This window comes from Panthera leo, chromosome D1 (assembly GCF_018350215.1).
Source record: "Panthera leo isolate Ple1 chromosome D1, P.leo_Ple1_pat1.1, whole genome shotgun sequence".
NCBI lineage: Eukaryota > Metazoa > Chordata > Mammalia > Carnivora > Felidae > Panthera > Panthera leo.
This window is the reverse complement of record NC_056688.1, coordinates 52,356,003-52,428,091: the sequence shown is the minus strand read 5'-3', so window position 1 is coordinate 52,428,091 and position 72,089 is coordinate 52,356,003. Positions and strand designations below refer to the sequence as shown.

The 72,089-nt window shown below is 39.1% G+C and overlaps 2 long non-coding RNA genes across 2 annotated transcripts; both read right to left on the bottom strand.

The window, feature by feature from the left end:
• Positions 1 to 60,438: 60,438 nt before the first annotated feature.
• On the bottom strand, positions 60,439 to 64,636 carry LOC122201038. Its single transcript, XR_006194051.1, has 2 exons — positions 64,475 to 64,636; positions 60,439 to 60,641 (listed from the first exon to the last, which is right to left on the bottom strand). It is a non-coding gene; the product is annotated as an uncharacterized LOC122201038 (long non-coding RNA).
• A 52-nt stretch (positions 64,637 to 64,688) lies between these two features.
• On the bottom strand, positions 64,689 to 66,675 carry LOC122200528. The gene is made up of 2 exons (XR_006193835.1): positions 66,490 to 66,675; positions 64,689 to 65,004 (listed from the first exon to the last, which is right to left on the bottom strand). It is a non-coding gene; the product is annotated as an uncharacterized LOC122200528 (long non-coding RNA).
• Positions 66,676 to 72,089: the final 5,414 nt, after the last annotated feature.

The window sequence follows — 72,089 nt, the reverse complement described above, 5'->3', positions numbered from 1 at the left end:
CCACTCTCTTTGTGTTGTCCCCTGAAAGGCTTTCATTGGTGGGCATGGCCTGAAGCCAGACTGCATATTTTCCCTCTGTCTGTTGGGGTTGCAGTGACCCTAAACTACAGGGCTCTTTGTGCTATCCCTTGTGAGGTTTCTGTTGGTGGGCAAGGCTAGCACTCAAATCAGATATTTGCTTCCAACCTGCTGCTGGGGCTGTAGTCAAATTGGTGTGTGTGGTTATCTTCTTTTCTTCCCAGTGGAAGAGTTACTTTGGAGTAGTAGTGGTCACTGTCAGGGCTGCTTGCAGAAGGAGGCACATCAGATGCCGCTTTAGAGAGACTCCTTCAGAGTGAGATGAGTTGCATGGCGTGGATCCACAGGAGAATGCAGGGTGCAAGGTGTTAGCAAGCTGGGTGGTGAGTGTTCGTGCTGGCTCCTGCAAGCATCAGGCATCTAGGCTCCGTGGGGTGTGGGTGAGAAAAATGGTGCATACTTGCTATTTTGTTCTTGGAGAAATCTCCTCAAGATCTCTGCCCCTTCAGCACACGTTCTGAGATTAGTAAATACATCTTATACCCATATACCCCAGACACATTTCAAACTGCTGCTTCTATGCTTTATCTCCCTGGGATTGTTTGTTCATTGTCTCTTCAAGGGTGGGGACTGTTTCCTATAGCTATCCAGCACTACCTGAGCCAAGCCCACTGATTTTTTTTTTTAATTTTTTTTCAACGTTTTTTTATTTATTTTTGGGACAGAGAGAGACAGAGCATGAACGGGGGAGGGGCAGAGAGAGAGGGAGACACAGAATCGGAAACAGGCTCCAGGCTCCGAGCCATCAGCCCAGAGCCTGACGCAGGGCTGGAACTCACGGACCGCGAGATCGTGACCTGGCTGAAGTCGGACGCTTAACCGACTGTGCCACCCAGGCGCCCCTGATTTTTAAAGTTCTTACCGTTAAGCCCCACTGACTATAAAAACTCACAAAATTAAGCCCCTTTGGTTTTTAAAGCCAAACGTTATAGGGACTCATCTTCCCAGTGCAGGTTCTCCATGTCTGGGGTGCCTGCCCTGGGGTGAGGTCTACTCCTCTGTCTTCTCCATAGCTGTGGTGTGGTGTCCCTCCCATTTGTGGTTAGTCTCACAGGTCAGTTTGGTTCCCAACGGGAACTCTGCCTTCCTACAGTTTTTTGATGCAGGCTCCTCTCTAGGATTAACTGTGGAGAGTCTGTTATGCCAGTCTTTGGTTTGTTTTCTGGATGAGTCTCTTGGAATATATCTACATATATCCATGGACAGATAAGTGTAAAATCCTCCTACTCCCACCATTTTCCCCTGACCTTTTCTTTTTTAAGCTTTTGTTTTTAAGTCATCTCCACACCCAATGTGGGGCTTGAACTTACAACCTTGAAATCAAGAGCTGCTCATTCCTCTGACTGAGTCAGCCATGAGCCCTTTCCCTTGACCTTCCTAAAGAAAGCTTATGACAACTTAAACATGTACACTAGGAACTCCAAAGCAATCACTAAAATAATAAAACAGAGTTATAGCTAAGTCAACAAAAGAAATAAAATGGAATTACAGAATATTCAATTATTCCAAAAGAAGGCAGATAAAAAAAGAAAAACAGAATAAGAACAGTTTAGACAGAGAATATAAAAAGCAAGTTACTAAATTTAAATCTAACTAACTCAATAACCACATTAAATGATTAAATTCCAATTTGATTGGAAATGATCAAACTGGATTTTTTTTTAAAAAAAAGGAGACCTAAACTGTATGTTGCTTACAAGAAACTTTAAATGTAGAAACACAAGTAGGTTGCAACTTAAGGGATAGAGAAAATGCCATGCTAATAACCAAAAGGAGGCTCTAAATCAAGTATAGTATATGCTAGTATCAGAAAAAGTAGATTACCAAAGATAAAATGAGACTTTTTGTAGTGATAAAAGGGTCCTTTCATCAAGAAGACATGGGAATCCTAAATATTTATGCGTATAAGAAATGGAGTTGCACCATACATAAAGAAAAAAAAAACTGATAGAACTGAAGGGAGATAATCTAGTTAAGAAATGGGCAGAAGACATGAATAGACATTTTTTTCAAAGAAGACCTACAAATTGTTAAACTCTCATGAAAAGGTGCTTAACACCACTCATTATCAGGGAAATATAAATAAAAACTACAAGGAGATACCACCTCACCTTTAAGAATGGCTAAAATTAACAACACAGGAAACAACAGAGGTCAGCAAGGATGTGGAGAAAGGGGAACCTTCTTACATTGTTGGTGGGAATGCAGACTGGGGAAACCACCGTGAAAACAGTATGGGGTTTCCTCAAAAAGTTAAAAATAGAACTAACCTACAACCCAGCAATTGCACTACGAGGTATTTACCCCAAAGATACAAAAACACTGATTTGAAGGGGCATATGCACCCTGATATTTATAGCAGCATTATCAACAATAGCGAAATTTGGAAAGAGCCCATAAGTCCATCAACTGATGAATAAAGAAGAGCTGGTGTGTGTGTGTGTGTGTGTGTGCGTGCGTGCGTGTGTGTGTGTGTGTGTGTGTGTGTGTGTCTATAATGGAGTATTACTCAGCCATCAAAAAGAATGGAATCTTGCCATTTGCAAAAACATGGATGAGCTAGAGAATATTATGCTAAGTGAAATAAGTCATCTGAGAAAGATAAATCTCATGTTATTTTACTCATATGTGAAATTTAAGATACAAAACAGATAACATAGAGGAAGGAAGAAAAAAAAGACAGGGAGGCAAACTGTAAGAGACTATTAATTATAGTGAGCGAACTGAGGGTTTCTGGAGGGGAGGTGGGTGGGGTGATGCACTAAATGGGTGATGGGTATTAAGGAGGGCACTTGTGATGAGTACTGGGTGTTGTATGTAAGTGATGAATCACTAAATTCTACTCCTGAAACCAATATTACATTATGTGTTAATGAACTAGAATTTAAATAAAAATTTGACACAAATACAAAAAAAAAAAAGAACTGAAAGGAGGAATTAACAAATCTACAATTATGGTCAGCTATATCAACACTCTTCTCTCCATAATTTATAGAAAAAAGAAATAAAATCAGTAAGGATCTAGGAGATCAATCCATTATCAATCAACTTGACCTAACTGACATTTGTAGACACATTGTCTGACAACAGAATACTCAACTTTTTTTTTTAAATTTTTTTTTAACATTTATTTATTTTTGAGACAGAGAGAGACAGAGCATGAATGCGGGAGGGTCAGAGAGAAGGAGACACAATCTGAAGCAGGCCCCGGGCTCTGAGCTGTCAGCACAGAGCCCGATGTGGGGCTCGAACTCACGGACCACGAGATCATGACCCGAGCCGAAGTCGGCCGCCTAACCGACTGAGCCACCCAGGCGCCCCACATCTTTTTATTTCAAGTGTACATGAAACTTTTTCCAGCTTTGACCATATTCTGAACCATATTACAAGTCTCAAAATTTAAGGGGATTCAAGTCATACCATGTATATTCTGGGACTACAATGGAATTAAATTAGAAATCAATAATAGGGACTTCTGGAAAATTCCCAAATAATTGGGAATTAAATAATACACATCTAAATATCCATGGGTCAAAGAATAAATCAAAAGAGGGGTACCTGGGTGGCTCAGTCAGCTAAGTGTCTGACTTTGGCCCAGGTCATGACCTCACAGTTAATGAGTTTGAGTTCCGTGTCGGGCGGGCTCTGTGGTGACAGCTCAGAGCCTGGAACCTACTTTAGATCCTGTGTCTCCCTCTCTCTCTGCTCCTCCCCTGCTCATGCTGCTGTCTCTCTCTGTCTCTCAAAAATAAATAAACATTAAAAAAAATAAATCAGAAGAGACATTAAATGTTTGAACTGAATAAAAATGAATACAACATTAAAAATGTATGAGTGCAGCTAAAACAGTACTTAAAGGGAAATTTACAGCAGTAAATACCTAGATTAGAATAGAACATCTGAAACCAACAATTTTAGCTTCTACCATAGCATATGAAACCCTTCAGAATCTGACTCTGCATACTTTTTTATAGTGATGTCTCTCTCTACTAACTACCAATCAATAATAGTACCATTGTTAGTACTGGTTGTAACATCAATAATACTAACAGCTGTTCCTAATTTATTGAGCACTTACTATGTATTAGACATTTTTCCATATATTATTTCATTTAATAGCACATGTATGGTCTCATTTCTTCCTTACTACATTTCCATGAGGTGGTATTATTATTATTCTCACCATTTTCATAGAGAGACTAAGTTTTGGGCTAATCCTTAGATCTTCAAAACCCATATTCTTAGCGATCTTGCATTGTTGCCATTTGTATACTCCCTGACTCTCCACGAACCTTCCCTTCTGTGGATACATAAATTGAGAAAGAAACATTCATAATTCATTGAGTGATTATTCTGTCAGATCTTTAGACTGTCTTTCACATATATTATCACCTTTATTCTTCATCAGGACTGTGTGAATTTAGTAGTATCATCTGCATTCCAACTTCCAAATATATTGTAGTGTTTCTTCCTTTCTGTGTATTGTCTACTAGCGTCATGGCCTAGGACGCCGTCATTTCCTGTCCAGACTACTGCTATCGTTTCCTAATTGGCTCCCTGATTTCCATTCTTGCCTTGTCAAAATCTGTTTTCCACAACACAGTAATCACAATGTTTTAAATAGTACTTTTTAAATGTACATCATGCCACGTATCACCTGCTCTGGAAAATCATCAAGTACACTTAGATTAAAAGACAAACTAATTCCTTAATGAGGCAAACAAGGATTGGCATGATCTGGTTCCTATTTGTCCTGTCAACCTCACCTCTTTCCTCCTTGCTCCTGGTGGAGCCTGACCATACTGGGCTTTTAGTTCTGGGACTATACCTATCTCTTTCCCATGTGTAGCTTTCACACACGCTGTTCCTTTTACCTGGTATACATTCTTCCACTCTCACCTGGATAAGTTTTCATGCTTCATATACCACCCTGCATATTATTTCCTGCAATCTCTTTTGATCCTCTTTCAATATCAGCTTGCCTCATTAATCTTTGTTGTGGCTTCCCATTCTTTTGCTTTGTTGCTTTGACCACAATTTAGGATCATCTATTTATTTATGGCAATGAGATTCAGCAGAGATCTAGATCTTAAATATATCAAAGTCAATTCTTTATCTTACTCTATTTCACAGCAGCATTTTAACCCTATGGGTGTCTATTTTTTTTCCATTTGTGAAACAATTTCTTCTGTTGGCTCCCATGACGCCACACTGTTAGCTCAGTCCTAGATGACATCCTTTTCTGTATCTTATCTTTTTCTCATATCTCATCTTTATACATGGCTTTAAATCCCAAACGTGTACAGGTTATCACCTTCCTACTCAATATCTCTTCTTGGATGTCAAATAGGTGTCTCAGACAGCATGACTGATGCTGACTATTCATGTCCCCAAACACATAAAACAGAGTCTCTCAAGCCTTCCCCATCTGAGTAAACTGCACCGCCATTCATCCAGTTGCTCAGGCACAAAATCTAGAAGTCACTGCTGGTTGCTCTTTGTCTCAGACCTGATTATTAACCATCAGTAAGTAAGTCCTATTGACTCAAAAAAAAAAAAATCTGAAATGGGATTTCTCACCATCTCAACTACCCAAACCCTAGCTTAAGAACCACCACCCTGCCTCAACTGGATCCTAGCATTAGCTCTTTTAGTTCCTCCCATTGTCTATCCTCCATGACAATAGTCAGAGGGAAGAAATGTTTCACAACACAAAGTGCATCATACCGCTTTCTTAAAATCCTCCAATGACTTCCAATTGCAACTAGTGTTGCACTTGCAATTCCACTTGTGTCTCCTATCTCATTTCCCTTCATTCTTCTTATTCACTCTGTTCCTGCTACAGTGGCTTCTCTGTTCCAAGAGCATACCAAACTCATTCCTATTTCTCGGCCCTTCATATTATGTCTTCCATTTGGAGTACTTTCCTCTAGGATGTTTGCATAGCTGACTCCTCATTATAAAGTTCTCAAATGTCATCTCCTCAGATAAGCCTTTCTTGCCTTTCCCTAGGTAAATGATTCCTCCCATATTGTTTCTGTCACAGCACTTCTCAGAATCTAATATTAGAGCATTATTTATTTATCTATTTATTACCTCTCTCCACCAAAATGGAAATTTCTTGAAGATGTGGACTACCTCTCATGCTCTGTTGCTTTAGAACTTGGAAAAATACCTCCTTCATAATATTTGTTGAATGACTGCCTAGATTTCCTTTGCTGAAATTGTTTATCTGGGAAGACTTCAATGAGCTTTTAATTGGATAGCAAAGATATGAAAATATGTTTTCATGCCAATGTACATGCTTTTCCAAAGCTGACCCAAACAACCAAATCCCAATTATGGCACAGATTTATGCTAAAAGCAAGACTGGTCTTTTTTGAAGTCGGAGGGCCCCTTTGAAATCTCAAAGGCCTCCCAGTGAAACTGAAGCATCATTTAGGGAAAGGAAAGGTGTGGGAGACAACTTCAGATCAGGAAGCTAAGATCAGCTTAAGTTGGCATTGATTAATTTTATTAAATCTCCAACTCCTCAGAAATTTAGGCATGACTGAAACATCTTTGTTATGGAGCTGAGGTTCTAAGAACTAGCTGGCAATTTAGCTGTGCCCTTGTATTTGCACACTTACTATGTGGTAGATCTTATGCAAGGATCTGATAGTACAAAGAGAGAAAGACTAGGATGAAGACGGATATAATACATTCACAATAAGTCTCGGTGCAGCATTATCAGCGCTACAGCAGAAGAGTAGAGAAGAGCAAATGTATAAATAACGACAAGTCAAGGTATCTACACAGCAGGTGATACTAGGAGGTCAAGAAAAGTATTCACTCAGCAGACGATATAGGAACAGCATTCTATGCAAGGCTCAGTGAAGACAGAACAAAGCTCATTCAGGAAGCAGCAAGCATTTTGGAGGGTATAGATGGTTGGATGCTTGGAGGACAGTGGTGTAAGCTGAGGCAGGTTAAGCCAGAAGACCCTGAATAGGCTAAGGGGTATGAAGTTGACCTTGAAAAATAATAAGCTAAGTCAAAATGGTTTTGAAGCAAAGACAGAAGGAAGGAGATGGTCTATAGAGATTCAAAATTGGGTTCCTACCCAAATACATAAAATAGTTACCAACAAACATAAAGGAAATAATCAATAGTAATACAATAATAGTAGGAAACTTTTAACACCCCACTTACATCAATGTATAGATCATTTAAACAGAAAATCAACAAGCAAACAGTAGCTTTGAATGACAAACTGACTAGATGGATTTAACAGACATATTCAGAACATTCCATCCTTAAAACAGTAGAATACATATTCTTTTCAAGTACACATGGAACATTCTCCAGGAGAGATCACATATTAAGTCCCCAAAAGCCTCAACAAATTCAAAAAGGTTGAAGTCATACTATGTATCTTTTATGACTACCACACTATGAGAGTATAAATCAACCACCAGAAAAAGTCCGGAGAGACCAGAAATATATGAAGGTTAAATAACATGCTACTAAACAATTAATGGGTCAACCAAGAAATTGAAGAATAAATCAAAAAGTACATGGAAGCAAATGAAAATGGAAACACAATGGTCCAAAACCTTTAGGATGCAGCAAAAGTGGTTCTAAGACGGAAGTTTATAGCAATAGGGCCCACTTCAATATGCAAAAAAAAAAAAAAAAAAAACAAACAAACAAACCCTCAAATAAACAACCTAACCTTACACCTAAAGGAGCTAGAAAAAGAACAACAGGGGCGCCTGGGTGGCTCAGTCGGTTGCATCCGACTTCGGCTCAGGTCATGATCTTGTGGTCTGTGAGCTCAAGCCTCACGTAGGGCTCTGTGCTGACAGCTCAGAGCCTGGAGCCTGCTTCGGATTCTGTGTCTCCCTCTCTCTCTCTGACACTCACCCGTTCATGCTCTGTCTCTCTCTGTCTCAAAAATAAAATAAAAAAAAAAAAACGTTAAAAAATTTAAAAAAAAAGAAAAAGAACAACAAAACACAGAAGTAGAAGGAAGAAAATAATAATGACTACAGCAGAGATAAATGGTATAGAAACTAAAACAAACAATAGATCAATGAAACCATGAGCTAGTTCTTTGAAAAGATCAACAAAGTAGGTAAACCTGTAGCCAGACTCATTGAGAGAGAGAGAGAGAGAGAGAAAGGACTCAAACAAAATCACAAATGAAAGAGGAAAAATAGCAACAAAAGCCACAGAAATACAATTGTAAGAGAGTATTATGAAAAACTATATGCCAACAAATTGGACAATCTGGAAGGAAAGAATAAATTCCTAGAAATGTATAAACTAAAGCAGGAAGAAACAGAAAATTTGAACAGAACAGACCAATAACCAGCAAAGAAATTAAATCAGTAATCTAAAAACTCCCAACAAAAAAAAGTCCAGGACTAGATGGCTTCACAGGTGAATTACCAAACATCTAAAGAAGACTTAATACGTATTCTTCTCAAATTATTTCAAAAAACTGAAGGAAAAGGAAAGCTTCAAAATTCATTCTGTGAGGCCAGGGGAACCTGGGTGGCTCAGTCAGTTGGACATCGGACTTTGGCTTAGGTCATGATCTCTCAGTTTGTGAGTTCGAGCCCTGCATCAGGCTCTGTGCTGACAGGTCAGGGCCTGGAGCCTGCTTCAGATTCTGTGTCTCCCTCTCTCTCTGCCCCTCCCTTGCTCACACTCAGTCTCTCTCTCTCTCTTAAAAATAAAAAAAAACATTAAAAAAATAAAAAAAATTCATTCTGTGAGGCCATTATCACCCTTATCCCAAAATCAGATAAAGGCACCTCAAAAAAAGAGAACTATAAGCCAATATCTCTGATGAACGCAGATGCAAAATTCCTCAATCAAATATTAGCAAATCGAATCCAACAAAATACTTAAAAAATCATTCACTACAATCAAAAGGGATTTATTCCCAGGATGCAAGGGTGTTTCCATATTCCAAAATTAATCAATGTGGTACATCATATCGATAAGAGAAAGGATAAAATCCATATGATCATTTCAGTAGATGCAGAAAAAGCATGTCACAAAGTATAACAACCATTTATAATAAAAAAAACCCTCAATGAAGTAGGTTTAGAGGAAACATACCTCAACATAATAAAGGCCATATATGAAAAACTCACAGCTAACATCATACTCAATGGATAAAAACTGAGAGCATTCCCCTTAGGATCAGGGACAATACAGTGATGCCACTCTCACTTTCATTTAACATAGTACTGGAAGTCCTACCCACAGGAAAAAGACAACAAAAAAGATATAAAAGACATCTAAATTGGTAGGAAACAAAGTAAAACTTTCACTATTTGCAGATGACATGACGCTCTATATGGAAAACCTGAAAAATTCCACCAAAAAAACCTGCTAGAACTGATGAATGAATTCAGTAAAGTCACAGGATACAAAATCAATGCACAGAAATTTGTTGCATTTCCATTATCAATAATGAAGCAGAAGAGAAATTAAGAAAAGAATCCTATTTATAACTGTAGTAAAAATAAGATACCTCCAAGGAGGTGAAAGACCTATACTCTCTAAACTATAAAACACCGATGAAAGGAATTGGAGATGACACAAAGAAATGGCAAGACACTCCACGCTCATGGATTGTTAGAACAAATATTGTAAAAGATCTATAATGCCCAAAGGAATTTACACATTTAAGGCAGTCCCTATCAAAATACCAACAGCATTTTTCACAGAACTGGAACAGACAATCCTAAAAATTGTATGGAACCACAATGCCCAAAGGAACTTACACCTTTAAGGCAATCCCTATCAAAATACCAACAGCATTTTTCACAGAACTGGAACTGATAATCCTAAAAATTGTATGGAACCACAAAATAAACCCAAATAGATAAAGCAACCTTGGAAAATAAAAACAAAGCTGGAGGCATCACAATTCCAGATTTCAAGCTATATTATAAAGCTCTAGTGATAAAAACAGTGTGGTTTTGGCACAAAAACATACATAAAGGTCAATAGAACAGAGTAGAAAATCCAGAAATAAACCCATAATTATATGGTAAATTAACCTTTGATAAATCGGGAAAAAATACTCAATGAGAAAAAGATGGTCTCTTCAACAAATGGTGTTAGGAAACTAGATGGCTATATGCAAAAGAATGAAACTGGACCAGTTTCTGACACCATTCACAAAAATAAAATGCAAAATGGACAAAAGACCTAAATGTGAGACCTGAAACTATAAAACTCCTAGAAGGGAGCACAGGCCATAATTTCTCTCACATCAGCTGTAGCAACATTTTTCTAGGTATGTCTCCTGTGGGAAGATAAATAAAAGCAAAAGTAAACTACTGGGACTACATCAAAATTAAAAGCTTCTGCACAGTGAAGGAAACAATCAACAAAACTAAAAGGCAACCTATGTAATGGTAGAAGATATTTGCAAATGACTTACCCGATAAAGGGTTAATATCTAAAATATATAAAGAACTGATACAACTCAACACCCCAAAAACCAAATAATCCAACTTAATAAATGGTCAAAACACATGAACAGACATTTCTCCAAAGAAGACAACCAGATGGCCAACAGACACATGAAAAGATGCTGATCACCTCTTATCACCAGGGAAATGCAAATCAAAACTACAGTATCGCCTCACACCTGTAAGAATGGCTAAAATAAGTAATACAAGAAACAACAGAGGTTGGCAAGGGTGTGGAGAAAAAGGAAACCTCATGCACTATTGGTGGAAATGCCACTCTGGAAAACAGTATGGAACTTCCTTCAAAGAACTGCCCTATAATCCACCAATCACACTAGTGGGTACTTACCAAATAATACAAAAACACTAATTGAAAGGGATACATCCATCCCTATGTTTATAGCAGCATTATTTACAATAGCCAACATATGGAAGCAGCCCAAGTGTCCATCGACAGATGAATAGATAAAGAAGATGTGGTATATATATACAACGGACTATTATTCACCATTAAAAATAATGAAATCTTGCCATGTGCAACAATACAGATGGAGCTAGAAAGTATAATGCTAAGTGAAATAGGTCAGTCAGAGAAAGACCAATACCATATAATTTCACTCATATGTGGAATTTAAGAAACAAAACCAACAAGTAATGGGGAAAAAAAGAGACAGGAACAAACCAAGAAACAGAGTCCTACCTACAGAGAACTGATGGTAACCGGAGGGGAGATGGGTGGGGAAGGGGCTAAATAAGTGATGGGGATCAAGGAGTGGACTTGTCATGATGAGCAGGGGGTGACGTACGGAACTGTTGAATCACTATAGTGTACGTTTGAAACTAATATAACACGGTATGTTAACTATACAGGAATTTAAATTTAAAAAAAAGTTGGATTCCCAAATTTAGAGATCGGGTGATGGTTCCTTCATTCTTTGCTTTCACCCTAAAACCAGATTTTAAAAAGAGCACATAGTATGTGATTCCATCCATTTAAAATTCAAAAAACTCAAATAATTCTAGAGTGAAAGAAAGTATATCTGTAGCTGTCTTGGGGTGTGTCCTATTTGTAACTTTACACGAACTGCATGAGACAGGTCCTATTATCACTCCCATTTAGCAGATAAAGAGTTTGCTACGATACATTAATTTTCTGGAGTCCTTCTCTGATACCAGACCTTAATGTTGTTTTTAGCTTTAATATGATGTCAGTATTTTAAAGACTCACTGTTACAATTTTGACTACCTTTTATTTAAGCAATAACAGCAAGATTTCTGTTGGTATTCTGCTGTGCCTATAAACAGCCTAGTCTGGCAGCATATAAAACTCACATGGAAAACTTACAGAACTAGAGATTCTTTTTTTTTAAATTTGTTTAATGTTTATTTATTTTTGAGAGGGAGAGAGAGACAGAGCATGAGTGGGGGAGGGGCAGAGAGAGAGAGGAAGACACAGAATCCGACGCAGGCTCTAGGCTCTGAGCTGTCAGCACAGAGCCCGACGTGGGGCTCCAACTCACGAACCGTGAGATCATGACCTGAGCAGAAGTTGGACACTCAACCTACTGAGCCACCCAGGTGCCCCAAAACTAGAGATTTTTAATTTTTATCATAGACAGGTAGTTTTCAAATGCTAGAATGTATTAGAAACATCTGGGCAACTTGGTAAAAATGCAGGGGTAGGGTCTCTTAGTGCTCTAGGTGATTCTGATAAACACTGAACTTTGATAATCACTGTCCAAATAAATTAGGATGTCCTGGGTTGTGGCTTGGTATTTGCATTTTTCCTTTATTATTATTATTATTATTATTATTATTATTATTATTATTTTAATTTATTTAAATCCAAGTTAGTTAACATATAGTGTAATAATGTAAAAGGCCTATCACAAATTTCTGCAACTAATCCATTAAAGAAATTCTAGCTTCAGGATACAACCTAAATTCAGCATCATCTTGAATAGAATCCTTCGGAATCTGGCCCCACAATACCTTTCCAGGCTTACTTGTCACTCTTTCCAAATAGTTGCCTTCCTGCCAGTCTGAACCTCTCACAGTCCCTTGTGATGCCATACATTGGAACTTCCACAAAGCAGAAGGCACTGTTCTTCCACAATTTCAGTTCTTTTACACTGTTTATCAAAATGCTCAATGCCCTTCCCTTTCTGGGACTCCATCAGGTAGAATCCTGCTCAAACATCTGCCCCTGCATCAAAGCCTTCTCTGACATTACAGCCGTTTCCCTCCATGTTCTCATGGCATTTTGGGATCAGAGTTTATCACTCAGAATTGTACTTTCTCTGTTTACGTGTCTCTCACACTTCACTCTCTGCATCCTAAGTCAGAAAATCCAATGAAAACAGCACAGATATTGGAATCGTCTGGATCTGTGTAGATTCCCAGCTCTGACTCTTAGTAGCTTTGTCAACTTGGTCAAGTTTCACATCTCTAAACCTCAGCTTCCTTTTGGGCAGTTAAGATAATAACTGGATCTTAAAATATCTGTATCTTTATTTAAGAAGACTGAAGAGATAACAAATGGAAAGCATCCTCTATAGTGACCGGCATGTAATAAGCACTCATCTAGGCTAGCCATTATTAATGTTACAGTGTAATTCTAGAATCAGGCAAGGCTCTCATTCACCTTTCTTTTTCCAGTACATAGGATGCACCAGCAGGTATGTTGTTGAATGGACTTATCTTCCATGTAACTTGAGTGCATATAAGGGTTTCCGTTCTAGGAAAGATCATTAGAGGCAAAGTTTGCCAAACTACAAACCATACTCCTAGCATGAGGAAGGTTCTGATGCAACACAGCATCTACACTATACACTCCAAACATACGAACACTTGGTCTTGTTCAGGACTCACCACATATGCCAAATTGCCATGCTTCATGCTTACAAAACTTATAACTGGAGCAAGACTTGCACACCCCATGTGCATACACCACCTTCTTCAAAAACGTCCTGGAATAAGACTTTCTTGGCTTTGGAAGTTGGTGGCCATGGAAACAATCCTCACACTCCCACACTCCATTCCAGGAAAACAGGGCAGGAAGGACTTCCATGAACACAAACACACAGAAGCTGGGTTGAAGTAGACAGCTCACAATCTGGTGGGGTGTTTTAACAATGAAGCCAAGGCTAATTACCAGGAATCTCCAGCAGTCTTTACAGTAAAAAGAGCAAGCATTTTATGCAAGGAGGAGGAGGAAGCAAGCAAGGGTGCTACTTACTGATTTCTGGGGTCTGGAGTCTATTTATCTTTGGGGCCTGCCAAAGTAGCAGTGCAAAAAAGAAATAAAATGCAACAGTTATCTCTCCAGGCATTTTGATTTCTTTTGGAGTTTTACTGCCAAAAGGCTGACACTCTGAATTTCTGCTCAGATGACTCAGATACATTAAGGATCAGGAGTGGGAAGAAGGTAAAGTACCATAGTCCTCATTGAGATCCTCTGGTGATTAATTCTTCCCCTGCCTCAATCTATCCTCCACAAAGGCACTGGAAGAATATTCCTAAAATTCTTATCAGATGAGTGCACTCTAGACCAAAGGTCTTCAATAGCAACTACTGCTTACAGGATAAAGTCCAAATTCCCTGAGAATGTGAGTCTCTTCATGTCCAGCTTCACGAGCTTCTGCTGCCTGATGTTCTCTTGTGTTTCATTCTTATGAAAATATTTGCTCTTCTCAAAATGAAGAAGGTTGTTTCCCGAAACCCTATGCCTTTGCAAATTTTCTCTCTCTCTCTCTTTTTTTAAGAATATCTTCCTCACTTGACCTAATTAGCCAACTCCTATTCATTTTTGAGACCCTGTGTTATGCTTTCTTTGAGCACGTTCACTTTCCCCATACTTTCTTTCTCCATCGGCTGACTATGTCTGTTCTTATGCTACTATCCCCCACAAATATCCTCATTCTATTACTCTGATGCAATTAGACACTGATATCTTTTCTACTCCATTGGTCTGGGAACTCCTTGAGGGCAAGATCTGGTATTGCAGGCAGTACTTTCCACAATTCTGCCCACATCTACTTCGACAGGCCATCCTCATCCTGGAATAGCACTGACAGGGAAAAAGAAATGGCCATTAACAGTGCAAGTTGGGTAATGCAGAGAGTATTACAGAAAGTTACAGTTCCTGTGTGCCAGACATCCTGGTGGGAATATGAAGGTGAATTAAACAGAGTATTTCCTCTTGAATTTTTACCTCTAGGATATCTATCATATTTAATAAACTGTGAAAGATCCTTTAGTATGTTGTTTCAATTTACTAAAGAAAAAAAAAAACCCTTGGAACATATGTCAAATTGTTACATAATTTTAGAAACAAGAATAAAAGAGTCAAATGGCTTTTCCAAGATGTTGTACCTTGTAAGAGACCTAGAATTGGAACTTATCTACAAGGTGAGGAACATTCTCTAAATAATTAAATCTATCAGTTATTAAGCACCTGCTATTTTCCAGAATTTGTGTTAAGTTCTATATACGTATAACACAAATTTATAATAGGACATCATGAAAATTAGGATTACCTCCACTTTGTAGATAAGAAACCCATGGCTCAGAGATACAAAGTGATATTTCTAAGTATAGACAACAGACAAAAGCAGAATTAGTATTTGAACCTGGATCCAATGGACATGAAAACACCAATCTAAAGCCATGCTTGTTGAAGTTTTTCACCTCATAGTCACCCAATTCCCCTGTGATAGACAAGAACTCATAGAAACCCTCACAGAAAGCCCCCCTTAGAGAACAAAATTTTAAGCAGTCTCTGCAAGATCACAAGGTGGAGGGAAAGGTCATCCCATTAGAGAGGTAAATAATGGGATCTCAGAAATCTCTGCATGAATACAGAAAATCTATTATCAAGATTATTTTAGGAAGAATGAAAGAATATGGTTATCCTCTTTCCTGTTTTCTGGTTCTTGCACATCCACCAAGGAATCCATCCAATGGGCTCTAGTGACAACAGTTGGAATAATCCAGACAACTTGGACACCTCTAGAAGAGTGAATATCCAAGTATGGTGAAGACTCAAAACCATCCTCTTTAAGGGGAATTTGAAAGAGCATGGGAATTTTAGGCAGGAGAAAGAATGACTCAGCAAATACAGGAGAGGATTCTCTGAATATTCAGAGGGTTTGCATAATGATGAAAAAAAAAAAAAACACAGGATAAAAACCCTGAGGAAGTTTAGATTTCCACCTAGGGCTCATATGTAGAAACAACCAAGAAAAATGTTTTCTTTTCAGTTGATACAAGGGAAGAATACTCTAAATTACATGAAGGAAGGTGATGGCCTGCTCATGATGGGAGATGCTCCAATAAGGGTAGTTATTCAAGAATTGTTAAGGCCTTCAAAATTCCTGCCATTTCAGGCCCCTCTGATTCTGAGATGTGCATTAAGTTCAAATGAATAACACTAACACCATATTTACCACAGGAATTACCATGCCTAGGATGCTGTCATTACTGTTTAGAAGGGGACATCTAGTCAGGAAGAGAATCCAATTACAATAAGTTTCAAATGGATGAGGCACTGGGGTATAGCAAATCAGAGCCCCTTAGGGGTGAAGATGAGTCACAGATCACAATCATAGCTGGTGTCATTACAGTCTCCTAGGTCCTGTGCCATACAGCACTGCAATAGGCTGAAAATATTATGTCCTTAGGGTGTTAAGATATTCCTTGGTAAGCAGGCAGATTCATTTTCCTAAAACAAATAAAACACTTGTGCTTTTCTTCTCCTAGATTTTCTATCAACAGGTTAAGAAACCTGCCTGCCCAAAAACCTGTCTAAAAAATACGTGCATATTTTGAGAGTGAGTGTACAAAGGGTAAACACATGGACAGTCCCATACCAGAGGTCAAATGAGGTTCAAAACATCCACCTACTTGGATGGGAGTCATAGAATCAGGTTTACCAAAATATATACTTTTCATGAAGAGTTTTAGAGTCTAAACTCCCAGAAACTTCTAATTTTCACTGAAGTCACATAGTCAAGAATACAACTGGCTTTTGAAGGGAAAACTGTTGCCCAAAGTATAAATTCCATATAATAACCCAAACCTCAACTGTTAAAACCCCTTGAGTTTCAGTACGCTCAGACTGAGATTTGAATGCTAAATCTAGGCCAAAGTTCTTTTGTTCAAAGAATTTCCAGTCCTAGGGGCTTGGAGATGGCTTTGAAAACTGTTTTAATGGGAGCACTTTGCAGAGATAACATATGCTGAGTTTATTCTTTGGAAAATTACTTTTGATTACTACCTCTATGTCAGGTATTCTGTTGGGCACAGGAGTTGAAAGTATAAATAAGTCAGAGCTCCTCCCATGAAACAACTCACAATTTAATTGTGGGGAAGACAGACTTATAAGTATATAATGCAGTGCTCTAAGTGCAGCAAGAGAGGTATATCTATATGGAATAATAGTTATGTAAAGGAAGGAATAATTGACTCTGCATCCTATGTATGGGGTGTGGGTGAGGGGTGGTAAAGCTCATGGGAGAATTCTCAAAAGAATTGATATGTAACCTCAGTACTTGATGTTGAAGTTTACCTTTTCATATATAGGTAAGCAATGAAAGGACATTTTGGAGAGAAGAAAAATATTATGCAAAGGTGCCAAGGTATGGAAAAGTGTGGCATATTTAGGAAAACTTGAATATGGCTAGTTGGGTACAGGTGAAGCTGCACAGGGGATGAGACTGGGAGGTAGCAGAGGCTAGAGGAAGAGTTAGTCTGTGCAATTGAAATTATCCTTTGTGTGTAGGGAGGCAAAAAGTTTCTAAAGAAGAAAATGACATAAGATTTTATGATTTACAAATACATTTGTCCATAATGTGGAGACTGGACTGGAGGGGAAAAGGAATGGCATTTGGAAGCACAATTAAAATTTGACTACAACATTTATAAATCTGATAAAATTTAGTGATGGTAAGCCTATGGGGAAATATGCATTCTTATACACTGTTGGTGGAAATGCAAATTGGTATAATTATTTACAAGACAATTTCATAATATGTATCAATTACATTTCTAGAATTTTTCTTATAGATATATTCACACACATGCATAAAAACATTTGCTATGAACAACTGTGAAGAACCTAAATGTACATCAATAGGTGACTAAAACAGCATGTACTTCTATAATGTAATAGGCTGAAATAAAATAAAATATGGCAGATATGTACATATTAATATGGAAAAGTTGTCAAGATGTATTGTGAAAAGAAGAGAGTATTTTTCAGCACAGGTTATAGCTAGCTAGCTAGATAATTAGTAGAGTAATTGGTAACCATTCTGTTATGAATATCTACAAAAGCTAAACCAAAACAAATAATACAGTTTGAAGAAATGCAGAACTACAAAGTCATTGAAGAATTATAGGTCTAAGATTGTAGGTGTAAGAAAGGAGCCCAAAATATAGGGTAGTTTTCTCACTGTGTCTACTGGTTCTGGAACAGATATCTAAGAACCTGAGAAGTTATATAGGGAGCTTTAACAGATTCTTAGAGCTAAGAGGGCGAATGAATGAATGAATGAATGAATGAAGTTTAGGCTCCCAAAATTATGAAGTGTGATTCTGATTAACTCATTTATTTTCAGTTGAAAAGCTAAATGCCTGCACCTAGGACCAATGGTCAACTCCAGAAATAGAGGTCCCCTAAAAGAGAATAAAGTCTAGCTCCAAAACATCTAAATCTCAAATTGGATTGATCCAGCATAGCTGCTGATACTAACAAGTCTTCCCAAGTCCAATGTACATATTTTCTGGAGGAAAATACATTATCTTAAGTTTAAATTAAATCCATAATATCTTATATAAAATGACCAGCATCCAGCAAAAAATAACAAGGCATAAAAAGAGACAAGAGAAAGTACTAAAACTCAGTAGATACAATACACCAAAGAGAAAAGGCCTACTAGGGGTTCAGATAGTGGCATGGCAAGGTAGAAACATTTAAAATAGCTATGCTTCACGTATTGAATGAAATTTAAAAAATGATACTAAAAATTTAAGCAAAAAGTGAAAACTCTATAAAATAAGCAAATAGAAATTATAGAACTTTAAAATACAGAGACTAAAATTAAGAATACCTTGGATAGATTTAATAACAGGTTAGAAGAGAACTAGTGAACTCAAATATTAGAAAAAATATAATACCAAATGATATGGAAATATGAGCTATAAAAAATATAGAAAAGAGGGAAGAGTTCTTAATAGTCATCTAGCTCCCACACAACATTGTAGAGACTGGTGAAGTGTTCACCAAAAGTCTTTCCATTTCTTCCTGGTCACAAAGAGCTAGATTACAATTTCTAACCTCCCTTAAAGTTGAATATAGTCATGTGACTCGAGTTCTGGCCAATAGAATATAGGAGAAAGTGCTGTGTTCCACTTCTAAGTGTAGCCTATAAAAACCATCACATTCTCCTCTCTTAACTGGGATGTTCATGCCCAGGTGGATTTGGAAGCCACAGGTTGAAGATGGCTGAGCCTCCATCATCCTAAGTTTCTAAATGACTGCGTGGAACAGAGTGTTTCAGCTGCTGCCTCTGAATGGACTTCCACATGAATGAGAAATATATTGTTATTGTGTTAAGCTTCTGAGATTTCAGAGTTTATCTCCTACAGTAGCTACCACTTTAACCAATGTTCTCAGCCATTCCAAGAGTCTTCTTTGAAACATGTCTGCTAAGTCTATCCTCAGACCGAACACCTGTGGTAAAGGGAAACACCCACCTTTCCCAGACAGCTCATTCTTTTTGTTGAAAGATAACTTGAAAAAATTTCTTCCTGATACTATCTCTTTGTGAACTTACTCATTTGACTAATTTACCTGAGGCCTATTTCAGAGGCAATCCTTCAGACACTGAATTAAGCCTCAAAAAATATCTATTTTGGAATGCATTTTTGAAAGTGGAATGGAAAACTGATGTTGTCTAGCTGAATGACCTCAAGTACAGCTCTTTTCCTTGAATTCAGCCTACATCTGTGAAATGATTGCATTAGATTAAATTGATATGTATTGTTTCTTTTTGTTCAGAAAAGGTGAGATTGATTTTTCACCAATTAGCTCAGAAAAAAAGAATACAAATCAGGACATAATAATGCACAAAGTAAGTGTTCCATTACATATAATACAATATAAATCCATATTTGCATCTATATCTAGTTGAGATGAGAAGATTGAAGATTAGATTTTTATCTATATGATAAAGAGAGCTGGAACTTCATATACTTGTACATTACAAAATGCAAAATCCTCTTTTTAAGGTTCATTTAATCCAGTTCTTCTCCTACCTCTCACCCTTGTCCAGCCTCTGAAACTTGAATTCCTTCTACCACAGCTCCATCAAGTGGTGTTCAGATACTGCTTGAATTCTTCTAGTGACAGGGAAGTCATTACATCCCAGGGAAGCAACACAATTTACTACTGAGCAGGAGGATTCTGAGAGCTAAATATTAAGAACTGGATATAATAATGTATGAAAATATTTTGACTATAAGATTACATGTTCTTATGCATATACGCACATATTAGCACAGTAGACACAAAAGACATGTGAAGGGATAGGTAAACACAAATTGGGTATATTCACAGAAGTCTAAAACATGCACACATGAAATTATTCATAGACTTGCTGATGTATTTATACACATCACAAAGCATCACTCGCTAATTATTTTGACTATATCAAGATATAAGAACATTTTGCTCACTCTTTGCAATGAAAATAAAGCCACTTCTGATGCCTTAAGAGATAGAGAATAAGTACTTATCTAATGTGTCTTATAAAAGGAGATAAAGATAGTTTTCCACAGTACTGCTGCTTACAGTATTGGCTTGTCCACCCTGACCCTCTCTCCCTGGGTCCACAAGCCACAGGGTTTTCCCTTGAGGACACAGGAAGTCACCTAATGTGAGGAGAGAGCTCAAGTGAATTTGGCAACTTGGGACAACTTGCTTTTTCTCACACTGTGCAGGTAACTCCATTCCCTTCTTTTTTTTCTGGAATACCATCATTTTATGTCTGTAATTCAGCATGTTTTGGGGAAAAGGCCTGTGCTCTCACCTACCTAAAGTAGCTAAATAGTGAAATATTTACAGACTGCTCTGGAGCTGACAAAATACCTTATGATCATTAGTTGATTTTCATAAACAGTCTTGCGTTAGGCAGAGCAGGGATCCTACTGTCAAATTATAGGTATGAAGCATAAAGGCCAGTGGTACCAATAGTAATCCTGAGATGACTGGAGAGTTTGCATTCAATATCCATTCACTCCTCTCTTACTTACTAACCCATGGTTTTGGTGAGGATGGCAATGTGCCTACACATGTGGTCTCCTACATATTTTTCAGACAAAGATAGGCATGTGGCTTAGTTCTGGCCAACGGGGTGTGAATGGGATTTCTAAATGAAGGTATTCATTTCTTGAATAAAAAGATAAAGTTTGACCAAAAAAGGGCACTTGTCTGGAAAGCAGGAATGATGTCTGATGGTACTACAGCTATCTTGTAACAACAGAAACCACAACATTAACAGTAACAGTGGACACAACTAGACTTTGTTTTAAACTGGATTTTTCTAATCACTTTCTATAGATGAATTCACTTAAATCTTATAACAACTATTACTTTAAAATGTGAATACTGAGGCATAGAAAGATGAAGTAACTTGTCCAAGGTTCGATAGTTAACAAGTGATAAAGGCAGGGTTTGGGCCAAGATAGTTGGGCTCCAGAGTATGCTCAGGATGGCAGAGCAGAAAATGAGGAGTTTGGGTCCCTGAGAGCATTACTGAGCACCCTCACCCGCCCCGGGCACCCACCATTGATCTATATTCAAAAGCCAAATCTCTTACTTGTTGAAGCTACTGTAGCAGGGGTTTTCTTGCATCTGATCGCAATCCTGGCTTCCCTTTGGTTTGGGCTGTGACACACAGGAGAGAGCCCTGGGCTGGATGCCAGATGAGCTTGGTTCAAGTGCAAGTTCTGCAGGGTAACTAGCTGTATAACACTGAGGAATTCACTTCAGTTCCCTGGGCTCAGTTTCCTGGTCTTTCAAAGGAGAGAACTAAATAAGAGTCTTTTCTCAGCCTTTACAATTCTGCTCTTCTGAGATTCTTCATGTTTCTCATGGCTGCCATTTTACATTTCTTATGTGTTAATTACTATATCAAAGGATAAACAAAAGGTAGTGCTTGCTATGTGCAAGGCCTCTGCATTCAGATGGTAAATGGCAGAGCTGATTTGAACCTGACCCTTGTCCTTCATCATCCTGCTGGCTATTAGTTCATAAAAGTCACTTGAAAAGCCAAAACATGTTGAACTTCATACCATTAGAGACAAGCTTACCCTACAGTCTTAATATCTCACCATGTCCCTCTATAACTATCCATCAGGCACATGAATTTCTATTTAATTCTGTTAACAAGGCTTGCAAGGCCCTGGAATGAGCAATAGCAGGAGTTAGTGAGAGGAGTTTAGCTAAGAGAAGACAATTTTTTCAGGCCAACTACACATCATAACTTAATTTTGTTCTTCCTCAGTTATTCCTCAGATATGTTGGAGTCACTATAAATCACCATTTTAGTTTCAGTGTGAGAAATTGTCTGGTTTAACAAAATGTCCACAAAATAAGACAAAACCACAGCAAAAATACCTAAACTTATACAACAGTAAGCTCTAGTGATAACACAGCAGAAGTTGTAAATATAGGATAAACACTAAACCTCTCTTATTCAATAGCTCTCAGGCCTCCTGTTGCCTGATCATTAGAGAGCACTACATGAATGCAGTTTTCTGATGGGCTTTAAGGGCATACAGAATCAGGGGCTAACTGAATATATTGAACAGGATTTCAGGCTATAGATCATCCTGTCCAGAGGTTCACAGTTTTTGCTACACATCAAAATCACCCAGGGGACTTTAAAAAGTCCAAAAGTCCAGGATTCACCCAAAACTACTGAAATCACAGTCTCTAGGAGTGACATACAGATATTGCTATTTTCAAAGCTTCCAGGTTGTTGGTTCCTTGGACAGCCAAGGCTGAGAACCACTAAACGCAGCCCGAATCTCTCCTTTTATTCAGGCAAGAGGCTGAGGCTCACTTAGGGGAATCAGTTTGCCCAAAATCTTATCATTTTCAAACTGAGGTCTGGTGATTCCTGTGGTCTTTGGTCTCTACAATGTCAGAGCCACCTCAAACCCTAGGAGTTCTGGTCTCAACCCCAACCACACTGACAGTTCAAAGGCCACTGTGGAATTACATCTGAAAAGGCACGCAAGTGCTTTGACTCAGAGGTTTTGAGACTCAACCTGAAACGTTTCCTGCCTATAAAAACCCATTGTGAAGAAAGACAGGCTATGTATCCCAGGATCTCAGGAGTAATCCTGTTGTATAGCATAGAAGGACCTGGTAGGCTGGAAAGCAGACAGCTAGGGAGAAGGAAGAAGCAAGCTACATTTGCTGGGTGACTACTTCTCTGAGTGGGGTCAAATGCTAAACACTTTACACAGACAAGCTTATTTAATCTTTAAACCCAGGCTATTAATTTAGCTAGTTTATACAGGAAGAGCAGGATTGGTTGTTAAAGTATTCAAATAATTCTGTTGAGATTGGTAAACAACTCTTGCTCCGAGACAGTTGACTGCCATTACCCCACACTGGCAACCCTGTCTCCGGGCCCCCTACTATTTCTTTAGGACCCCCTTCACCTCTCTCTGGTTGAGCACCCAAAGGGTTAACACAAGGCACAGTGGTGGCCTGTGGACCATGCTGAAGTGCCAAAGTCCCAATGCCTTTTGATTACTCTATCTATACTCATGCTTCATGAATTGTTAAGTCTTTTGAGTATCACCTCTGCTCCCATCTTCCCCCTCCCACGGTAAACAGAGACATAACTTTACAGATGAGAAAGATGCTCAGAGAAGATGTAAGACTTGTTCAAGGTCACAAGGTGAGTAAAGGGCACTCACCCCAGCCCCTCCCTGCATTTGAATCTTCAGGCAGCAGTGGATAGGTTTGAAGCATGATGCCCAGTAGATAGTCTGAAATCAACTATGCATTTTAATTCCTCATCTCCTTCTCTTCAAAGCCCTAACATGTAAATAGGAAAACTACATGGTTCTGCTTTATCTCTGTCACATAAAAAATGTACTAGGATGACTATAGTAAAGATAGCAACATTACCTGTGGATTTTTTTAAACAAAAAATGTAATTTGAGAGGAAAAGAAGGCTCTTTTTAGGTCCAGACTGTGAACTTGTCTCCAGGACTTGAGTCTGGAGTAAATCAAGTAAGCATGTTGCCTATGTCCTCTAACACCCCCTCTCCTCCCCTTCTTCATTCCAGAATCCTCACTCTAAGACTTTCCATTAGTGATTAACACTCAGATACTGCTTGGGCCTGGGTGGGCATTACTCTGTAATATGTGTGGAGCACTTAAACACAAAGAGTGCTAAATAAGTAACATTTACTGTCCCTTCACCACCACTTTTCCACAGCACAAATAAATCTGGAGATAATTTTTTAATATTGCAGAGCTGGGATATTTATTCTGCATTGAACTCCACTTTCTTGTCCTCCTAAGACTTATAAAGAATGTTAATAAATTCTATAAAGTGTAGAGTTTCATCAGCAAGAAAGAGAGAATGATTAAGAGTTAGTTCTTGGGGTACTTGGGTGGCTGTCACTTGAGCGTCCAACTCTTGATTTCAGGTCAGGTCATGATCTCGTGGTTTTTGGGATTGAGCTTGTGTTGGGCTCTGCAGCAGTAGCACAGAGGTCAGGATTCTCTCTCTCCGTCTGTCTCTACCTGCGTCCCCACCCTCCCACCCCCCGCTCATGTGCACACTCTCTCTCACTCAAAATAAATAAATAAATATTTTCTTCTCAGTTTGCTCTCAGTATCTGAACAAACACTTGGGTGCAAGACCATGGCATTCAGGGCATACCCCATGCCAGGCACAGAACTTGGCACAGAGATGGTGCCTGATGAAAGGTTGCTAAATTCACTGTTGAATAACAGAATTAGGTGTTTTTAAAGAAGAATAAAGAACCATGATTGGAAAGCTAATTTCTAGGCATGGACGTAGTGGCAATTTCAATCTACATGAAATCATATTTTTTCATCAAGCTCCCCATATTCCAGAGAATTCACTCCTCTTTGTTATTTTAGAGCAAACTGACTTTAGAGCATGATATAATAAAGTAAAATCTAGTATTTATGAAAGAAAAATGTACTTTTTTAATTTATAGAATCTCTCCCTCTGCTATCCCTCAATGGTTTACCAATATGAAATAACTCTTTTGTAAAGGGAGGTGAGGATTTCATCATCTTTCACAGGGATCTTAACTCTCCTGCATCTTTGCCTGGGCTGCAGAGAAGAATAAAGGGGCATGTTTGGACTGGGGACCATATTAGGTTTTAGGGAAACATTTGTCTTATTTCTCCCTATAGTTCAAGATCTTGTGATACATCAAGAGGTGCTGACAAAAAGATCTTATGATTTTGTAGTTTATGTGTTATACCACGCAGAGAAAAGTTGAAAGTGTTAAAATATGTCTTCCTATAAGAAAATTAAAGGACCGGAAACTAAATGGAAGTATTAATAGTTGTTGGGTCAATTTTATAATTACAATTATCTGATCTTCCTTTTCCCTAAGTTAATATAATAAAATCATCCACAATTATACTTTTCCTAGAATACTGGGGCTTAATGATATTTTTATGTTCCCAAAAAGCATTATAAAACTTGAGGAAAAATAAATACATTAAATGTAATGTAGGATATGTGGATGATGAATATCCATTTGTCTAGATAAAATGGATGATAAATTAATAATTGAGTAATATAGTAAAGGAAAAGGATAACATTATCAATCCCACTGACTCTGAGCTAAGAATGATTATTTTTTGCTTCACAGATAAGGAAGGTGACTTTATTCCAAGGTCAAGTCTTTTATCTAAAACCATACATAGTTGAAGTACTGGCATGACAAGAGCTAACTGGACTATAACTGGACAGCTGAATCTATGAACTGGGCCAAATTCTCTTTTGCAAACTAGGAAATGGAAGGTGTAGGGCATGGAAACAGTACTGTTAAGAAAAGATAACCCAGGGACCCAGGTTTGGGACTTCATCAACCCCAAATCTCATGAAGGCTGTTATTCTAGGCACCAAGGGTTAAGGTTCTTACTCGGGGAGAGGAAGAATGAAGGAGAGATTTTCTTTACTTGGGTACCATGAAATTCCTCTTCATCCATCAAAAATAAGCAAAGGACTTTTTAAATAAGACTTGAGATACTGTGTGTGTGTGTGTGTGTGTGTGTGTGTGTGTGTTTTATAACCAACATACTCTAAGACAGGGGCATTTACAATAGGAAAAATAGTGTGTTAAATTGAATTAGAAATTATAATAAACTCTAAATACATATTCCTTGCTCAAAAGTTGGAGAAAAATAACCTTTACACTCACATGAACACACACCTGCATTTCACATACAGATACAGATAATCTACTTTATCTGATAGAGATACAGGTAATCTACTTTCATGATGTATTATAAGGAAAGACAAAAAGCCTGGGGTGGCAATAGGGACTGAGCACAATTTGACTTTTCATACTCTAGCATGGCAAACATGCTGAGAAAACAGTATTAGTCAGACCTATATTAGTGCAATTAATAAAGGGTCTGTATTTAAAGTAAAAAAAACTTAACAATTGAAAACAGGAATGAGAATTAGCTTTAACTGGTGTAAAACCTTAATACCAGAGTGTGATCAGTCCTAAGAGGTAGGAAGGAGGTGTTCATAGTCACGGACCAAAAAGTGGATTGATAAATAATTAAGGAAATAGGATAATATAAGGCTAATGAAAAAGAGGAAAGGAACTAATGCTTTAGTTATTGCTGGGTAAGGACTTTTCTAGGCACTTTGTGAAAGGGCACTGAAATAATTCCAGAGCCACATGATGTAGTATTTGTGCTTTGTTGTATATACTATAGGTTATGTAGCTTTTAAATAGACTTCACGTAGCTAATTCCATAGATGATAGTAGTAATAGTATCTATTACTTAATTATATCTTGCTATGTACCTGATGTTTTGCTAGGCATAATATATATACAGATTATCCCGCTTATGTGACCCCAGCCCTGCACAAGCCTCTTTCCCACGTCCATCCTTCCAAGAGTGGGAGGTGTTTGCCTGCTGGTGTGTGCTCCCCAGACTTGAGGAGTGGCTCTGGAGTCTCTTCCTGTGAAGTCTGGATGGGCTTCAGATTGTGGGTAGAGATATCCAGGTGTATGTGAACTAAGCCCTCATAAGGCATGGATAGAAAGGGACAGAGTGGGTTGGGCTCTCTTACACTGCCATGTTCCATCATGGAACTTTGAAGAGTCAAAGAATTCTAAAGTAGAACCTTGGCATCTGGGTTTTTATGAAGTTAGATTTGTCAAAAGGGGAGGATAGACTATATTTTATTTAACAGCTTGATTTTTATAACTTTAAGTATTTAGACATAGGACACGTGGTCCTCCTTGGGGACCAGACCTCCCTTTGGGCCTGAAAATTCAGGGTTAGCTGGGTGCCCAGTGCATTGCCTGGCATGTAAAGGCCCTCAGAAAACATATTTCAGATTACTGGTGACTATTTTTTCAGCCTCGTGCCGACTTAGGAATGCTTCGAGTTATATACAACACAGTGATTTAAAGTGTGTTGGATGGGGTTTCAAAATACCCAACAATTAGATTCGAGAATTAATCATCCAAACAGAACAAATCTGAATCCTTGAACAAGAAGGGCCTGGCATAATAACAGCTGGATAGAAGCTGTCAAAGGGGACAAGGCCTATAATATTCATAGCTGCTCTACTAGTTGGTAGCAATTAGCGGGGAAAAGGGGGAGAGGGTAGCACTGAGAGGAGAGCAGCTGTTCCTGCAGCTGCTGACAAGGACACTGAGGCTGAATGGGAATAAAAGTCCATCTTCATGCACCACACTATTTCATCAGGAGAGAGGGTAAGCCATTTGGAAGTTCCATGGGTAATAAGATCAACTAGACATGCCCCTGATTGCTAAGCCCCTACTGCATGGCCTGCCCCAATAAATTAGTCACTGGGCAAACTCTGCAATAATGGAGAGCCAGAATTCAACCCATATAAGCAAGAATGGAGAGGTGTGGTGGAAAGCACGGGGCTAGAAGTGCAAATCATGTCCCCAGTTCACTAAATATATACAGTTAAGTCACTTCGCCTCCCTGAGCTTTGTTATCTCATTAAAAGCACTAAAGCACTTGGCACCATATTCAATACACAACCATAGGTGAGCATTCAATTAGTGTCAGCAGCTGCTACTACTACTTTTGTTAATTATTTCTCTCCAATGTAAAGTGGAGATAATGATATCCTTCCTGCCTACTTCGGGGATAACTTTAAGGACAAATGAAGCCATGGATGTGCAACTGTGGTTTGAAAACTGCCTATGCTGCCCAAATATGAGAGGTTGTTAATAGTACATATTCCAAAGGAATGATTAAAGTGGCCCCCAGAGGCCTACCAGACCCCTAATGCCTGGTGTTGGGAAGTCCTTGTGTGGTATAAACTTTTCATGTGTGTGTCTGGAATTGCAAATTCCTACTGTTGAATGGAAGTTTTTATGATGATGGAAATCCTCTATACCTGCACTGTCCATGCTATCAGGTACATGTGGCTAGCAGCTTCCATACTGGTACCACAGCCTCATGTCAACTTATTCCTAATGAAGAAGTATATGCTTTTAACATATTTTGTCAACAAGTGCTTGCTATGGTAACACAATATTGAGTTTAAGCAATGTCAAGAATTATAGTGACAGTCACATGAACACCTTCGTAATCATCGTACACGATGCAGCAGCTGACATCATACAGAGCACATTCACAGCCCTCTTAGCTAGATGTTATTTCATTTCATGGAAGAGGCATTGGAAGCTCAAAAAGTTTACAAGATGATGAAGTAATAGAATAACGATGACAAGCTTTATTGAGTGCTCACTGTAAGACTGGAGTTCTTTAATCTTTTTATGATCATTATCTCATGTGATTTTTACATTAGATTTCAGCATTATTATTATTATTATTATTATCATTATTTTCATTTTGAGGAAACTGAGTCTAAGTAATCTCCTTAAGATCATACAGCCAGGAAGTTGCAGATACACGATTTCTACATTAAGATGTCTAATTCCAAACAGACAATTTATACCTGAGTAGGTATCCCATCCCCATTCCTCTCCCTGTTGGTTTTCTTCACTGATCTTATCAAGATTTAAAAGTATGAATGGGGCACCCGGGTGGCTCAGTCGGTTAAGCTCCAGGCTTCAGCTCAGGTCAGGATCTCACGGTTTGTGGGTTCGAGCCCCACTTCAGGCTCTGTGCTGACAGCTCAGAGCCTGGAGCCTGCTTCGGATTCTGTGTCTCCCTCTCTCTTTGCCCCTCCCCTGCTTGTGCTCTCTCTCTCTTTCTCTCTCTCTCAAAAAATAAACAAACATTAAAAAAATTTTAAGATTTAAAAGTATGAATTTGTTTGTTACATTTATTGCCTTTCACTCCCACAAGGGCATGAACCATGTTCATTTTATCCACCCAAATTATTCACCCCCATAGTGGATGCTCAATAAATACCTGTTATTGAATGAATGATGTCAGGAACATTTTGGCTATCATCATAATCATCACTATCAATAATTATTGCTTATGTTGATACCTTCCATACTGTGTTATATTGGTTTATATGTTTCTCCTTTTTGAGATAAGGAAATCTTTGAGGTCAGCAACTCTGTTTTTTTTTTTTTTAACTTAATATAACTAAACTGACACATAGTAGGCTTTCACAAATGTGAGCTGCACTGAATGGAATGGAATTAAACCCTTTCTGAACAAAATTAGGAATCTGAGGAATTGATACATGGAGTTAACTTGACCTTATGAAGGGAAGGGAAACATAGGAAATAAAGAATGTACTCAACCAGCAGATGGTTTTGGGAATGTGAGGGTCAGTTGGGGTGAGATCCCAGAGAATCTGGGGAGGCAGGTGAATGAGATGGCAGCCTCCTTAATTATAGATATGGGGGTACTGCAGGAGTTGGGGGCAGATGGCCCAGGCAAACACTACCTTAAAAATCCCCTTTTGGATTCAGGAAGTAGGTTAAAAGAACCGTTGTTTAGCTCTTTTGTGTGCAGGAACATGTTGAAGTCAAATGTAAATGAACATTCTTCTCAGTATCTTCTCTTAAGTGCTACCACTGCACAGCTTTTCCTTTCCTGATTGTAACAGGAAATGTCATTTGTTTAATATCATTTCCTGATGGAAATCTTCCCTGACTTTCTTTAGACAGGTCAGTACACACCTGGTGTGTGTCCTCAAAACCACTATGTGCTTTCACTTTGTAGCACTGTGATAATTTTAACTGATGAACTGGGAGACTATTGGCTTATATCTGTTTCCCCAGTAGACTGCTAGCTCATAGTTACACTATTCGCTATCTTACTCCAGCATCTAGCATGGTGCCTAGAAATAATAGTAGGTGCTTGTTAGTTGTTAACTATTTATTGGATTTAAAATGACCATCATAGTGGGGTGCCTTGGGGCTCAGTCGGTTAAGTGTCAGACTCTTGGTTTCTGCTCAGGTCATGATCTCACAGTCATGTGATCAAGCCCCCTGTGGGGCTCTACACTGAGTATGGAACCTGCTTTAGATTCTCTCTAGCTCCCTTTCCCTTTGCCCCTCCCCTGCTTGCTCTCTCACTCTCTCTCTCAAAAAATGTTCAAATGACCATAATAGAGGGAGTACTATGGTTAAGTGTATGGCTTTTCTTCTGTAGAGAAGCATTTCCCCCAACCATCACTGAGGCCCTCTAAATGCCGGGCACTGCTTTGAACATGTCAGTGAAGAATTAATGGTAAGAATATTTGTAAATCACCTGGTGCAGTCTCTGGTGTATTGCAGACATCATACACATGTTAGTGCTTTGCTTCCCAAACTCTATCTCACTGAACTCTTTTATGTCAAGTATGAAGTATAAACAAGAAATCATCATACAAAGGCAAAATATAATACCTAAAACCAGTGGAACAGACATTTGCATCTTCATGAGGTAGGCACTTGGGGGAAGAACCTGCCCCATGTCCAAGAAGCTCCATTCATGGTTTTAGTAAAGACTCATGTGGGGAATTTAAGCATGAAATTCCTGTGCCACACATGTCTAGGAATTTTCATTCTATGTATCCTTGATACAGTTAAGAATGCTGCTTGTCAAAACTTTATGCAATTATGCAACTCGGAGTATTTCCTTTTTGTATTCTTTCCTAGAAGGAAAGAATAGCTTGGAGGATCTCCTGGCAAAAGCCAAAATAAGCATGTTGATTAACCTCCTGGCCCCAGATATTAGGTAGCAAGGATGGGTTTTCCCCTAGGGCAGGGATTGCAAAACTGGTTGATCACTAGCATCACCTGAAAGGAATATTTTAAAGACTAAGACTCCCCAGTCCCCAGGAGCTGAGTGTGGTGATTCTGATCAACTAGATCAGGGAATTGCTGAATTATTAATTATGAGGATTTCAAGTTCATACAAAGTTTTGCCTTCTCCAGGCCAACTATTACATCCCCCTATTCTGGTATGTCTACATGCAAGTTCAACCACTCATAAAGTTCATGAGCAGAGACCTCAGCCCTCTCAGATCATGGGTTTGAATAAAACTTGGACTTTGGCGTAGGGGGCACAGGACTTCTCCTCTCCTCTCCACAACTTCCTATTCCTCCTAGAACTGCCTCTAACCTGAGACTCAACTCATTTGTTTCCTAGGTCCTTGCAACTCCCATTTCCAGGGCTGGAATCCGCTGGATCATAAGCCAGTTAGAAACAGGGATCTTGGTTAACACCCGGAGATCTGCTTTAAGATTTGCTGTTATCCACTTGGCCTCAACTACTACCTGCTGGTTAGACTGCTGGTGAATCTATGTCTTTCCCTTCCTTTTCCCACCTTAGTCCTCCTCCTCTGATTAACATTCCTTGTATATGGATAATTCTTCCAGTCAGTCCTTCAGTGGGCACTGAGCATTCATTTGCCCAGTTGTCTCTGTGAGGCCTGGTTCTGTGCTCACCAGCATGCCTCATATGGTTGCCAACTACTGCTTTTGCTAAATATAATAGTATTCATTCCATGTTCATGTAAATCATTTTGCATTTTTAAGAAATTAGCGTGTGTGTGCGCGCGTGTGTTTGGCAGGGAGGGGCTGAATTGTGAATTTCCAATCCCAACAATTATTCATAAAGCTAGCATCATTTGCATCTTAAATAGTCTCCAGGAATTCAAAGAAAGAGTGTACCACATTCACAATGATAAACTCAATAATAATTAAAATTATTCCCAGGCTGTTAAGTAATGCAGACATATTAAAACATTTTTAGTTGAGCTTATTATGATCTAATAAATGAAAGCACAGCTAAAGGGCATTATTGGGTAGCAGTTGGTCCATTACAAACTCCACATTTTCTTTGGTAGTTTGGATACTGCCTAGGTGTTTCTATAGGCTCACAAAACATGTTAAAACAAAACAAAACAAACAAACAAAAGCAGGGCCATCTGGATGGCTCAGTCAGTTGAGCGTGTGACTCTTGATTTTGGCTCAGGTCATGGTCCCAGGGTTGTGGGATCAAGTCCCACATGGGGCTCCGTGCTGAGCATGAAGCCTGCTTAAGAGTCTGTCTCGCTCTCCATTTGCCCCTCTCTCCTGCTGTCCCTCTAAAATAATTTTTTAAATGTTTAAAAAAAAATAAGAAAAGCACAACCATCTCAAGCCTATCCACTAAAACAAAACAAGCCCCTACCCCAAACAAAAATTCCTTTTTTCAATATAGCTCATTTTTCAAGTAGAAATTTTCACTCCTGATCCAAGATCTAATAAGTAATCCACTGAATTTTGAAAGTTTTTTTAAAAATTTATTTATTTTGAGAGAGAGAGAAAGTGGGGAAGGGGCAGAGAGAGAGGGAGAGAGAGAAAAGGTCTGTCAGCATAGAGGTCAATGCAGGGTTCAAACTCACGAACCTTGAGATCATGACCTGAGCCAAAACCAAGAGTCAGATGCTGAACCAAATGAGCCACCCAGGCGCCCCTGCAAAGCTTTTTAATGCAAACTCTATTCTTCAATAACAGTATGCTCTACTTTATAGATATCTGCAAGCTCTGAGTTTTATTCTCAGAAGAGAATAAAACTACCTTACCCTACTTTACCTACCCAACTTTCCTTTCTCTTACCTTGTCCTGTCCCATCCTATCCTGCTCTATCCTGCTTCATTTTTTTCTGCACTACCCTACCCTAGCACAGCCTATTTAATTCTCTGCAATTTAACACAGCAATCACTTACTGGTTACCCACGACATGCCAGGAACTTCAGGCTATGAAGAGAGGAACAGGTTGGAGACTTGGCTCTCAAACTTTTGGCTTCAGGTGAGGAGGAAGTAGGGGAAGTATAGTAGTCACTATAAAACAGGGCAGACCTGTGCTGTGAGGGACTAGGGTGTCATGGGAAAGTCCCATGTGGAAATAGGAAGAGACTGGTGTGGGGTCAAGAGTAGTATGCCCTCAAACATGCCCATGGAATGCCCTGACACCTGGTGCCACATCACAATGCTTCAGGCAGGGAATGGCCCCTGCTAGAAAGATCTCCAGGCCGCTAACGGGATACTAGGTCAAAGACAAAAACTCTAAAACAAAAGCCACAGGCCTATTTTTTCTGTACACATGGGAAAAATTTCCCCCAAACAGAAAATGAACACAACAACAACAACAACAAAAACTCAGAGTACCATCAGATGAAGGTGACCCACTTTTAGCAGGTCCTAGTTGCCTTTTCCTCTCGTCCCCTCAATTTCCCTGTCTTTACACCAAATATTTTCCCCATTCACATTATTGCTTATCTGGCTGAGTAATTCATTAACTTTATGGTCTCTCATCCATTCTTAGGAGAGATCATCTCTGAAACCTGTAAAAACACACAGGACCTAAATGCTGCTTCCTGAGAACAGAAAAAATAATGAGAACAATAGCTATCATCTCAGGACCATCTCCCATGTGCCAGTCATTATGCTTAGCTCTTTCCAAATATTATTTCTAGTCCTTACAATAACAGGATGAGATTGGGACTATCGTTATCTCTAGATGAAAATGAGGTTAAGAAAGAATAAATGATTGGCACAGGGAAAGGCTGTATATGTAGTTGTTAGAAGAATGAATGTATGGCTAAACTAATGAATGAAGGGAGGGACCGGCCAGGGTCCCTCTGTAGTAAGTGGTGGAACATAGTCTTGTGCCAATAGACATGGAGGCCCTTTGCTCTTAACTACAACACTGTATAGGGGGTTGGGCTTGGGAAGATCAATGGACAGGGGGTGGAGTGAGAGGCAACCATAGAAGAGGATGATGGCTGGTGGAATTCTGCTGCAAATAAGAACTGGGAGGCTGGGCAGCTGGACTGGATCTGGGAGAGGGCCCAGGAACTGCCAGCTACAAAGGCCTGAGGGCTTCACTAAAACATTCCTTCAATAATCTGTTGTCAGCTTGAAGTGGCCCCTTTCATTCTTCTGTTTTCTAAATTATACACTCTCAGTTCCTTCCTAAACACCTCTCTGGAATGATTTTCAGTGTCCTCTCATTTTTGTCACTCTTCCCTGGCTAGACTCCATTTCTTGTAGGTTTCTCCAAAATGCATATGTATTGCATTTCCAATTGCTATTGATATTCCTTAGCCAGAGAGATTTGAAGAAAAAAAGTTTGAAAAGATTTAATTTTCTTATTTATTTTTAACTTTAAGGAAGAAAAAAACCCCTACAGACCTACTTTAACATTACCCAAATTAGCAAAAATTCAACTCCATATTCACACCCTGCTAAAGATCACCATGGAGGAAGAAGATTCCCACCCTGTGAAAGGTGTGAAGGCCTGCACTGGTCAGAAAACTGCAGGAAGGGAGCAAGGAATGATTCAAACACAGGTAGGCATTGTCAGCAAAGTGCCCGTAGTCCTTCTAAGTAAAAACTCTGATAAGAGAATTTGAATTTTTATTTATCCCTCCAACATCAAGCAGAAATTCCCACACAAATCATCTTTATTCCCCCCCAATATCTTCAGAGCACCTTGCACTATATCTATATATTTTTTCCTCCATCACAAACTCATTTGCATGTGTCAGCACTAATTTTCAAATGTGCCGGAAGCAGTGAAAAATGAAACTTCGGATTAGTAGCAGCTTTCAAATGGTTTCACCCACAGCTGGCTCTCAACTTCTACTTGTTATTAAAAAGAGGAAAAGGCAAAATTGGTATTTTTTTATTGCTCTAATTAAGCCTTTAAAAGCTACAACTGCACAGAAGAAAGGGAGAGAGGAAGAAAGGAAAACAACAACAAAACAAAGCTCCTATTTTAGAAATAAAAGTGCCAATTTAATAAAATTCACAATGACAAACTCTCATGAAATTACTGTCTTCTCAAACTTGTGGTCCTTCCTCAGTGCTCCTAAAAGAATGGGTATGATGCAGAAAAGAACTGTTTACTTTTGGGAGAAAATAGGGTCCTCAGGTGGAGATTAGTGAAGACCAGGAGGAAGGAAAGAAAGCACCCTTTATAGAGGGTGAACCCCATTCCAGAACTCTTTAGGGAAGCTTGCCTATAATGCGTCGCTTAATCTTCACACCTTCTTCCTGAAGCTGATTTGAACTGAATACCAAATGAATAAATGTAATAAAAACTACAACAAACTGTGTTTCATGTATGAGGCCCTGTATTAAGGGTTTTATGTGATAAGCCTTATTCGATTCTCACAACCTTATGAGTTATGCACTGTTTTATCCTTTTTAATACCAGGGTTACTCATGAAGAGGTATAAAAAGGCTCAACATCATATGGCATGGTAGAGCAAAGTTTTGGACCTAGGCAATTTGGCTCCAATGCCCACAGCCCGAACAACTGTACTAAGTTGTTAATAGAATGGGTCCCTTCTCTGAAAGAACTACTCTTCAAGGCAGACAGTGCTGGGAAAGGCACTAGTTGTTCACTGAGCCTGGAACCAGACTGGGTAGTGACTTGAGAAGTACAGTGAAGATTAGGGGCTTTACTCCAGGGAAAAGCCATTGGAAGAGTTTTAAGTAGATGAGGGATAGATAAGTGACAAGATTAAATTTTATTTTTTGAAAAATTATTGACTTTGGAGTAGAGCAGATTGAAGAGACATAGGCAAAATGTAGGGAAACCAGTAGGGATCCGCTTTCACAATCCAGGTATAAGATGATGGCAGCTTGAATAAGGAATGTAGCAGAAGAATGGAGGGAGGCACAGGAATCCAAGAAAGATACAGTAATAAAAATACTAGGACCTGGTGGTGACCAATTGGATTTGTGTGTGTTTTTGAGGGGGTGAGGCTAGTAATAAAGAGCCTGGGGCAAATGTTGAGGATGTAATCAGAATATAAGGAGACAAAAAAAAGTTTTCATCTTCTTTGGAACTGGGATTTTGTAACTCAGAAGTATAGTTGCCACATTCTTCCCCCCTACTCATTTCCCTGAGAAGATGGAGGAACAACACATTTCTATACATTCTGTAAAATGTCTGGTTTACTTGGAGAATTTGGTATTGTCAAAAGGAAGATAATGTGCTTTAGCAGTTGAGACCACGTAGAGAATGGTAAGGTGGGACAGATGGGAAGTGTGGAGTCAGGGAACTTCTTCAAATGGATAAAGTTCATCTACATAAAACCTAAGTTAACCTCACACTTAATGGTAAGACTAAATGCCTTGCCCTTATGATCAGGAACTAGGCAAAGATGTTTACTCTCACCACTTCTATTTGACATTGTAATAGAGGTTCTAGCTTGTGCAATAAGGTAAGAAAAATAAATAAATGGTATCCAGATTGAAAAGTACAAAGTTACACTGTCTTATTTGGAGAAAACATGACCACCTATGTAGAATATCTGTTGTAATCTATAATAAAAGGCATTAAAACTAATAGATGAATTTGGTAAAAGTTGAAGGATACAAGATTAATATAAAAATCAATTGTATCTTGGTATATTAACAATGAGTAATAAGAAATACAAATTACAAATATTCTGTTTAAAATACATCAAAAATATAAAAGATTTAAGGATAAGTAAAGAAAAATTTCTAAGACCTATATACTGAAAACTGTAAAACGCTGTAGAAATTGAATAAGACCTAAATAAATGAAGAGCAACCCCACGTTCATGGAATGGATGACTCAATTGTTAAAATGTCAATTCTTGCCAAATTGATCTACAGATGCAACATAATTTCAATCAAAATATCAGCAGAGTGTTCTGTAGAAATTGACAAGATAATTGTAAAATCTATATGGAAATACATAGTACCAATTATAGTCAAAACAACTTTGAAAAACAGCACAGAGGAGTTTTACTACTCAATTTCAAGACTTATAAGGCAACAGAAATTAGTACAATGAATGCAGTGTGGTATTGGCATCAAGACATACAAATAGATCAATGTAATGGTAAAAGACCCAGAAAATGACTCACACTCATGTGGTCAACTGATTTTTGACAAAGGTGCAAAGGCTATTAAGTGGATAAAGGATAGACTTTTCAACAAATGAAGCTGGAACTATTGCATAGCCATACGAACACAAATGAACTTTATTCCAGTCCTCACATCACACAAAAATGAATTCAAAAGGGATTATAGATCTAAATGTAAGAGGTAAAACATAAAAAGTCTAAAAATATTATTCAAGATAAGCATGTGGTTTATTAAATTTAGATTACACTTCAAACAAGGAAAAACATTTTTATGACCTTCTTTTAGACAGAGTTCTTAAATCATCAAAAGGAAAATTCAGAAAAGAAAAAAACGATAAATTGGACTTTATTAATATTAAGAACTTCTACTTTTTGGGCACCTGGGTGATTCAGTTGGTTAAGCATCTGACTCTTGATTTCCTCTCAAGCCATGATCTCATGAGTGTGAGATTGAGCCCCGATTCAGGCTCTGCACTGACAGCACTGAGCCTGCTTGGGATTTTCTGTCTCCTTTCTCTCTGACCCTTCCCCACTTGTACTATCTCTGTCTCTCAAAAATAAATAAATAAACTTAAAAAATTTTTAATTAAAAAAAAGAATTCCTACTCTTTAATAGACAATATTAGGAGAATGATAAGAGAAGACAAAAGTGGGAAAATATTTACAATCACGTATTTGTCAGAAGACTTGTATCCAGTATACATATATTTTTAAAAACTCTCTAAATTCAGTAATGAGTAAACAAACAAGCCTAATTTAAGAAGGACAAAAAACTTGAACTTATTTTACACAAAAAAGGATATATGAACGGCAAATGAACACAGGAATAAATTCTCAACATCATTATTCATTAGAGAAATGCAAATTAAAACCATATGGGATATTGTTATACATATTATAATGTCTAGAATTTAAAAGACTGAACTATACTATGCTAAGTGAAATAACTCAGAGAAAAGACAAATACCATATTGCTTCACTAATATGTGGAATCTAAAAAACAAAACAAATGAGCAAACAAAAAGCAGAAAAAGACCAATAAACACAGAGAACAAATTGATGGTTGCCAGAGGGGAGGGGATGAAAGATGGGTGAAATGGGTGAAGGGGAGTTAGAGGTACAAACTTCCAGTTATGAAATGAGTAAGTCACAGGGATAAAGGGCACAATGTAGAGAATAAAATCAGTGGTATTGTAATAGCGTTGTATGGTGACAGAGGATAGCTACGCTTGTGGTGAGCACAACATAACCTACAGACTTGTCCAATCACTATGTTGTACATCTGAAACTAAGGTAACATCATGTGTCAACTATACTTCATTAAAACAAAGAAACAAAAATAGATTACATAAATAAGTAAATAAATAAGACGGACCCTACCTAATGCTGATCATGACATGAATTAACTGGAAGTGGTGTTAAGAAAATAATAATAAATAAAATGGATAATAAAATGGTAGAGCAATTTAGAAAACAGTTTGGTAGTTCCCCCTAAAATTAACTATATACCTACCATATGAGCCAGTTATTCCACTCCAGGATACTTACCCAAGAAAAATAAAAGCATAAATCCATACAAAGAATTGTACATGAATGTTCATAGCAGATTTATTTGTAATAGTCCCAAACTAAAAGCAACCAAAATATTCATCAACAAGTGAATGGGCAAATTGTGGTATATCCATACAATGGAATAATAACATTAAAAGAAAATTAACTACTGCATGGACCAATATAGATGACTTTCAAAATAGTTACGCTAAGTGAAAGAAATTAAAGAGAGTAAAAACTGAATAATGACTTCTTTTCCTAATCTATAATGAATGAAAGCAGAACAGTGGTTTCCTGGAATGGAGAACAGGGAGGGAGGGGCAAAAGGGAGGAATTAGAAAGGGGCACAAGGAAACTTTAGGAGTGACAGATATGGGTATTATATTGATTGTACACAATTTCACGAGTGTCTGCATATGCCAAAACTTACCAAATTGTATATTTTTAATATGTGCAATTTATTATGTTTTGATTATTTTTCAATAAAAGTTTGGTTTTTTTTAATTTTTTTAATGTTTATTATTTATTTTTGAGAGAGAGAAAGGGTGAGAGCAGGAGAGGCACAGAGAGAGAGGGAGACAGAGAATCTGAAGCAGGATCCAGGCTCTGAGCTGTCAGGACAGAGCTCGACATGGGGCTCGAACCCATGAACCACAAGAACATGACCTGAACCAAAGTCAGACGCTTAACCCTGACCCACCCAGGCACCCCAACAAAACTTTGTTTTAAAACCTATCTGTGCACAAAGTTTATTTCATATTCTGAGAGTCAACGTTTTTAAGAATTTAAATTCTGAATCTGCGTAGATAACACACAGCATTTCCAGAAGTGATAAAAACCACCTTCACGGATGCCCAGTGGATTTGCCCTGAGAGGGACAGGTTCTATTGTGTGAGAAAACGGTAAGTAGATTCCTTCTAAGATCTATTTCTGGCCCCAAGAAACTATGAAAATGTTTAGCTGCAGCTAATAGATAGAGAGCCAACTAGTACAGTAGCAGTGTTTTGCCAGCTGTATTTCTTGTCTATTAAAGTGTCCCCTGTTCAAGAGATAACTGGACTAGTATTTGCCCTCTTTTTTGTCTTTGGACCACTCCAGAATCACATTCTTCTACTTCCCTTGCAAAGTGGAGGAGCTCCTTTTCCTAATCCTAAATATTGTTCAAAAGAAGAACATGAAACCTTTATGTCCGAACCTCTTCTATATAGCACTTGGCATTTAACTGTATGACGACTTTTAATGCATTTTTTTGTTTAAAGTTTATCAGTTGATAATTGTGACAGTAATTTTATATCTAGTTACTAGTGAGTTATCCTAAATCCTTAATATATATTATTCTCATTTTTATCCTCAAAACAGTTCTGTAGGTGGTGGTATTCCTACTCCTTATTACAGACCAAAAATTAAATAAATAAATAAATAAATAAATAAATAAATAAATAAATAAATAAATAAGGCTATTCCCCAAGTTAATACTGTGTTAGTTTTGGAATGGGGATTTAAACCCAAATCCAGCTGACTACAAAGCCAATGATTCAATACCCTTTTCTACTGTGTCTTATTTATTCATTAATTAATTTTGTCTTTTTCTACAAAAAAATGAGATATTTTATTGTAAACATAATATAACCTGGTAAATATTTCAGCTGAAATTATACCCCAAAGGAAGTATGTGTACATTTGGTGAGGGCTGGGAATATTTCTTTTTTATCTTATATTTCAAATAACACATGATTGATTTTTTGTCAAATTACCAATGTATTACATCCATATTTAAAATTATTTTTATAAAACTTTGCCTCATAACCAGTTATAAATGATTGGGTATTCACCTATTTTTTAGTACGTGTATCATTTCATTGTTTTACATTTAGATATGTAGCCCATTTGCATCTTTTTCTTGTGTGTGGTATGAGAATTGGATCTATTTCCACCTTGGTTCAAATGGCCCTCAAGTTACCTGAATATCTTTTATCCCAAAGTTCATTCAGTGACTAGCCTAACAGATGATAAAATGTATTATGGTCTCTATAACTAAAACATGTGTTACTGTTACATGAATAGATGCATATAACAACCATATAGAATAGAAAGAACAGCAACAGACGAAGCTAAATGTGAAATTCTAATATATGATAAAGGTGGTATCTCACATCTTTTCAATCTTTTATCACTTGTTCCTGGTACATCGTAGATACACTAATGTTTGGTGAAATGTATATCTTAAGACAATCCAGGATTAGAGATCTTTGCTTACTTTTTTTTTTTTTTTGAGAACATTGCTTACTATTTAAAAAAAAATAGAAGAAATTCTCCCATTTACAAATTTCCTAAGAAGAGACTTTAAAAGTTAGAAGCAAGAAAGTTCCCCATGTTAGCTTTAGGCAGGTAATAAGCCCTTTCTATTTTGTCTGGAAATCTTGGAGGCACCAATTTGCTTATGGTATCAGAGGTCTGGAATATCAAGACAGGTCTGCAGGGATGAAAAAAAAATTTAGGACATAATTGTCAGGCACCAGAGTCACCAGATTATGTCTCTCAAACAAACCAGGGAAAGCAATTGTGATCCCAGGCAATCTCCACAAAAGGCAAGAAATTGAGTGAGGTCAGTTTTCAGCGCTGAATCAGCACTGGTGGCAATGGCTGAGAGGATGATGCCAGATAAAAATAGCCATAATAAGTACACTTACTGAAACTATGTTTCAGGCAGTGGTGCTAAGAGCTTTATATGTATTGCCTCATCTTTTCCTCTCAAGAGCTCGGCAGTGAACCTTTAGGTACTATAATATCTGCATTTTACAGATGATAAAATTGAGATACAAAAAGTTTAAGTAACTCGCCCAAGGTTAAACAGAATTTTAGAAACAGCTGAAATTCCAGGCTGTATCGTTAGCATCTGTGCTATAATAAGGCATTAGAGGAACTCCCTGGTCGTCCCTGGGGCACTTGGTGGATGCCTATAGGCAGAGTTGTGAACATGAATGACCAAGCAGTCAGGAAAGCCATCAAGCTTGTCACTCTGATGTTGACCAGCTAGGCTGCATGTCGTGGAGGTTGGGGTCTATTGGCATCAGCAGCATAAATGAGCCCTTCTGGACACACAGGACTGAGAGGAGGTTGGGGGTGGGCAATCCTTCCTCCCAATGATTCGAATTACCATGTGTTAAGGGCAGGTCAGATTCAGACCTTGGAACAAGGGAAGCATGTGGTGGGGGCGGGGGACTTTCAGAGTTAGAATTTTACAAGGAAAAGTAAGGGGGGCTGTAGCAAAGCACAGCTACTCCAGCCTCCTTTTGGACCCCATGTTTGCATTTATCCTTCACTTACAACAATTCAACATATATTTATTGACGGCCTACTATTTACCAGGCACTGTGATATTCATGTTGATTGCATAGTAATGGTCCAGCTTTCTTCTCTGGTCTCCCACGATCTGGTAGTTTTTATTGAGCAGGGACTGTCATTCTAATCTTTTTGTACTCAGTAGAGAACATGGTGTCAGGCACAATATTAGGTGAACAAAGAATGGCCTGCATTTAAATCTTGAATCTGTCACTTAATCATTGCGAAATCTTGACTAAGCACTTAACCTCTTTGGAACTTAGTTTCCCTGACTGCAAAATGAAAATTGTCCATCTTGTATGCATGTAAAGATGGTGGGGGGGGGGGAGGGGGAGAACAATGCCTGTAAAAGCACTTCATAAAATGTAAAGGGCCATAAAAATGTTATTCCTTGCTCTCTTTTGTGTCATCTCCCTTCCTCCTTCTCCCTTCCCTAGTTCTTACCTTCTATGTCGCTTTTCATACCCTCTACTTTTGCTTTCAGTAAATTGGCTAAAGTCTGAGTCCCCCATATGCCTGGAGTGATTAAGGGGCCCCTGGACTGTATCAAGCATCTCTCATTCCCTTTGCTTGCTGTTTTTTTCTCAAACACTGGAAGATATGGTGTTTTAGTCTCTCGCTCCAGTTGGCGCAGATCATCGGGTCTGCACCTTGCATGAAAATATAGTAGGTTTAAGGTTTGATTAGTTTCAAGGCTATTTATACTTAAGTAGTGATAGAGGAACAAAAAGCCCTCTTTTCATGGTCTGGCTTGGCTTGCTAGGTTCTACTATATGGAATTTGAGGCCAGAGGTGTAGGTGACACTGAAGAGTTGTTTTGTCCTGTTCCACCTTCATATATCTGCCCATTACGGGAATCTCAAGATAGTAAAGGATGGCTGGGCCACGGAAGGATTTAGGTTTCCTGACCAAACCATGTTCTTATTATTATACAAATGCAATTCCTGAACAGCATCCCAAACACACTGCCCCTGACGAGAAGAGGATGGGGAATCAAAGTATCCTATCTTCTGGGCTCAAGGCCCTGGTGTCATCTTCAGCTTGTTTTCTTTTGCCTTCCATGCAGTGAGCCCTTTAAGTCCTGTCAATTCTACCTCGTAATTCCTTTCCTATCCCATCTCTCATTTTAGTGGCATGTTTTGCGTGCTCATCATTCTGCACATGGATTAGTAAAGCCATTTCCTAACTGGACACTCTGAGTTCGTCCTCATGGTGCCCCTAAAGCACGATTCAAAGCTTCTCTTCTCCCTACTTAAAAACTTGAGGGGCATTGCATTATTCATATCAGAATCCTTACACTTGTGACCAACAAACCAAATCCAGCTTGCAGAAATTTTTCCTTTAACAGTCAAATAAATGAACAAACAAGGAAATCTACAATCAATATTCAAATACTGGAGGTTGCTTATAAAGATCCATATTTCTGGATTGCAATCACCAGCGGAAGGTAAAATTTGGGCTCTCTCAGGGATCAATGTTCTCTTGAAGTCATTGCAGCCCCCACCCTACCCCCCCCCATGCAACGGGTCTGTATGTACATTTGCTGGCAAACTTTCCACCTCCACAGCTGATACCTGTCAGTGAGACTGAAGCCTCTTTTTTAAAAATGAAATCCATACAGAGAGGGAAGGAGGCAAACCATAAGAGACTCTTAAATACTGAGAACAAACTGAGGGTTGATGGGGGTGGGGGAGGGGAGGAGAAAGTGGGTGATAGGCATTGAGGAGGGCACCTGTTGAGATGAGCACTGGGTGTTGTATGGAAACCAATTTGACAATAAATTTCATAAAAAAATAATGAAAATAATAAACAAATAAAATAAAATAAAATAAAATAAAATAAAATAAAATAAAATAAAATAAAAATAAAAATGACATCCAGACTTCTTAATCTGGTGTGGAGGACCTGACAATAGGCCAGGAAGACTGAGTAATGTTCCCCACATATGTCCTGCTTCTAATCCCCAGAACCTATGAATTACCTTACAAAGAAAAGGGGGCCTTGCAACTGTGATTAAGGATTTTGAGAGAGGGAGATTATCCTCTAACTCAGGTGAGCCCAATATAATGAAAGGGTCTTCACAAAAGGGAAGCAGGTGGAAGAGATAAGAAAGGTGATGTGCCAATAGAAGCAGAAACTGGACTGATGGGGTCACAACCCAAGGAATACAGGCAGCCTCTAGAAGCTGAAAGAAGCAAGGAACAAATTCTTTCCTGGAGCCTCAGGGAGGAACCTTTGTCTATACTTTGATGTCAGCCCTATAAGACTCACTTTATTTTATTTACTTAAAAAAAAATTTTTTTTTTAACCTTTATTTATTTTTGAGACAGAGAAAGACAGAGCATGAATGGGGGAGGGTCAGAGAGAGGGAGATACAGAATCTGAAACAGGCTCCAGGCTCCGAGCTGTCAGCACAGAGCCTGACGCGGGGCTTGAACTCACAGACCGCGAGATCATGACGTGAGCCGAAGTCGGACGCTTAACCGACTGAGCCACCCAGGCGCCCCAAGACTCACTTTAGACTATGGCCTCCAGAACCTTAGGAGAATAAATTTGCATTGTGTTAAGTCACTTAGTTTGTGTTAATTTGTTACAGCAGCAATAAGAAACTAATTCTTTACTTCAACTTGCTTTTCCACATTAATCTTCTAGGGTATTGCCCCAGAACAGATTTCTCACTTGCCTTCCAAAGTCATAATCATTTCCTGATTCTTGAACATCTGTTTTGACTGACCATTTCCCCATCCCTCTGAGGATGGTTTTCTTCATGGCTTTCAAATGCCACCTCCTCTTGAAACTTGCTCCTTTCCACTCTGTTGGATTTGACTTCATATGAATTGAGTTCGCCATCTTTACTTTCTTCTACCCTTTTATCAAATGCTTTTTATAAGGTTCCAGGCTCTGCATGTATGTTTTATATCCATTATCTTATATAATACTTTCAAGGAGAGGCCCTTGCATGTATATATATGCTCATGTGTGGACACCTCAGTCTGCAGGCCCAACCCACATCACATCCTTTGAAACTTCCTGTTCTTGGACCATCTTTCATATTGAGTGGGTCCTCATATCTGAGGTGCAGTCTTGACCCAGGAAGATATGCCAGAAGAGGCCTGCATAGGTCCTGGAAGAAGGTTTGAGGCTGTGTGGGCAAAAAGTTTGGGGTTCTGTGTACAAAGAACTAGACTAGAAGTTGTACATGGGTTCTGGATATACAGGAACCTTTGGCCTCACTAAGTTCTCACACTTTACAAAAGGGCACAGTCCCAGGAGGGCCAGAGCTGGACCCTCCAAAGAGCATAGCCTGGGGCAGAATCCTTTCTTCTCTAGCTCTGTGTTCAGTACTGATGTAGAAGTCTCATATTTTTGAACTATATCCTCAACTGGTGTTTAAGCTCCATGAGGGTAAAGAGGGTGTTTTCTCTTCTCTCCATAAGCCTGCTAGGGGCTGGCATGTGTGTTAAATTGGTTCTGAACCAAATGAGAGGTGTGGGTTGAAGGGACCCTGGATTTACTGCCTACCCACTACATGCTTGTCACTAAGCTGAGTGCTCTACACATGTTCCTTTATTTGATCCTCACGACCTTTGAGAAAGATATTGAAGCCAGATACAAAAAGTACATTTCAAACGGACTAAGAAATCTGGTCAAAGTCACATGACTAGTAAGTGGTAAAACGGGGATTTGAACTAACATCTGTCCAACTCCACCTGCCATGTGTATTCATGACTGCGTTAATTCATTTAACAATGCTTTATTGAGGGCCCACGATATGGCAGTTATTTCACTGATTATTGAAGACATGCTGGTGAGAAAACCAGATACTATTCATGGCCTCATGGAGCTTACACTCTACTGAGACAGTCATGGAAACAAATAATCACATTTCTGTGTAATGTTTCCTAATGGAAGAAGTAAATGGCACATAGTCTTTCCATGATATTGCCTCAAATTGCTAAAGGTAGACCTTAAGATGGTGTGACAAGCTGTGGAAAAGAGCTCTCTCCGAAGTAGGTAGGTCCCAGGGCCACTCAAACCATGTTACATTGGCTCGTTTAGTCCCATTTACAGCACTGCCCAAGTTAAAGAAAGGTACTATTAGCCTACTTTCCTGAATAACCATAACCCTGCTTTATACAATTTGTTTTTTACATTTCTCAGAGTAGAATGGTTCCTGCTAAAAAACTTGCAAGTGTTTGGTAATGTGACAGAATTAAACTTACTAACTTACCGTGGCATTGAATTTTCTCTATTAGTAGTAAAAGTATGAAAATTGTACTCAGCATGATAGTCTGGAAGTGTTTGGGAATAGCATTAATGACTTTAAACCCAATCTCAGGCAGGATAACACGAGTTTTGCACTGTGTATTTTTGTTCTTTCTTTCTTTCTTTCTTTCACATAGAAGTGCAAAAATGTCAGGTAAGTTGTTCAAGGTCACACAGCAAATCAAGGACCAAAGTGGACAAGGAGGTAGAAATGAAAGGTTATAAACTTCTGGCTACTGAATGTGTGTGTATGTTACATTCTTCTTTACTCTTTCATCTAAGACTTTACAAAGAAAGAAGAAAAGGCTTTCAGGATCTGCATATGGTGTGAGGAGTGAGTTCAGTGTTGCTTTTAATTGAAAGCTCTGAGGGCAAATCTTGCAGAGCAGGGTAACAGCTGTAGCACATGCAACTGCCCCGTCACGCTGTGTAGCCATAATAGACAGGCTTATTACTTTTTAATTAGGAGCTTCAGTGTTTTGTTAAACTGTAAATGTGTCAGGACCTGGGGATTTGGATATACACTAAACTGTCTTGCATTAATCTTTGTAGAAGCTTTTGAGAGATTCAGGGTCAGTTTGCAAAAGGCATTTTCTTATTGTGTAATAACAAGAGTTAACATTTACTAAAGATTTACCATTTTCCAGGCATTAGGCTGAATACCATTTGGATTCATTTATTCAACCAACCGACTGGTATATATTCCTTGAATTCCTACTAGGGTCTAGGGACTGTGTTAGGCATCTTGGTGGATAGATAACTAATGAATAAAACCCATCCAGATTCAGTCCTCTAGGACATTATAAAAACATAAAATATATGTTTATGTAAATGAAATGGAAAATATTCTCTGATAATAACCATAAGGGAGGAACAGTGGTGTGTCTTCCCCCACTCACAGTCAGAGTCCTCCCCAAGTTTCTCCCATATGGGTGCAAGGCACCTCCATCCATCCATCCATCCATCCATCCATCCATCCATCCATCCACTTGCTGAGGGCACAAGTACTGTGGTCATTCTTGATTTTTTCCTCTCCTCCCCTCTTGTATCAAATCATTACCAAGTACTGCCTATTTTATCTCCAAAATATGTCTCAAAGTCATCTACTCTCCTCCTCCTCCTCCTGTCCCATACCCCAACTTAGGCTTCTTGCCTATACTCCCTCAGTAACTTCCCAATTGGAATCCCCAATACCATTCTTGCTCCTTCTAATCCCTTCTCCATACTTTTTTTAAAACAAGGTGTTTTTTAAAAATGTTTATTTATTTTTGAAAGAGAGAATAGACACACACACACACACACACACACACACACACACACACACACACACAGAGGGGGGAGCGGGGGAGACAGAGGATTGGAAGCAGGCTCTGAGCTGATAGTGGAGCTCAAACTCATGAACTGTGAGACCATGACCTGAGCTGAAGTTGGACGCTCAACCAACTGAGCCACCCAGGCACCCTCCACCCCTGCCCCATTCTCCACACCTTAAGCGTGTGATTTTGTTAAAACAAAGATCACATTACATCTCTCTTCTGCTCTTGAATCTTTAGTGACACACCATGGCACCCTTTAATGGACTCTATAAGGTCCTGGCTTCCCTGTCACTCTTAATTACCATTTCCCTACCCTACCAACCTTCTTTTGGTTTTTTATTCCATGTTACATATTTAATGCCCATGAATTATACCAGGATGTCAAATCCACAGGGCCTCAGTGCCTAGAACAGAGCCTGAGTCATACCTGGCATCCCATAAATATTTACTACAGAATGAAAGAATAAATAGAAGGAATGAAATTTTTTACATTCAGAGGAAAGACTGTGCTACAGAGAATAGGTGAGGAATTGAAAAGGAAGTGGAATTTTAAGACTGATCCTAAAGGATCTAGACAGACTTGAAGTGGGGTGGGTCAGAAGATCATTGGGAAGGGTATTCCAAACAAAACATATAGATGTGTGTGTTTCAGTTTTGGCTCTATTACCAGCTGTATAGTCCTGGTTGAATTACATTATATCTCTCTGATTTCTTTTCTATAAAGTATTAATATAGAATATTTTTCCCTTTCCAATGAGAGTCCAATGAGGTGCAGATTTTGAAAACTTGTGAAGATTACCAAGTCATAACAGGACTTAAGAAACATTTTTACTATTTATATTTTAAGATTTAGATTGTACACATTTTATGGGCAATTTTGTCTAATCATAGGTGCCCCTCAAATCCCATAGATTCCCTTGTTTCATTGTTTTTCCTTCCGTCCCTTGTGAAGACATTAAATGGTGAATGCCATGAAAATATGTAGCCTGCCTCAAATGAGCTCTATATTCTCTTCTTTGATGTATGTTGCTAACCAGGCTCTTTGTACCTTGTTCTAGTCAGATTTTCCTGTTTAATGATCATGTTTTGCAAAATTAAAATAACCAAGCACACATAAAAATGACTGAATCTTGACAAATGCATAAAGAAGATGAAGTATGTGTGTGTGTGTACACGCACACAATGGAATATTACTCAGCGATCAAAAAGAATGAACTCTTGTCATTTGCAACAACATGGATGGAACTAGAGTATATTATGCTAAGCAAAATAAGTCAGAGGAAGATATCATGATTTCACTCATAACAAAACATAGGGTAAGGGAAGGAAAAATAAATTAAAAACAGAGAGGGAGGCAAACCGTAAGAAACTCTTACATACAGAGAACAAACTAAGGGTTGCTAGAGGGGTATTGGGTGGGGGGATGGGCTAAATGGGTGCGGTGCACTAAGGACAGCACTTGTTGGGATGAGCACCGGGTGTTATATGCAAGTGATGAATCACTAAATTCTACTCCTGAAATCATTATTACATTATATGTTAACTAACCTGTATTTAAATAAAACAAACAAATAAAAGGTGACTCTGAGTCTTGGCCTTGTCATGAAGAGCTGCTAGTCTCGTGGGGCTGAGGAACAAGCAAGAAAAGAAACTTAGGGAAGAAACTCTAGCTTTTCATTGGTTTCTGGGCATCTGTGTTGAGGCAGTAGACGTGTGGAGTGGGTTTGGGGGTTTAGGGAAACAAGCTAACATTACATAACTTACACATAATGTACTGGGACCTCCAATAGCATTATAAACTGTGCATTTACTATCTCCTTTATTATCAGTCTATTCCAACCACTACCAAAAACTACCATATTTTTGGCATCTTGTATGCAGCTACTTTGCATGTACTTTGTATTATCTTATTTAGTCCTCAAAGAAAGTGATTCTTACACTTTAGTGCTTATCAGAAACACTTGGAGGGCTTGTTAAACTACAAGATCTTGGATCTAAACTTGGATCTATACCTAGAAGGTTTTGGGGTGGGGCCCAGTATTTTCATTTTTAACAAATTTGGTAGGTCTGTGTGGGAACTATGTATCTGCATTTCTAACAAGTTCCCAGGCAATGCCGATGCTGCTGGGTCAGGGACCATACTTTGAGAACCACTATCTTAGAGGATCCAAAACTAGTATCCATAGCTAGAGCTCAGCCAAACTAGGAGGCAAACATTAACTCATCTAAATACAAATCTCGTGCTCTTTCCTGCACTATTACACTTGTTTATTTTGGCAAAGACTAAAATGTAAATTCCATCAGGATGGAGGGAGAGAAGGAGGAGGAAATAAAGAAAAATGGAAGAGTGAATGAGGCAAGCAGTCAGGGAAAAGTATGTTTAATCATGAGGTTTGGGGATTACCTGACCTGCCCCACCTTGGGACTCAAGCTATTTAGCTCAGGATTGAAAGGCTGTTATAATTTTGGAAATAATATATCACAAAAATTATTAATGATTATAAGGTGTCAGGAAAGCCTTTCTCATGAAGATAGTTTCTGAATGAGACTCTATTTTTCTTTGAACCTAAGGGCTGGTAGATTCTCCAAATATCATGGCCTTCCAAGTCACATCACTATCAAATATTTTCTGGGAAAATATTGGTAATAATAATGCCCTTCTAACAAAATGGTGCCAAAGATAACGAATGTAAGCTACGGTAAATTACAAAGTGCTTGGCTGATGTGACTTCTGGCAATCTCTGTTAAATTCCAATGGGCTGATAATAATGATTTTATCAACAACATTCATGACTTGGATTCATATAATGCTTTCAATGCACTCAGAGTAAGATAAAGAGGCAAGTGTTAGTTGGAGAGAAAGGGAGTAGGGCCCAAATGTTGAAATGAGACCCTGAGGTCCTACGAGAAGAGGAGAAGTGAGGAATTCTCACACTGTTATACCCTAGTAATGCACCCACAGCCTTAGACTAGTGACATTTACCATTTATAAATGCCTGGAACATAGAGTGCTCAAGTCTGGGACTTCTATGTCAGCCTGCAAGTATTCAAATTCCTTTCTTAATACTTAGAACTGTGACTTCCTGCAGATCACTTAACTTCTCTAAATCTCAACTTCTTCTTTATCAAAGTGAAATAATAGGAATATATACAACATAAGATTTCTGCCAAAATTAAATATATTAATGCACATAAAGGCTTGGCACGGCACCGGAACCATCTCATCTTGACACACAATAGATGTTCAGTAAAAATATCAAGGAAAGGAAGAAAGAAGAGAATTCTCTCTCTCTCTCTCAATCAGACCCACAATTTTGCTGGCAGGCAACCCAGCCCAGTGGCTGGGCTTAAAAGAAGGTTGTTTCCTGTCTCTTCTTTGCCTCTGAATGAAGTTCTCACCCTACACCAGTGATCCAGGTTACCTGAGAACATAAAAGCATCACCTCAATGGGTCCCCCTTGTGGTTGCAGATAAATGGCGAGTCCTGATACATCAGATGGGAATGGCAGGTAAAGGTGACATTAAAGTGTACGTGGAAAAGCACCTGTGTTCTCATTTAAGGAAGTCAAAGAGGAAGCCACTTGTTATGAATTGAAAGTGTACAAGAAGACATGGTGAGCTCTGCTCTACTTTGGGAAAGAATATAAGCAGTTTCTTTGCACATGATTCTTGGGAGGAAACTATTTATGGAGTGATTTTATGTAGGGTTGTAAGACAGATTATACTATTGGCAAATGAGGTCAGAGGAGCAGAAGGGACTGATGGTAAAATGAGTAGCTTGCATAGGACAGGTTGCCCTGACTATATATGAACTTTGAAACAGCTGATGATATTTTTTTAAAGTGCTGGGTTAAAAATGTATCACTTTTCTTGAAACCCCTGGAGCTAAACCTGGCATTTTATTTTGCATGTGTTTTATATTCATATATAGCAATTCCTGAAGTGTAACAGTGAAAACAGCATAACCAGACTTTTTATTAAGAAGCAGGGACACCTGGAGACTTTTTAGTATTGTTGTGTATTATTGGTCTGTTCTGTGGGTTTCAGATTCAAAAACCTAACTAAGAGGGCTAGGCAAGGAGTGTTAATGACCTGAGCAGGAGGAAGGCAGGAAGATAAGAGGGAATGGCAGCAGCTGTAGCAAAATAGAGCATATACACTCTACCAGAAGGGGAGAGCATCTTCTCAGGGCTAGGCAATGGAGATCTTGGAGTGGATAGATCTTCTGACTTTTCGAAGAGACACTAGAAATCTAATATCTTGTGTGATGTGTGATTGCCTGATTGTTTAATACTGAATAAATTTGAACATCAAATAAAACCTATCTTTGAATCTGGCCATCATTAAGTAACTTCTGTTTTATTCAGACATCGCACTACCTACCTGAGGATTCCCAAACCTATGTGGTCTTTGCCCACAACTTTGTACATTTAATCCAGGCCAGTCTTTCCACACACTGGGCAGCCAGCACTTTGTCCATTAGCACTTGTAGAAGGTGCTACAGGCAGCCTAGGTCTATTTAGGGGAAGTCTTAGGTGCACTGGTTTTAAAGTCAGACAGATCTGGAATTGAGGCCTGGCTCTACCACTTACTAGAGCTGAATGACACTGGACAAGACTCCACTCCCTTATCTGAACCAGATGATAATAGTAACTAGTTAAAAGGTTATTGCAGGGACTACATGGAATTATGTATGTAATATGCTTAGCATAATTCTAAGCATACAGTAAATACTCAATAAATATTAACTATTATTATTATTTCTACTAAAAACAACTAGTGCCTCTAACTTTATTCCTTTACTTGACCCTTACCCCTTGCTCCATTTCTGCAGTTACCCAACTCTTGACTATATCTGTGCACATATCCTTCAGTTCAAAGGCAACTTGGTTTCTTAGGTTCCCACCTCCAGTGTTTTATTAGGCATGAATGGTATCCTCTTTTCTGATTATTCTTAAATGACTGACCCTAGGCACTAGTTAAATTAAGAAGTCTGGAAGAGTAGAACTTTTCATTCTTGGTGTCATCAGGATCTTTAATATGTATCTGTTTCAAAATTTTTGCCTAGAATTCATCGGAGGTCCCTTACAGAGTAATACTTGAATCCTCCCAGAAGTGAGCCATTTACTACCTGGCAAGGAATCTCTTTATTACAACATTCTTTGTGATACTCAACAAAAATTCACCTTCCCACAGATTGTAACCATTATCTCTGATTTTCTTTCTCTTGGGAGGAAAACAAAATATGGATAAAAGAGAGAGTATAATGGGCTATAGGCATGGATGTCTGAAGTTCACTCTTCAAAACAGACCATAATAAAAATCAATATAAACTTCTGTCTGAGTTACTGAGGTATTCTATTCCTGACTATGAAGGGTAATGCAAATTATATGTGTATATGAAGTGCATATGTGAATTTGAAACTAGTATGCATAACAAAACCTATTTTATACAATATAGAGAATAACATCTACCAAGTTTTCTTTATGTGTTTATGCAGAATGACAATATAAATTGTTAATGTAAAGTGGTTGTTATTTAATAAAAGTATGAAGTACAAACTTTATGTCTGTATCTATATATCTCCTACTGTTTGCCATCAACTGTAATGGTATGTCTAAGTGCTCTTTTCAATAATATAGAAGCCAATGTTTACTATTCATGAAGTATCACTAGGTGGGTGTTTATCCCAAGCTAAGCTGTGGGCTACTTGCAAATATAAAGTTTTGAATAAATCATTGTGAATTTGCATGTATTGACATAAGTCTGGAGGATGGCATTTTTGCTTATAAATTAAGCTTAATCAAGATTTATTGATCACTTTCTACATACCAAGTACTGTTTTGTTTTGTTTTGTTTTACACTGGGAGTAAAATGGGGATAAAATCTAGTCTCTTTTCCCCAAGGTTTATGGTATAAAGACATCTAACCTGATAATTTCATGATAATATGGAAACACCATGATTGAAAGGCATGTTTCAAGTCACATGAAAACACAGAGATAGTAGTTCAGCAAATCTCTTTGAATGAGGTGATGCCTCATATGAGTCTTGCAGGTTGAGTAGGAGCTAATAATGACACTCAAGGTTTATTGAACATGATCTGTGTGCCAGGCAGTAATCTAAGTGCTCTTACATGTCTTGGCTCATGAAACATCCATGCGAACATTATGAAGTTGGTGTTACTATCTTTCATTTTACAGATGAGAGAATCACAGTACAGATGATTAAATGGTTTCACTAGTGTCACTTGACTGGTGATGGGAGAACCAAAATCTGACCTCCAGCAATCCGACACCAGAATTTATAGTCACCCTAATGCACCGTCTTTATTTTAGGCAAATAAAGACATATGGGAAGGTCATGCCTAGCAGAGGGAACAGCATGCACAAACACATGGAAGGTGGGAAGTATAAGCAGATACCACTATAACATAAAGTACATGGCAGGAGGAGGCAGAGATATTCTGGAGAGGTAAGGAGTAGAAGGGTTTTAAGAAGGGGATCTTCCCCTGGCTATAGTTTAGAAGATGAATCTAAGAATGGCAAGGCTTCAGCAAGGAGTCTATTAGCAGACATGTATAATAGTCCAGAGAGGAGATGTTGAAGAGAAGAGAAGAGAAGAGAAGAGAAGAGAAGAGAAGAGAAGAGAAGAGGGAGTTATTAAAATGATTGGGTTGACTTTTCTGCCAGTTCAGTGGGATGACATCAAAGTCACATTTCATCTAACATTAGGAAAGTGTGACTTTTCTGGCAAGTGCATGTTTGTGGAACAAATACCCTGGCTCTACTGTTTGGCATTTTATGTCAGTAAAAAGAGAAATTATTTATATAAGCTTTTATAAATTACTTTTTCTTCATATGCTCATAAACTCTCATACTGAAGATTCTGTAAGGGACCTAATTCATGGATTTGGGAGGGAACAATGTGATGATGGGTTTAAGCACCTGCAGAAAGGAAGTGAGACTATAGGAGATGGCTTATGAAGAACTGGATATGTTCCCAAGAAAGTATGATTAAATCCTGACTGGACAAAAGAAACTGTAAGAGAGTCACCTAGGTTCAACATGCCTGAAGTAGGTCATGGTCCCTGGGACAGACCCTCATATTCTAGAGCACACAGCTAGATCACCTTTCCCAGACTTCCTTGTAGTTAGATGCAGCCATGTGACTGACTTCCAGCTAATGAAATGGGCCTAGAAGGAATTTTACCACTTCTAGGCTTGGAGCAAAACAATCCTCTCATCCATGTTTTTTCTTCTTCTCCTGATATTAGGCAAAAGGGTATGTTGACCTTGGAAGCTACGTGTTGAACAAAATGAAAAAGCCAAGTCCCTAAATCACCACTTGGAGGAGAGATGCTTACCCGTCAAGCACTCTTTGCATTTTACCTGTGTAAGAAATAAGCTATCATGTTAAGCACCTAAGATTTGGGGATTTCTGTTAGAGCAGCTAGCACTGACTTAAAAAAAACAATCAGTGACTCGGTTACTTAAGTGTGTGAAGAGATTCTGAAAGGTCAGAAGTCCATCAGGATAAATCATACCCTAAGCTAAGGAGAGAACCAAGAAAGTGAACTCAGAAAAGGTAGATATTAAGAGCAACAATTATTTTATTGTCTTTCAAGCTTGACTAAAACATTCTTCAATGGCATTCAAGTCCCTTGCTCCATTGCTGTGGTTGTTAGGCTTTCTACTGATAATCATTTGACTTTCATAATATGGTGGAAAAGCCATGGACTGCGGGGCATAAACCCTGACTCTGCTGCACACCTGCTGAGTGATCTTCAGTTACTTCGCCTCTTAGAATGTCAGTTCCCACTGCTATAAAATGGGGATCCTAAAAATAGCGTAACAATAAAAGACATAGGAGGAAGAAAAGGATTTAAAGGTGTATGTGAGGGCATTGAGGAGGTCACCTGTTGGGATGAGCACTGGGTGTTGTATGGAAACCAATTTGACAATAAATTTCATTAAAATAAATAAATAAAGGTGTATACGAAGAAGGCAACAGAGTTTTAAAGACAACTCTAAGAGGAAACCCTAATGGCCCATTTACCATGCCCTACTCTAGAGCACAGAGTGCTACTCAGGGGATGTGACCAGCCAGCTGTGGATAGAGAGGGGAAGATAGAGAAGGGAAGTTGCTGGAGGCAGCACAGTGCAGTGGCTGCATCCAGATTTCTGAGTCTATCTGTCTCTCACTAGCTAAGTAACTGAGAGAGTTTTCTAAGCTTCAGCTTCCTTGTCTGCAAAACAGAGTTAACAAAGTTGAGATCATTCAATAAGATACCCTGTGGAATGTGGGGTAGCCAAGTGCTTGGCAGACAGTGGATGCTCAATAGATGTTAACTTTCTTTTCTCTTTCCTTCACATCAGGAAGGGCATGCTCCAGGTAGCATGTTTAAGTGAGCATGGGCTTTTGATCCAGAGTCTGAGATCAAATCACACCTCGATTTGCTCATCCTAGGCAACATTTTAAATCCACTGTCTCCAGGTTCTGCTTTTATGGAGTGGAGAAAGACCTGCCTTCTTCCCAGGTCCCTGTGAGGCTGAAATGGACTCTATTTGGATACCCCTTCCTTCAGAGGTTGCAAAGTGCTCCATTAAAAGTTAATTATTAGGGGCGCCTGGGTGGCTCAGTCAGTTAAGCGGCCAACTTCGGCTCAGGTCACGATCTCGCGGTCCGTGAGTTCGAGCCCCGCGTCGGGCTCTGGGCTGATGGCTCAGAGCCTGGAGCCTGCTTCCGATTCTGTGTCTCCCGCTCTCTCTGACCCTCCCCTGTTCATGCTCTGTCTCTCTCTGTCTCAAAAATAAATAAACGTTAAAAAAAATTTTTTAAAAAAATTATTAGAATGTTTTTAATTACCAGAGACATACATGTGATTGTGGATCTTTTTTCTTCCCTTTCCCAATATCTCCCAAATGTTTCGGTGTCCCAACGGCCTGATGGCCTTTCCCAGAAGCCTGATACATTTACCAGTGTTCCCTTTGTGAGAAGGATGAGGCTGGCATGACTACACAAGGGCATTTTCAGTCTACCAAAGAGGCCCTTGCATTGGGTTTCTGGCAGGCAGTAATGATCAGACTTGGCTTCAGCACCATTAGGGTGGTTTACAGGATAGATATGGAACCAGAAATATTTAGGAGTAAATCCTAGTGTTTCACATTTACCAGTTGTGGGATAAAGGGTAACCTGAGTCTCAGTTACCTCATACATAAAATAGGGATAATAATATTATTCCATGGGGTCATTGGAAGGTTGACTTAGTTAATGGTGATGCCTGGCATGTACTGAGCACTCAATGCATCCAGGTTATTTTTATTAGTTCTTTGCTGGCCCTCAATGTTCCACCTTGCAAGAGCCTCTGGGAAGAAACAGGGAAACCATTCTGCAACTGCCACTAGCATTGCTGGTACTTATAATATTTAAACACTGCCTTTAATTCTGTGTTGAAGTATAAACACTGAAACTGTTTGGGTTTTGTTGCTGCTGTCTTGCTAAAATGACATACATCTTTGAGAAGCTTTTAAAGCCTCAAACTTCTCTTTTAGCCGAAGTCTGCCTCAACTTGAAATGATGAATTCTTTTACTCACTCACTTTGGCTTAACGGACAATAGTGGTCACACTTTATTTTTGTTCCCCCCCCCTTTCTTTGTATGTCCTTGTAGGTGCTGCAGACATAGAATGTTTTCAGTATGTACTCTTCCCCTTTCACTCTCCTATGCCTTGGTTCACTCTCTGAATACCATAGGAGCAAGGGTCTTAGAGCCACTGACCAGATGTGTGGGACTTTACTATATTAGTGCCTAACTTAGGACATAGTTTTCTCATTTGAAAAATGAAGAGAAGGAGCTCAACAGTTTCTAGGGTCCCCATTCTGACATTTTAGAATTGAATTTAACTTGCATTTGCTCATTTATTCAATGAATAAGTATTGATTTCATCTCATGCATAGGTCTTCATGGTAGTAATTAACTTGCTGTCATGTAACTGTGTGCATCTCAGTGCTGAGAGCATAGATATAAACTGACATGATTTCTGTCTTGAGAAGCTCACAGTCTTGTAAGGGGGTGCAAACAGACAATTACACTCTAATAATCTAACTACTGCAATGGAGGCTCATACAAGTTTCTGACCAGAGCATCAGAGCTTCATTAGTGAAGGGGGTGTGTAGCCACTGACAATGACTCAACTAACAAATGAGATGTTAATTTAATTATTAATTCATGGTACTCTTGACCTCCAGAAGCTCATAGTCTAAGGCAGGATACAGATACACAAATGATCACAATTCTGTATGTCAAGTTCTGTAATAAAAGAATGAACAAGGTCATCTACAAAGAGAAGAAGAGAAAATTAATTTGGCTCAGACTACTACCTCTTCCAGGTGTGAAATTATTTGGTTCAAAAAACAAACCTGGGGGGAAATTAAACTACAGGAATATAGTTTTAAAAGGAATGTATTAATTTATGATATGACTATTTATTATTTGTCATACACTAGACACCTTAACAGGCATAATTCAATGATACACAAGATAGTTCTCCCAATGTACGGTGCTAGGAGGGAAACCAACACAAAATGAAACCTAAAATGTCAAAACTTTAGAGCCAGAGGATCAGACGTGTTGTCCTAGCTTCTCACTTAAAAGATGTGTGACATGGAGAGAACCACTTGATATCCTGACTTCATTTCTCTGGTTTGCAAAAATGCGATCATATGTACAGGAAGCCAGTGGTATAAGAAATAATATTAAAAAAAATAAAGTTTGTGGAAATACTTTGTGGGATGTTGATGACTCTACACATGTTAGCAATTATCATACAGGTGAAAGAGGGAATTGGTTTTGCTCAACCTAACATGAGAGAAGGCAACGATTCCCACATACAGTGACTCATCTATCCTCAGGGCTTCAAGCCCATGTATACAGTGATGACTTCCAATCTCTTTTTGTTGATTAGTCTTTTTTGTTAATTTTTTTTCTCAGCTGCTGATCAGTAACAACTGCCTCTTTGACTTTTCCACTTGGTCTTCACCCTAGCACTCCAAAGTTGGCATGGCCAAAATTAAATATAACTCCTTCCTCCTCTCACTTCACACTTTCTCCTACTCCCACATTTCCCACCACAGTAAACAGTCCTCAAACAAGAACTCTCTCGGCCCCACATCCATTGATTATCAAATCCTACCTAGATGCTTCTCCGTTATCTCCATCTTCTATCCACTATTTACTTCAGACATCATCATTTCTCCTTGGGCTACTGCAAGAGTTCCTTTGGTGGTGTCACTGCCATGAGACTCTACAATCTTTCCCCTCTAAGCCATCCATCTTATTGTTGCCAGAGTGTTCTTCTTACTATAATGTGACCATGTCACTCTTATTCTTAAAAGGCTTTGTTGACGCCTCATGACTTACTGGACAAGCCATAAAGTAGAACCACAACAATCTCTGCAACCTGGATCCTGCCTCTCTGCTTACCAATTCCTTATTTACCAAGCTATTTATGTTGAACTAATTTCTTTGTGACACTGTTTGTGCTCTTCCATTGGCCTAAGACTCTGTTTCTCTTCTCTTTGCTTGACAACCACTATTATTTAAATCCACGTTCATCTCAAACATCATTTCCAAGAAGGAATTCTTGGGATTCTTCTCTTATGTCTTTATACTACATACACAACATAGCAGTATATAAATCTAACAGAGTCTTTGTCCCTCTGTACTTATGTATATCTGAGCAAGGAGCTAGCTCTTACTCATTTCCATGCTCCAGTACATAGTCTGGGGCCAGATACACATCAGCTGCTCAGCAGAGTTTGAACTGTCTAGCAGGTCTTCTGGATGCTAAGGAGTCTTCTTGTTGAGCCTATAGCTATATTCATATAAATCTAAAAATACATTCTGGTAAGTATTTTCTACCAAAATAGCTGGATTTCTGATACTTACAAAATAACAGGGCCTTGAAATTTTGGAAGGGAATGGGGAAGGGGGAAAAGAGGAAATGAGATAAGGAGGAAAGGGAAAAAATGAAGACAGAGAAAAAGGGATGTCAAGAAGGAAGAAATAAATTATCATGGAAACAGGTGAAAATACAAATATCTTTACCATTTAGAAAGCATCTGAAGAACTCTTTGTAAGGAGGGAATTGTGTACTATGTATTTGATCACTAAGCAAAACCTTTGAAATGATACATTCTCACCTAGATCTAATGCTTCTGTGTTTACTCTAATGCCACAATACTAATTTGTATTTATTCCAACATTTCATAAGTCATTCCTTAGGAAGTCTTCCTGATAATACCATCTTGCCTAATTGTGTAGCTATGGGTTATCCTGTTCATCTGGCCACTGGCAGTGGCATCACTGGGTGAAGATCTGCAAAAGAGTTGCTGAGGGAGAATGTGCTCTCATGTTGTGTAGCATTTAGAAAAATCAGATGTTTTGTAAGCGTAACTCAGATCTCATCAATCTAAGACTAAAATAAGGACATGCTTCTTTATGCTGATTTTGTTGTTATTGTTCCTTTCATTTGATCTCAAACTGAGGTTTAAAAAAATCTCATTAGTTTTATGGCTTCCTCCCCAGTTGTTCCCCATGACTTCTGGAAGCTTCGAAATAGCAACTCCTATGTGTGTACAGCCAGAAGCAATCACAGCACTGGACTCTCTTCATTCATCTTTCTTCCTCTGGATCCTACTCATCTAGGCCCACTGAGTATGGTTCGATTGTAGATAAAGAAGAAATAGCCCACAGAAATAGACTCTAGTGTCTATAGAAAACAATGAACAAAATGAATTGTTATGATCTACTAACATATTTATTGAGGAAGATCATTTTTGTTAGCTTTTATCTTGGCCGCTGGTGCTTGTGTACAAACATGGCTGGCGTAATAAAAACCATGTCTACTTGTGGGACTTCTAGCAGATTGTTAGCTACTGATGGCACTGATGACTTCAGAGAAGACAGAAGACACTTGTGGAAACAAATGATGATTGACTCTGACAACAGAAATAAAAAGTAGCCTCGATTAGTCATACTAAGCTAATTGTCATGCTATGGTGAATACATGAGTTTTAATTTTGTCACTTGTGTAGACAGAAACAATTATCCTGCTCAGCTACTCACTTGTATTTCAAGGATAATGGATATATAACTTGCTTTAGGATGAGTGTGATAAGTTGTTGCCTGAGAACTGCTGGCATTATTCTTAATTTGGTTCTTAGGCTTAACAACAGCGTTAAGGGAGACTGAGGTTAGACATTAAGGAATACAATCACTGGAAGTACTGGAGAAATCTCTATCTCTGTCAATATTGAAATTTTCAGAAATTCTCACCTATCTGAGATAGATTAGGGGCTTTCCTGCCAAAGACTACACTATGCTACTTCCAAACATCTCCTCTGACAATGGGACTTTATGATATTCTGAATGATATTATTTTTATCCATCCATCCACCCATCCATCATCTATTGAACTCTCCCAAAATTTAAGAACTTGTGCTTTTCGATGGGAAATGAATATATAAACAAAGAAAGTCCTGCTCTCAAGATCATAGTCTGGTGGTGAGAAATAGACATACAAACCAAATTAGACATCTAGGAGGAAGAGTTATCCAGGTAACTAGATGGGATGGGGAGGGGTATTCCAGGCAGGGGAGCAGTAACGTATGCACTGAGGTGTCAAAGCAAGACGATATGACCCACTCCAGCTGCTCTGTAGCTGAACTCAGGGTCCATATCATGGATTCAAAAGAGACAGGTTTGCAGACATTTGTAAGGACTGGGTGATGGAGGTCCTCATTTATAGCAGACCTGTGAGTCACAGCTTGCCCTCTAAAAGAGATCCTGCTACAAAGAGTATTAGATAGTTGACAGCCTCTAGCTGCCACACTTATGGGTTCACACTGAGGCTTCATGTTCTCAGAGATGCTCCCAGCCACTGTCTGGGCATGGTGCAGGTACCAAGAGCTGGGCCATTCCTGTGTAACACAGGCTACCGCTAAAGAGCAATCTTTGCCTGGAGCTCCACATTTGGCCTGGCCATGACTTTCTCAGAGCTGCATTGCAGTCTTCAGTACTTCCTACTCAAGCCTTCCTGCTTCCATTTCCTGTTAACACATGTCTGATCTGCACCACAGCCTGATGCTCTCCCTACCCAGGCTACTCTCTTCCCCTTATCCCTCAAGGGGATTTCCCTCCCCAAATCTCTTACACTTCTAATTCTGTCTTGGTGTCTGCTTCCTGGAGAAGCTGAACTGACTCAAGCTTAGTAAGATGTTTGGACTTTGAACTGAAGTCAATGACAAGCCACTGAAGGGTTTTACATATGGGACATCAAATGTTAAAGCCTTTGTTATAGAAAGATTCTTGTGGCTATGGTGCAGGGGACCAATGTAGGAACAAAGAAACCAGGAGCAATAAGACTCATTAGGAGGGAGAAAAAAGTGAGGATTTTGAATGGGGCAGTAATAGAGAATAGAGGAATAAAGGAGTTAGGAGAGAGACACTGGAGATGGAAACAACAGGGCTTGATGACCCACAGGTTGTTAACTGCAACAGAGAGGGACAATAAAGGATGAGGGGACATTTAAATTAGTAAGCAGGGCCATATTCCTAATCTCAAGGAATTTGGGGGGATGACTTGTTATTCGATACTCCTCACATGAAATGTAGAAAAGGTGAGTTAGCAGCTGGCTATGCACCTTCTGCTATCCTCTCCCTACCCCCACCAGGATGGACTCGGGAAAAGAGAACAATGAAGAGTCTCCATAGGGGACTGGGCTGAAGGCTCAGAAACAGATTCCTCTGTTGGGTAACACGTGAGGGTTGGTAGGAAGAGATATGCTCAAGGCAGAGCAGAGATGTGAGCCTCTCCAACGTAAGGTACTCTAAGCTGTATTAGTTTCTTAGGGCTCCCAGAACTAAGTGTCCCAAACAAGGGGGGTTAAAACAACAGATATGCATTGTCTCACTGCTCTGCAGCCTAGAAGTCTGAAATCAAGGAATTGTCAGGGCCACACTCCCCTCATTGATGACTCCGAGGGAGAATGTGTTCCTTACTTCCTCCTAGCTTCTGGTGACTTCTGGCAGTCCTCAGACTTGCTTGGCTTGCAACCGCATAGTCTCCATCTCTGCCTCTGTCATCACAGTGTTATCCTTGTGTATCATCACATAATTTTCCCTCTGAATGGATCACTGTCTGGGTCTCTGCTCTTCTTATAAAGATACCAGTCATACTGCATGAAGGGTCCACCAGTATGACCTCATCTTAATTAATTGCATCAGCAAGGACCCTATTTCTAAATGTTACATTCTGAGGTTCCAGAAAGACATGCATTTTAGGGTGGAGGAACACTATTCGATTCAGTTCAGAAGCCCCAGGTGGAAGCTTACCAAGGCTCTTAACCCTTCACTATGCCTCTCTGAACTTTAGCATTACCTTAGGAGGTTGTGAAAACTACTTTTAAGAAGCCTAACTACATTTAATATCGGATTCTGGCTACAAGGTCTTCCTACACCATCAGTGCCGGCACACATGTCTTTGTAATTCTCTACAATGCATGGGAGGGCCGACCAGGGTTTACTGCAGTATCAGCTCAGGTGTTGTAGGGTCTTCCCTCCTTCCTTCAGTTGATCTACGATTTCTCTCAAGCATTCGTTCACTTCTTTTCCCCCAGTCTTGGGCAAGACCTAGAGGGTTGGGGAATGTTAGGTTAACCTTCAAATTTCCTTATTACTTTTTGAATGTTTATTTCCTTTCCCAGTTGTTAGAAATCTACCTTATTTGATCAGTCTTTAGTATTACTATGTAATGGAAAACTTTGACAACTTAGAGATCATCCTTTTTTTTGCTCCCAGCAAACCTGAATGTCAAGATTGTTGTCTAGTTATGAACTTGAAACTATCTGAACTTGAAATTCAAAGCTGAGCTGTGATCTGTTTGTTCTTCACAGTATCGATGGATCCTTGAGGAAGATACTGGGCCGGCAACCTCAGCATCCAATTGCCACAACCCTCTCCTTTGTCTCCAGTTAGGTTCCAAGGAAACGACTGTTCACCTTCCTTGACTGCCTTGCAGTCTCACATAGTCAAGGGACTCAGTTTTGGTCACCAACACACAGGTGGAAGTTTGCTTGTGTACTTTAAGAAAGCTTTTGGTTTTCTTAAGAAAAAGAGAGATATGGTTGGCACCTCCTCTCCCCTTCCTTCTACCCTTCCTGGATTAAACAAAGATGGGACCCTGGCCATCATGGAATACTGAAGCAGAGGCTAAAGTGATGTCTTCGAACCAATGTACCAATGTCAACAGCATACATCTCCAACTTCTTGTGTTAGGTGATAGTACAGAAAATTAGAAGTGTGACAAATAAATCCTTAACACTCCTCTTGCCAAAGCAATGCATAAAACTGATCCAAATTGTGAGCATTTCCAAGCAAAAAGGCATGATGAAAAACTACCTTGGCATCACATCTCCACCACATTACCCATGCTTTCATCACTTATAAAATGTGCTAGAGTCAGGACTAGACCCTAAGATTTTGAAAGCCTGATGTGATTGTAACCAGGATGGAGAAAAATGCAGATAGAATAAAGATAGGATACTATCAAATCCATAATCATCAAGTAAAATTTCAAATTTTGAGTAACTAGAACAATTGCATTTACCTCTAGAGCAGTTTTTTTTTTTCCTTTTGCTTTAGGATAAATTATCAAAATAGTTAAGGCCTAATACAGAGACTCCCCTAGGTAGGTATTATATATCTTAAAATTGAGTTAAATAAATAAAATAAATAGACCCTTTAGTAATTCAAATATGAAGCAGATGCCTACCTCTTTGTCTCTGGATAGTATGAAGCCATCATTAACCTGAAGGCAGCTGTTGCATTTGAGATCATAAATTGTTTCCTTAAACTAGAGCTGTCTTTAGAAGCAGCTTACTTTTTTCTTCTTTCTTTCTTTCTTTCTTTCTTTCTTTCTTTCTTTCTTTCTCTCTTTCTTTCTTTTCTTCCTTCCTTCCTTCCTTCCTCCCTCCCTCCCTCCCTTCCTTTTCTTTCTTTCTTTCTCTCTTTCTCTCTTTCTTTTACTTTTTGGTACTGAATCGTGCAGCAGCAGATGAAGAGCAGACAGGTGAAGCAGAAACCCCCGGGCAGACCTGAAGAGGCTATGGTCTTGGATGCCGCTGGTTCCACTGTGGCCAGAAGAATGGTTCATGAACACAAACCCATGTGAGGCTTAGCAACTCCCAGAAACAATGGGGAATACAGGCTGAGATGGGATCTGGCAGTTATACTTCCGGACTGTCATAATTTGGAGTATGACTATAGGCACGACCTTGCATCTTATTGCAGGGGCATCCATCCCTATTACAATAACATTTAGAAAACATTAATGGTACTTTAAAAATCTCTAGTGGAAGAATACAATGCTGCTACCAATTTTTTGTGCCTCCTTAGAACACACCCTTTGCTGATATAATTTTGCACTGCCCTCTCTCTAGATCAGCCACCAGCCAGCCAACTCTTAGATATAGAGAGGGCTCGGCCAAAATCGGGAAAGCTATCTATTGAATCCAAGATGACCCTGGCACCTGACAAACACTTACTGTTGCATGCCACTGACATTTAGAGGTTGTGTGTTCTCCAGCAATACCGTGGCAACTGATAACTTTCATTCTTTGAGATGAGTAATACTTGAAGTATCACATAGTATTTCGGAGTCTTGGTTTGTATTTTTTAATCTATAAAATTGACCTAACGATACCTTCCATACCAGTGTGTTTTAAACATTAAATGCAATAATTCAGCACATAAGATAGTATTTCTTAGAAACACTAAAGACTGCATACATTAATATTAAGATATCATTATAGTATAGACTGTGCTTCTGTCCCAAGGATCATGTTCCAATAAATATTTCTGTATCCGAGGTCTCGTGAGGATGGGTGCATGGGCGCTGCCCTATAGGGTGCTCCAAGCTTCAGAGGGAGACACTAGGACAAAGTCTCTCAAATGGAATTCTAGAGCAAACTGGGTTTTGTAGCTTTGGCCATGCAGACGGGTAAGATGAAGAAGCCTGGAAAAAGAACATCACTTCCATGCTATTCAGGTGGATAGGGCTTTATGGAAAAGGTGGGCAAGTAGGGGAATGGAAGTGGCAGAAGCTTCAGAACGGAGGGGCACGGAGCCACAACTTGAGTTCCTGCATTTGTAGCAACTCGGGTTCAGGAGGTTCTCTAACCCCAGTGAGCCTTGGTTTTCTCCCTTAAAATGGGAATAACAATAACCATCTTGGAGAATTGTTGAAGACATTTAACGAAATACAAGCTTTTAAGTTTGTGGAACAGAATAGGTACCCTTACAACTGGATGTCAGAAACATGGTCTTTTTATTGGGACTTGGGGCACATGGACTTGGGAAGCAGGGAGCCAACTGACATCACTGGTGATTTCAGGTGCTGGGTGGTGAGAAGAAATTTGGATAAAGAAAGCAGCAAAGAAATCAGTCCTTTTGGTGTGTCAGTTTCAATGCATTAGATTTTTTTTCTTTTGCATTGCATTACACTGTATTGAAGCACGAGATGGCTCAGAACAAAAGCCAGAATTTATTTTTAAATGTTCAGAACAATGAGATGACTGGTATTCTGTGTATCAGCATGACACTGCCTAACACATGAAAATCTTACACTCAGTTATCAGCTTTACATGAATATCTGTTGCGATGATGCAGTCTGACCTTGCTTTAAGCGACTTTGTAGCTTTGACTCCAGATTTTAAGTATGATACTTTACATTTATAGAGCACTTGATAACTTAGAAAACATGTTTCCAGACATTATTTCATTTCTGACCTGCTCAGCAGTCATGTGGAGTAGCAGTTCTTATCCTCGACTTGAAGATGACGAAACGAGTTTTCAGTGGTTAAAGGACACACCCAAAGTCACAAAATTATTGGATGGGGAGTCTAAGTTGCAAAGTTGGTAACAAAGTGAGGCATTTGCTGAGACATTTTGTATGGCAGGTGCTATGCCAGGCTTTTTGCAGTCAACTTCCTTGTCAACCTTCTGTGACAGAACAATGGGGACCTCCTCAATAGGCGCTGGCCCACCCTCCTGCCATGCTTATGGGACTTACTTTTTTTCTTTTTTTTTCATATGCGAGTTGAGATGTACTTGAGGAAGGATGACTCCAGTCCAGGCCCTAAAGGATAAACTATGGTAGTCTAAACCAGTCACGTCAACCTCATTCTCCTTTGCCAGTGTGGAGAGGGGCATGTGATACAGTTTGGCCAAGGAAATGAAAGACAAGTTTGCTGGAGGCTTCTGGAAAAGAACCCTTCCCCACTCTGCCCTAATAAAAAGAGGGCGAGAGATGTACAAGGAGAAACCCCAAACCCTTCCTTTTTGCTTTGGGTATTGTTGTGTGAGGATCTGAGGCTGCAGCCACGGCAGCCATTTCAACCAGGAGGGAAGATGAACGCAAAGCAAAAAGGAAACAAAAGACAGGCTGACCCCAAACCCTGATGTCCTGGAGTGGCATGATGAGTTGACACGGAAAAGCCTACCTCTGGACTTAAGTGAAATAATTAAAGGGTCTTATTATTAAAGTCAGGTTGAGTCACATATTCCATCACTTGCTTTTGAAGCCATTCAGAACAATACACCTTCACAAAGAGGTACTGTGTTCACTCTTTCACAGATGGCAACACTGAGAAACACAGAGTTTAAGTAGTCCAAGCCCCCAGATGTAGATTTCAGATTTAGAATTTGAACTTTTGTGTGTCTGCTGTTGAAATCTCTCATCTCCTGAACTATGCTACAGTGCTGCCTACTCTCCCCAGTCCTCTGTACCTCCCACTTCCCATCAGTCTGTGCAACACAACAGCATGCAAAGAAGGGTCCAACATGTGTGTTCCTGCAACATTAGTGGATGTTTCCCACAATGCCTAAAACGCAGAAGTCCAGGAGATAAAACGGCCTACTTTACACTCTGGCCAACTATAGTCCTCTTTGTTTTGTGCATCTCAGTCCTGGGGAAAGGAAACCAGGAAAGTTGGAAAGAAAAGAGGACTGGGAGGTAAAAAAAAAAATCTGATTTCAAGTTTTGGCTTAGCCATTTTGTCAGAGTATCACTTTGGGCAAATCCTTTGATCTGTATGAGACTCAGTTTTTTCATCCATCAAATGACAATAACAACCTCTGGCCTATTTTCTTCCGGGGTTACGGTAAAGATGACAAGAGAACAGGCATGTGGAAATCTTTTTCCGCTGCAGAGGATAAAAAATTCTTATTACTAGAGAAGATGTCCTCGGGGCAGACACGGTCTCTTCATGATTTACCATAGAGACTAAGGATACTAATGGTCCTTTACATGAGCATTACAATAATGTTATTGCTTTTGATGAATTTATAATTTGTAGGTTGTAAATTCAAACATTCTCCCCTCTGAATGCCATCCTGAAGGTTAATGAATGAAATACATGATTTTCAAATCCCAACGGTTGGTGTTAATTGGAAGCAAACACACACCTTCAGGTTTGATCTCTCATAACAAGACAGTCAGATAACTTAACCTCAAAGCAATTCATTACTGCACCACTCACAGCTCTTGGAACACAGAAGATATTTCAAAGGCTTTGGATGTGTGTGTATGCTCCCCCACTGCCTCCTCCTCTTTGCAAAAATAGTAAACTGAAAGGAAGAGAAGGAACCAGGGAAACTTAGGAGAATTTGGAGGATTTTTAAATAACCTGAACATAATAAATCCATAGGATTTAATTAGAAACAACCCAAGACCCTAACGGTTGCTGGTACTTGCTACTTATCCATGACATAATATTTTGCAACCTTCAGAAAGAATGACCTGGAACACTACCTGAAGGTACAGGACACTACATGCAGGGTGAAGAGATAAAGGTGAGATGGAAAGAATAAGCTGCATGATTCCAAAGTAATAAAGTATCTGTTTCACACACACATGTACACACACACCCAGCTAGAAGGAACTATATAATTTGGCTTCCTGACAGAGAGAGACCTTCAAATTCAAAGTCATACATAGTTGTTTCTTCTTTTCACTGAAGTATTGGATTCATTTCCTTTTTCCTCAGAGTTATAGGATAAGGAAATAAGTTTCCATTTTTATAACGGTCTCCATTTATTCTGTGCCTTCCTGTGTGTGGAGCACTTTGTATGTACTCACCCCTCCCTTAGTTCTTACAACAACCCCATAAGGAAAGTACTATTATCACTCCCATGTTACGGATGGGGTGATTGAGAATCACAGAGAGTAATGTTACTGTTTTCCCAGCTGGTAGATGATGAGCCTGGAGTCAAAATGTGGTGAATTCCAGAACTAGTTCTTCAGCTGATTAAGATTATGTCCTCTCAGCTAAGATGCCAATTTTTATATATTTATATAAAATTAATTTAATTAAGCCACATGGGAGTATGGGAAGAATAAGAGTTCTTTTCTTTGTTTTCTTGTATTAGATGAAACTGACATAAATGCTACTGGGCCAAGAGCACTTGACTTCCTGAATGGTTTCTCACTCTTGCCTCTTTGTCACTTCCTTGGTGCCACCTCTATTTTGATACTCCCCCTCTCCTACCAGATAATTCCAGCAGCATCCTTGCTAGTGGGCTCTCTGCTTTGGGCCTCATCTTCCTTCACTCTCTCCTTCAGAGCAACCTTTCAAATACACAAATCTGATGGCTTCAGGCTCTGTGTGAGATGTGGCCAAAGATTGTGCTTCAGGAAAGTGCCAGCAGACCAGGCACACAGTGCAGGACCTCCATACCCTGCCCTGGCCCCTGCTCCAGCCCTGCCTCTTGTTTCTTTCTGTTACACCAGGGGTTTGCAAATGCAAGTCACAACTTCTATAGAATCACATATTTAGTGGATCATGATGGGTGTAGAAAAACCACACACATAATAGAAAACATTAGAGTGCATCAGAAGTAGTAGGGTAAGCATAGTTTCATTAAAAATTTATCTTAATTTTATATACTTTTACATACAAATCCTGAGTTTTGCTATAACTTCCGTTTCTTACATAGGTTGTTTTCAAAAAGCTAATGAGGCTTCATTACATCACACTTCCTATAATTCTCCAAACATTCTAAATTGTGTCTCCCTCTGGGTCTGTCCTTTGTTCTCTCCACCTCTGACTTATCCATTATTCACAAGGGATATAGTGTCTAGGGACCATAATACTCTTAGAAGCCAACAAAAATGCTTTAATTAAAAGAAAAAAATAAATTAGAAGAAGAAATGAACATAATTCAGCCTGGATTATATTTATCTTCATCCCAATGCAGTCATAAAATGTAATAGCTTGTGTGTATGTGTATGTGTGTGTATACGTACACACACGTACTTACATATGTGTGTATATGTGTGTGTGTGTGTGTGTGTGTGTGTGTGTGTGTGTGTATAATTTTAACATAGGAAACACCAATGAAAGTAAAAGTGCTAAAGTGCCTGGGGAACCATGAAAATTATAATCCTACCCTGGCTCTCCCCTCTCCCTGGAAGACCCATAGTCCACATGGAGAAGTCTTGCTGGTTCTTAAAAATCTTACCCAAGCATCACCCTTCCCTGACAGCCCTTTTCCAGCATTTTAATTAATGTATATATTTATTCATTTATGTATCTACTTATCTCTTGCAATGACAGTTTCAAACAGAGAGTAAAATAATCCTAGCCAAGAACGAAGAACATTTATTATGTGCCAAATACAGTGGTAATGTTTTACTGCACTCATTCTGTTTTAGCCTCACACTATGGGGTAGACACTATTATTATCATCCTCATTTTACATTTGAGAATATGGAGACTAAGAGAGATTGAAGTATCCCTGTTTATAACTGGCAGCGTGAGGGCTTAAACCCAGGCCGGGTGTTTCTGGAGCCTGGGGAGGCTCTGTTGGGGTAGAGAAAAAGAACCCCCTTCAACTGGCTTAATGATTCCAGCTGGAGAAATGCCAATTGGTGTAACATGTTTGGAATTTTTTTCTGTCTTATCTATGCCCCTGGGTAAGGGAATGACCACGCAATACCAGCTCAGCCACTCTCCTCCTCCTCTTCTTCCCTTTCAATCCACCTGTCCACAAAGAGCATGTGGACATGCTCTCTGGTTCTCCTGTGTTCTCTGGTCTGTCCCCTACCACTCGAGAAGCTTGGAAGCCTTCACCAACTCTTCTGTATGTCTGTTCTGGGATTCATGAGGCTAACACACCAAATCATGTCTTCATCCTCTTGCTCAGTTATAAGGCTACCACTTCAGCTGGTCTCTCATTTGTTTCCACATCCAGACACATTTTAATGGCGATAGTTATTTGGGACCCTTAAAATATCAACATGTTTCCAATCATAAGGCACAGAGACAACTCAGAGGAGGGTGTGATGAACTGTCTTGAAATTGTTAGAGAAGGCTTTTTGAAAAGGAGAATCCTGAGCTGAGTTTTTTGACATCAATCTCTTTGCAGCAAAGATTAAGTACTTGTTTGAGAGGGAGAGACTGAGAGTTCAGCAGCAGTTTGAAGGCATACGGATCTCCAGGAGTACACTGACTAACTGAATAAACACCATTCTTGATGGTAGTGAATCTACTCATTTAAAGTGGTTATCTGCTAGCTCTTAATCAGTGGGCTAACCTTTTACATGCCTTGTTTAATTTTATCTTCACAGTAAATCCCTGAGGTAGTAAAAGTCCTTACCTCCTTTTTTCAGATAAATAAACAAAGATTCAGAGATGTCAAGTAGAATTCCCACATCATCAGAGCTACTTGGTGGCAAATAATTTTCGTAGTGAATGAGGAGTCAACCACGTTTGTCTGCCTCCAGTGTAAATATTCTTACACTGTTCATATGGTCCTTTCCCTGTATCACTGTGTCTTGTACTTAGCTCCTATATAGCTCTTATCTCCAGATGTTTTGATTATCTGGATTTTTCCTGTCTGGCTCCCCATTAGCATGCAAGCTCTATGAGGGCAGGAACTGTGCCCCACTCCTCTTTTTTAATCTTTGGTTCCTAGCATATTCCATGTATTCCATCAATTTTTTATGGAGTTATACCATTTGCTAGGCCCAACATGCAGTGTGGGACATGTTCTGATGAGCAACTCAGACATCCTCCCTACCCTCTGGTGCTGATTTATCAGAGGAAACAGAAACTCGCAAGTTGGAAGGAAAAAGTAATCACAAAGTAATATATAAGTGCTGTGAGGGGGCGCCTGGGTGGCTCCCTTGGTTGAGCTTCCGACTTTGGCTCAGGTCATGATCTCACAGTCTGTGAGTTTGGGCCCCGCATCGGGCTCTGTGCTGACAGCTCAGAGCCTGGAGCCTGCTTCGAATTCTTGGTCTCCCTCTCTCTCTGCCCCTCCCCCACTCATATTCATTCTCTCTCTCTCTCTCTCTCTCTTTGTCAAAAATAAATAAACATTAAAAA